The sequence below is a fragment of the Cupressus sempervirens genome, chromosome 10, assembly GCF_028749045.1.
Source record: "Cupressus sempervirens isolate cs-2001-9-10 chromosome 10, ASM2874904v1, whole genome shotgun sequence".
Classification (NCBI taxonomy): Eukaryota; Viridiplantae; Streptophyta; class Pinopsida; order Cupressales; family Cupressaceae; genus Cupressus; species Cupressus sempervirens.
The window spans coordinates 24,156,878-24,228,966 of NC_143127.1; the positions used below are offsets into that span (position 1 = coordinate 24,156,878).

A 72,089-nucleotide genomic window follows, 5' to 3' on the forward strand; every position below is an offset into this window, starting at 1 on the left:
ATGAATCATTTTATTTATACTCAACACATGCTACTCTAACCATAACTGACCATTGTGCACATGGCTTATAATATACCTAATCCACTTAATTTGGGAACTCCTCTACATATGCGAGATATGGTTTAATCCTTTGACCTCTAGAGTCTTATGCTCGAGTTTTAAACATCCATCAACACACATTTCTCCTAGGGCACTGCCCATCTCTAGGGTTCCAATTTCTTGCACGAAACACTTAAAATGAGTGTGAATATCATTAATAAGGAGTACCTTTGGAGGAATTAGCAATTGAGTTCCATTCGGGTCGAGTGCCTCCACAACTATTGGTACCAACTTAAAATTTGGTGCTTTCCATTCCACACCTTTCACCAACATCTTAGAACCTCTTTTTTCCTTGTTGCTGCTACTACTTTTGAATGCCGTGGTTGCTTGGTAAATGAGAATTTTTTTTTTCAAACAAATCTTTGCTGCAAATTCACTCGAGATTGCTTGGATGTACTGGAAATCACTCTGCTCCAGGTATTCTGAAGTTGCAGTGAAAAATGAAGTCAAATTCTACCCTTTTTGATGAAAATTTTCCATTAATGCTTGGTACCATAATGACATAGTGCATGATAGACTGTCATCCACTTACTATGCTCAACAAAAGCTTGTGACTTGGTGATCGAATAAAACTTTTATTACTCTTGACATAGCTCGGTTGAGTCTATGACCAACCTTGCTTAGTATGACCTGATTTCTTGTGATCCCTTCTGTATTTGAAATAATGATTTGGATCTTTTGCTTCCTTTCATTTGGAACTGTTCAAGATATGATTTGAAGATACAGTTCCAGTTCTTCTGTTAAGAATCTAATTGGAAATGGTGGAGTCACCCACTTCTTGAGTGACATGACCATCATTTGAGTTGTCTTGCTCAGTAGATTTGGCAATCCACTATTGTCTCATCTGCTTTCTGATATTATCAACTTTATCTTTCTTTTTATCTTCAACTCTACCTATGTTCATGCAATTTTTAGCTATATGACCAAGTTTAGTGCATGTATAACATCTTATTGTAGTATCATTCTTTCTCAAGTGATGCCTTGCACAATTTATGCCAATGTGTCCATATTCTCCACAATGATGACATCTACACCAAGTATTGTAGTCCCAACCAAATATTATCTTTACAAGTTGTTCAGCTAGATTGAATGGTCTAGATTTGCATTCAGATGCCTTATGTCCTTGTTTCTTACATTTGTGACATTTACCTTCAAATTTTGGTTTCTTCTTGCATTCATTAGATTTATGATCATGTTGATTATAATTAGCATTTTCCATTGAATTTTCCTTTCCATTGCTCCAACATTTGTTTGGCGTATGACCTAACTTACCATAGTGATTGCAAGTAGGTCTTTGATTCCTTTGAGTACCTTGTTTGGAAGTTCCACCTTCTTCTTTGTATCCAAGTCCTGCTTTACCCTTTTGCTTATAAAGATTTTGCTCACTTTGTTGATTTAATTGATCCATGTCTGCTTGGGATTTCATTATTCTTTCATTGAGTTGCTTTTCAGAATTCAGATCAGCTTTCAATCTTTCATTGATTTGTCTTTTAGTAATTAAGTCATTTCTTGAACTTTCAGTTTTAGATCTTAGATTCATGATTTCCTCATTTGCATTGGGGAGCTGATTGATAAAACTTTCTTGCTGAAAGGATTGATTTTGATTTGCATTGTTTCTTACTTCCGAGTCTTCACTTGCCTTATTCCTTTGTTCCAAGATTTCACACATTCTTATTGACTAAATTTCTTGTTCTCTTTTCAATTTTCTTACCTCTTCTGGTAGAGAGACATTCTTTTCTAGGAGTTCTTTAATTGCCTCATTTGCTTCATTTGAACTGCTTGAGGGGAAAAAGTCTTCAATCTTTTCTTCAACATACTAGTGGTTGTTCATCTATTTTGCAAGTTCCTTCCTTCTTTTTAGGGATTGGAAAAGATGCTCTTTTGCTTCTTTGAGTTGAGCTATGGCCATCTCCAGATGTAGCTTCTCATTATCATTAGCTTTGTCAATTCTGAATATCTCCATTGTCCTTGATCTTTGCTCAAGTTGTCAAGATTTATCCTCAGAACCACAAAGCTTTGATACCAATTATTGAAAATAATCAAGACTAGCTAGGTTACTAAGAGTGGAAGGGTGAATCAGTAATCTCAAAAACTTTAAATTGATTAAACACTTAATCAACATAATCTATTCACCATAAATTCATCTAATCTACTGCATGCATGAGAAATTGAAAGATAAACTTTCATGACACATGAACACAATATTTAGTGACCCAGAAACCTTCCAAATAAAAAGTAAAACTAGGGTGGAAATGATACCCATAAAAATTCACTATTGATGTATAAAGTTGGCCTGTTAAGGCTTACATTGACCACTTCTGATGATCTTCCCTATTAAGAGCAATTTGGATTGCTAGATCCACCTTGTTAGAGGTTTTACAAACATACAATGAAGTATGCACTCTGTTAAGAGATTTAAAGAAAGACTATTAAGTCTACCCTATTAAAAGATTTAGAAAATTGATTCACCTATTAGGATGAAAGAATAGATCTGATGTACAACTTGATTGCTGATTAGATCCTTGAAGTACAGATCACCTCTTGTGATAGATATAACTTTAATGCTCCTTGTAGACCTTGTTGAATACTCTGCTCTACTGCTGATTCACATTCACTCTTCTCAAAACATTACATATCCATTATTCATATACTACAAATGATACAATACATTACATATATATCATTCCAATATTTATAATTACAAGGTCGGCTAAAACACAAGTAAACAAAATATTACTAAGTCAAGCAAATAGTAGAAACTAGGGTTCTGTAAGCTGACTTGGTGAACTTTTGATACACAACATCCACTGCATTACTCAGCATCATCATGCACTTTGTAGAAGTAGAGGCTTGGTCCATACTAATCACACAACGTAGCTTTGAACTTGGTGACCATTGGAGACTTGGGAGATATAGTGTAACTCGATGGAAACTGATTACTTTGTTTACCTTGTTGAACTCGGTAAATACTACTCATTCCATCACTCGGTAGACAGAGGCTTCACATCATAGTAATTGACAACTTGGTAGACACTGTGAAGCTTGGTGACCACTATCTACTCGATGATAACTGCTGAACTACACATTGTCTATATTCACTCGATAGCTTCTAGAATGCTCGGTGTGAACTATGAAACCTGATTATCACTGGATTGCTTGGCAAACACTAGAGACTGAGTGATGAGCTTAGTAACCATACAGATTTGAATAAGTGTTGTCACTAATGACAAATATAACTTAATGCCAACAAGTATTTCATGCTGGATATATAAGTTAACTTTCATATAGAAGTTGTATTTGTAAGTAATAATGTGTTGTTTTTAAATAAAATATATGTAATATTAGGTAGTTGGTAAAAATATATAAGTTAAATTTTAAATAATAATTATTTTTAAATATTAAGAGGTAATTAAATATATTTGATATTAATTACAAATATAATAGTGAAATAGTTTTTTAGTACTTTTGTTTATATGAGGTTGAAAATTATAGATTAGATTTGAAAAATAGAAAAAATAAATATTTATTTTATACATATAGAATCTAATTTTATGGGTTGGTGAGGGAGGCATATTACTCATGGATGTCTTTATGTTATCTGATAATATTTATTATTGATAATTTATTGCATAATTGTATATTGAATAATTATTAGCATACATAGATAAACAATTATTTGATTAAACAATCTTATGTTTATGTTTATATTTAACGAGAAGGAGAAGAAGAAGAGGAAGGAAAAGGAGAAGGAGCTGAAGTGGGTGGAGGAGGAAGAGAAGAAATAAGGGATGTTGACGAGGAGGTCGAGATAAAGGAGAAGACTAAGAAGAAAATATAAAAGAAGAAGAAGAAGTAGATGCCAAAGAAAAACATATATATTCTATCAGTGTAACCATTGCACCTTACTTAGGTGCAAGTGGGAGATTTGGCCAACTTTAAATGAATACTCTAAATGTGTTCTTTGAGATTTTTTGCTACTCAATTTATGGTAATATACATTTGACAAACATTACATGGCTTCCAAAGTATGACATCTAGAAAATGTCATTGTATCTAAAGCAGGTAAAAAATGTAAAGAAAATTGAAGGATTTTAACTAATATTTAATATGTGTGTGAAAAAGATAAATCTAAAAGAGTTCTACCATAAAAAAGAACTCTATTTGATCATATGTGCTACCCCTTATCTACAAACCCATATGCAACAGTTCAATTTTCTACATATTGTAAAAGTATAGAATATCTACTCACTCTTTCATGAGTCCAACTTTGTAGAGATGAAAGGAGGTTGTGAAGTTTAGAGTAGTATCTCTATAAGGTTTATGAGTAGTAGCAATAAAAATACTATGGTGTTTACATTATGAGCTAAAGCTTAGTAGGTGTAAATTGTGATTCAGTTACAACACAATATATATTTGTTGTATGAAGTTGTGTATCTACCTACTATATTGCAATAAAAAGAGATAGAACAAAAATTGGAATCCTCTAGTGTCACTTTCAAAAGCATCTTTTTCAAAACTTATTCCACCATCGTATTTGCAAGCAATCACAAAATTCTCTTGTGTCTTTTATCTACTTCTAGGTTCCACAACCATTTTAGACCATTTTAAGAATGAAGGCATAAAAATTCAATACATGCTTAGGTTCTTAATTAGCTATGTGTTACTTAACATGCACATTTTTAACCAAATGTTTACTAGTCATTGGAAATTAGATGGAATTTCTTGATGGAATAAGAGTGAATTAGAAGATTGTTGACAAAACCATTATCGATGAATACCCTCCTAAGAAGATTGTTTTTCCAAAATTAGCAACACAAGCATCAATAAATTTATAAATAGTAGTAAGACATTTCAGCTTACTTCTACATTACGACAATGAAATTTTTATATATAATATCAATGTGTCATAATGCTCTTATTCCACTTAATTGGACTGATTTTTATTTTGATATATAGAGAAGCTTGGAAAAGAGGATTCTGATACATAATTATCTATGCTTAATGGGGAGAGCTCCTTGCTTATCTAAACATTCTAAACATAACTGTGGGACTTGGACTGCCTAGGAGGATTCTACCTTGGCCCAATAAATCAATACTCATGGAGCAGGTAGATGGAGAGATACCTTGGCCCAATAAATCAATACTCATGGAGCAAGTAGATGGAGAGATACCTTCCACAAAAATCAGATGATTAGGTACATTTATTATGAGATTGTAGATTTATGTCTTAAATTTATAATAGTGACTCAAATATTTAAAAATGTGAAATCTGACCATTTGTGATGCAGGATTGAATCGATGTGGGAAGAGTAATAGAGTCCATTGGTTGAATAATCCTTGTCCTAATATTTAGCGAGGAAACATTTCAGTTGAGGAGGAGCTCATCATTAGGTTACATGGACTCCTTGGCAAGATGTATTAGCTGATGACATGAAGAAATAGAAGTCTTTTTGGCCATTTTTGTCAACATTTGTCTATAACATATTGAACTTTATCATCTTTTAGTATAAATGTTTTGAAATTTTGATGTATAAATTGGAATTATATCTAAAAAGGGGTTCATTTTATGCTAAAAATCTTTCTTCATGAATGTTTGATATGGGTAGATCTTCTTGCAACTAAACAGATTGCAAAACTATTAGTTGAATAATTAATGCCTTTTCTTTATAAACTAATAAATGTAAATAAATGTTTGCGGGAAGTCTTGTGTGTATTAAATGTTGATCACAGGAATATAAGCTGAGTTGGGAGTTAATAAAAAAAAAACTACAAAGGAATAGTGCTAAGGCATTGATGGTATTAAAGAGAAGCGTTATGACACCATTGCGGCTGGAAACTTGGTGGCAAAGTTAGAAGGGACCTATTTTTATGAATAACAAAGTAGGACCTTATAAAGCGGCCGAGTTTGGAAGCGAGCATCAAAGTGATCGGTTAAACATGAAAGCACGATACCTAGATTCCTAGAAGCTGTTTAAAGTTAGATAAAAGAGCAGATCTAGCATTTGCTATGATCTATATTTGTGGGGAATTCAAGGGATAACTAATGTCTTTATAATTGCATGCTTGCAGCCTTAAGTTGTCACTGACTTTCCTTCATGAGTAAGTCATAATTATAGGAGTTTGTTGTTTTTTCTTCCTTTTAAATAAGACCTCATATGTATCTATAAAAAAAAGTAGTGAGTAGACAGATAGAGTTGATAGACATCTTGTTGTTTTTCCCAAGTTATTGTAATACTGCATATTTGAATGAATACATGACTTTGCTGAGTTTCTACACTTTTATCTGAGCTTATCTTTCCTTCATTCTTCCGTGGGGGCCCATGCAAAAGGTGGAGTTTAATTTAATAAGTAGGAGTTAGACTAACCACTGGAAATAGAACCAATCAAATGTTCCTGCAGTAGTAGGTGCATAGATGTATGGTTAAATAATTAGAGTTTCCTACCAAGTACTTGATAGTTGTCTTTCCTTTGGATAAACTAGATTTCCTTAATGGTTATTGCATTCAAGGTAGTAGTGACTTTTAGTGAAAAATAGAGCATATACTTTGTAGACATCATCTATAGTTCATGCTCCCAGATTGACATTTAATGAAGATCAACAAAGTACTTTGGTAGTAAGGGATGTCCAATCCTATAACTAAAAAGGTGTTATATTGATTAGACATTAGCATAGTTTCTATGTTGGAAATTATACATCAAATCTGAATGAGATGTGTGTTGGTATTATAATTGGAAATAAGTTACATCCTAAGTAAAGTTGACATGACTATGTAGAGGTCAATAGTTTAATTTCTCAAATAGTATTATAAAAAAATAGGTTTTATATTTTAACCCTAACTAAATTACAAAAAATAATAATATTAGGGGTAGATTAGGCTAGGAACTTCAACATTCTATAGAATGACTTAAGATGTGCATTACTCAAATCAAAATTAGTGATGGGATGGTCCTAAAGATCCAACCTAGAGTAAGATGATAAAAACTCCAATATTCTATAGAATGACTTAGGGTATGTGCACCAAGTTGTGGTGCCAAAAACATGACACCTAAAGTTTTATTTTTGATTTTAACCACGTACACGCTTAGTGCATATGTGCTTTGAAAATCAAAAACTTTTTAAAATGGGTTGAAAACCTGCAGCCCATTTTATCATTTCATTTAGCTTTTTCATTTCTCCCAAACAATGCACACGCAGATTGAAGAAGTTGAAGAGTTTTGTCACCTGCCTCTTCAAAATGCCTCCTCGTCATTGAAGTTCAAGATCAAGATCGTGTAGTATGTTTTCTACTCTTGTTTTTGCATTGTTTTGTAAGTTTTTACATTGTTTTGTAGGTTTTTTCAATTTTGATTTAAATTTATTTATATATTTAGGTTTCAATTGGGTTCTTATCACAAAATGTAAATAATCAATCGCCAAATCCCCAGTCAGATCAACAACATCAAAATGAAATTCCTCTACAAGTTTCTAATCAAAACCCTCCATAAGATGAAAATCAAAACCCTCCGCAACAAGAGCACGACATTCTACAACCTGCATTGATTGGAAGACCTCCTTCTAGCACCCAAGACAAAATTATGAATGAAATAGAAAGAGGGAAAAATGAATTAGAAGCACTCATTGGTAGGTTGAAAGCTTGTGGACAAACCAATCCGATGAGAGCATAATTGACATTCTCCCTCGAGTCTATTATGATCCATGTATCTTCTGTTAGTGGTTAGTTGGATATTTGACATGTTAAGAGGGATGAACAAAGAAGATATTATGCAAAAAAATTATCATATCAAGATGTAAAAAAAAAGAAATACCAAAAGGTAGCATTTGTGCATTGTTTAAAAATCTTGGTGAACAAAATACTGTTAGACATACTACTAAAAGGTTCCCCATCCATTGGTGTATACATGATGGTATTAGAAATTTTTTTTGGGATAGATGGTGTATGGTCTTTGATGCCCTTCCCTACAATAATCATGAGGTTCCAATGTATTTCTTAAAGAAATTGTATTGTGAATTTGTCCCTGGGAAGATCCCCAATTATTTTGATATATTAGAATCTCAGGGTAGAGGTGGGGGGTCATCATTTGAGAGGTTGGGGGCATGTCGTGACCCCAATGTAGTTAGGGCACCTGTTGTCGAGCCACAGGGTGAGCATGTGATTATTCCTTCAGTTGTGAAGGAACATGTAGAGACCAACATTCTAGGGACTATTAATGCTTTGACGTAGACCCTCATTCATTGCACAAGTCCATTAGTTGGGGAGGAGCCTTCTATGCATCACGGTCACATGTGTACATCATGTGGATCGTTATGTACATTTGGCAGTCATGTTGGAGATAGTATGGATGATGGGCTAGTTACTAATTAGTTCTTGAATCAAACATTTGGCATTGAAATTCACGTAAATTACAATTATAATAAACTAATTTGATCACATTTCGTATGTATAGTGAATGAATAATTAATTAGCATGTATTGACATCATTCAAAATTTAGGGTAAGAGTGTTGCTAGCCCTAGTACAGATCCCTTGGCCTCATTTTTTGTCCCGTCGACGAGTTGAGAGGTATGTATCGATTGAATCATTTTAATTAATACATATATTTATTAAGTAATCATATGAAGGATTGACAAAAAAAATTTATGCATGTACATCAATTCTCTACTGGACCATCGACATTCACAAGGAACTACGAGCCTAGGCATGGTATGAGCTTTGTAGAGGTACATTTATTTCATGTTAATTTAATTCATTTGATTGTATGTGTTTCATGTTTCATATTACATGTAAATTGTATTATATGACATGCAACTATTGGCATCTGAGACTCCTCATCTTCGCTAGTCCATCGATTGTGGAGTTGCTATAGCGATGGCTAGTTCAGAGCCATTGACCGAGGTATGAAATTTTTTTCTTGATTTTAGTTGTTGTTTATAATAGTTAGCGTCGAAATTTCTAATGTTATTTATAAGTGATTATATTGATTGAATTGTTGTAGGGCCTTGTTACACCCAATCATCTGTGAGCCTTTGAGGTGGATGCACAGAGTGACTATTTGATGGCAGTAAGAAAATAATTAATTTTGTGAGTAAATATATTTGATTTCAATGTATAATAATTATTGATTCATATCTACTTTGTTTGTATCAACTCAAGTTAGAGAAGAGCCTAAACAAGAGGAAGAGCGAGCGTGTGAGGAAGACCCCATCATCCCCATCATCTCCCTATACACAATGATCAAAGACCTCTAGGGATTTGTTTCCTTCACCTCATGGGAAGGAGAAGATATAGTTGATAGATACACATGTATAGGCATTAGTGGACATATATGTTGGATTTTATGTCAGTCGACATATTCAATATACATTTAATGTATATATGACATTTTATATTTGATGCATGACATATATTTGATGGATGAAATTATTGATTAATATATGATATGTTTGTTCATATATGACATTATTGGTTACCATAATATATTATGTGTTCTTTCATGTATGTCATTATTTGTTATCATAATATATTATATCTTTGTTATGTATGAATTTATTAATTATCATAATATATATCTTATTTTTATTTTTTATGTTTTAAGTACATTTCATGTATTTCATTTTAATGTAAATTGAATCCAAAATGATGCAGAGTGCTCACACCAAAAGCTAGAAGATTCCCAACAAGAACACTTTTAAGACAAACTACCTTTCCCACCTTCATAAGTGTCTTCAAGGAGTCTTTTCGACTTGGTTACAAAATTGAAGAAACTTCTACCTAACTTCACAAAACTACTTGGTCACTTTCCCTATTCAAGACTTGGGAAGCAACAAGGGGAAAATGAGAAAATTTGAGAAATGGATCATAATCAACTTCTTGCTTCAAACTAACATCTTAGACACTTCAATGAACACCTAATAACTATCTCACACACTTCAGTCTATCATCTATTCCATCCTTCTAAGAGATTCTTCAACATCCTATGAGTGAAAACAATCTTCCAACATCCTATGACTATATTTTCTTTGCAACATGTAATTTATTGATTTTCGAACAACTCTTCACAAAGGGAAGTGATTATGTTTCAAACCCATGAAATGACTATTAAGACAACCGAGAAGATCCTTAACATCTTCCACTAACTCCATTCAATGACAACATGCAGCTATATAAGGTGTAATGACTCTCAAAACAATTATTGAGTCAACTTATTAACAAAAACAAAACAAAACAAAAAGAAAAATTGTTAGGACTAAGGCAACTTGGGTTTATAGATGACCTCAAGTTTCTTGACCTTACAAACAAGGATTAATTTATTACCATAAAGAAATAAAATGTTCAAAATGATGTGTATGATCACCCCTTTACCTTCTATCACAAGTCTCCATCATTGGATGAGATGAAATATCCAGTTGCCACAGTCAAAGATCACTACCCTATGGCATTTAGTGACTCTTAGGGATGATTTGGTTTGACATGCCTAAGATATTTCAAGCTCTCAATGGGATGGGGGAGCTTGGGGCTAGTGTTTACCTAGCCACCTAGAGCTAACAGAACAAATAGTTCAATCCCACGACGAAAGGTGAGAGAGATTTGGCAGTTGGCAATTTTGTACTGGCCAACACTATGAGTTTCAGCATCACTCGAGATGGCATCACAAAATTAAAATAAAATAAGATCTCCAAAAAGTGAGAGAGTTTATTGGAGGTATCTGTAACATGGTCCTCTAGCACCTAGAATCACATCTATACCTTGCACGAGCTCTGAGATATGCCTCATCAAAGATTGCTACACTATAGCATTTTGTGACTCTTAGGGATGTTTCGGTTTGGCATGCCTAATAATGTTCAAGAAATCAATGAGATGGGATGAGCTTGGGGCTAGTGTTTACTTGGCCACTCAGAGCTAATAAAATAGACAATTCGATCCCACAATGAAAGGTGAGAGAGATTTGGCAGTTGACAATTTTGTACTAGCCAACACTACAAGTTTTAGCATCACCCAAGATGGCCCTGCAAAATCAAAATGGAATAAGATCTCCAAAAAGTGAGAGAGCTATTGTAGGTCTCCACAAAATGGTCCTATAGCACTTGGAATTGCATCGATACCTCACACGAGCTCTGAGATATGCCCTATCAAAGATCACTGCCCTATGGCATTTAGTGACTCTTAGGGATGTTTTGATTTGATGTGCTCGAGAAAATTCAAGCGCTCAACGAGAAATAAGAGTTTGGGGAAAGGGTTTACCTAGACAACTAGAGCTAAAGGAATAGACAATTCGATCCCATTATGAACAGTGAGAGAGATTTGGCAGTTGGCAACTTTGTACTAGCCAACACTACAAGTTTCAACATCACCTGAGATGGTGCCGCAAAATAAAAATAGAGTAAGATCTCTAAAAAGTGATAGGTTATTGTATGTCTCTGCAACATGGTCCTATAGTACCTAGAATTGCATCCATACCTCACACAAGCTCCGAAATATGCCCCGTCAAAGGTTGCTACCCTATGGCATTTAGTGACTCTTAGGGATGTTTTAGTTTGGCATGCTTGAGAATGTTCGAGAGCTCAACATGATAGAATGAGCTTGGGGTTAGGGTTTACCTAGCCACCCAGAGCTAACAAAATAAATAGTTTTTTCCCATGATGAACAGTGAGGGAGATTCGGCAGTTGGCAACTTTGTACTGGCCAACACTACAAGTTTCAGCATCACTCGAGATGGCACCGCAAAATCAAAATAGAGTAAGATATCCAAAAAGTGAGAGAGGTTATTGTAGGTCTCTGCAACATAGTCCTATAGTAGCTAGAATCGTATCCATACCTCACATGAGCTTTGAGATATGCCCCATCAAATATTTCTACCCTATGACATTTAGTGACTCTTAGGAACGTTTCAGTTAGGCATACTCGAGAATGTTCGAGCACTCAACGAGATGGGATGAGCTTGGAGCTAAGGTTTGTAAACACCTAAATTTGATTACATCACTTAAGTAATTCTATTTAGTCATCTCCTAAGGCATCATTAATTAATTATTTAATATTTAATTAATCTATTGTCATCCCCTAGTTAATTAGTTAATTTTATTAACTATAGTCCAATTGATAAAATTAAAAGATCACCCAAAATCAATTTATCAATTAAATCCCTATTCCTCTATTAAATTGAATAAATCCTCAAATCTATTCAATTTAGTTCTATATCCCCATTTTATTAAATAAATCATTTAATAAAATATCTAAAATCCTAAGAGCCTCCCTAAACCCTATCCTAACCCCTAATCCAACCCATTCACACATACTGACCTCACTTAGCCACCTAACTAACCCATCCCATTAAATCTAAGCCACTTACCCCCTAATCCCCCTCTAATCCAAGCCTAATCCTCTTCTAATCATGTGCACAATCATAAACATAGGTTAAGACTTGCTAACCCAAGCCAAAGTCAACAATCTCATTCTCCCCCCAACCATCTCCATTTATGACCCAACCATCACCATTTATGGCTCAACCTCCCTCATTACTCCTCTGACCAACCCATATCCCACCCTCTCACATCCAATCACCTTGTGACATGTGTCACCTCCTAATTGGATTCAAACAAGCACAATCCATGTGCTCTCCTTTGAGTGCATCCTAGCCCTCCCTCACCATCTTGCCATCCTTGCATCTTGACCATCCATTCCTCTACCCCTTGGCCTATAAATAGAAGCCTCTCTCTTCACAAACATCATCCACCTTTCAATCAAACTTATAATGCTATTTTGAGAGCTTAAAAACTACCAAAATACTATTATACGACTGAAATACCTCCATAAATCCATTGTTAAAACCTTGCTTCATCCACTCCATCCATTGATCTAAAACTTGAGCGTACATGTGAGCATACATATCTTAATTAGGGACAAATCCTTTGTATCATGTGTTATGCCATTAGGAGCCTACCATTCTTGGTTTGCTTCCTTTTGTGGTGATAACCCTCGGTCCTATCTTAAGTGTTAGCTTGCTTAGTATTGTTAATGCTTTCATTTAATAGTTAGTATTCATATTACAACACTAAATTAGGTGATACAAGGTTTACCTAGCTACTTGGAGCTAAAAAAATAGATAATTTGATCCCACGATGAATGGTAAAGGAGATTTGGCAGTTGGCAACTTTGTACTAGCCAACACTACAAGTTTCAACATCACCAGAGATGGCCATGCAAAATCAAAATGGAGTAAGATCTCCAAAAAGAAAGAGAGGTTATTGTAGATCTCTGCAAAATGGTCCCTATAGCACTAGAATCACATCCATACCTCACACGAGCTTCGAGATATGCCTCGTCAAAGATTACTGCCCTATGACATTTAGTGACTCTTAGGGACGTTTTGGTTTAGTGTGCCTGAGAACGTTCGAGCACTCAAAGAGATGGGACAAGCTTTGGGCTAGGGTTTACTTGGCCACATGGCGCTAACAAAATAGACAATTCAATCTCACAATGAATGGTGAGGGAGATTTGGTAGTTGACAACTTTGTACTGGCCAACACTTCAAGTTTCAATATCACATGAGATGGCATTGCAAAATCAAAACGAAGTAAGATCTCAAAAAAATGAGAAACATTATTGTAGGTCTCTGCAACATGGTCCTATAGCACCTAGAATCACATCCATACCTCGCACGAGCTTTGAGATATGTCCCATCAAAGATCGCTTCCCTATGACATTTAGTCACTCCTAGGGATGTTTTGGTTCGGTATGCTCAAGAATGTTTGAGTGTTCAACAGGATGAGATGAGCTTGGGGCTAGGGTTTACCTGGGCACCCAGAGCTAACAAAATAGATAGTTTGATCCCATGACAAATGGTGAGGGAGATTAAATAGTTGGCAACTTTGTAGTGGCCAACACTACAAGTTTTAGCATCACCCAAGATGGCGTCGCAAAATCAAAACAAAGTGAGATCTCCAAAAAGAAAGAGAGGTTATTGTAGGTCTCTATAACATGGTCCTATAGAACCTAGAATCACATCCATACCTCACACAAGCTCTGAGATATGCCCCGTCAAAGATCATTTCCCTATGGCATTTAGTGACTCTTAGGGACGTTTTGGTTTGGCATGCCTGAGAATGTTTGAATGCTCAACAAGATGGGGAAAAGCTTGGGGATAAGGTTTACCCGGCCACCTGGATTTAATGGAATAGATAGTTTGATCCCACGACGAACAGATTTAGTAGTTGGTAACTTTGTACTGGCCAACACTACAAGTTTCAACATCACCCGAGATGGTGCCACAAAATCAAAATAGAGTAAGATCTCCAAAAAGCAAGAGATTTTATTGTAGGTCTTTGCAACATGGTCCTATAGCACCTAGAATCACATCCATACCTCACACGAGCTACGAGATATGCCCCGTCAAAGATCATTGCCTTATGGTATTTAGTGATTCTTAGGGATGTTTTGGTTTGATGTGCCCGACAATGTTTGAGTGCTCAATGGGACAAGACGAGCTTGGGGCTAGGGTTTACCTGACCACCCAGAGCTAATAGAATAGACAGTTTGATCCCACAACGAACAGTGAGAGAGACATGAGCAAGATATGTATGCTTAGGCCACTTTGTGCAAGATATGAGAAAAAGTTGCTAATTAGGAAAAATTGGGTCTTTTTGAGTTTTTGGTCAAGATAGCCTAGGATTAGGTATTTTTAGTTGCTTTTTAATAGTTTGGAACTTTTTCCAAGTCCTAGAAGTGAAATCTAGTGAATTTTGCAAAAGTTGCACTTTTTGTACAAAATTGCAAAACTTGTAAAAGTTGCTTTAAAATGTAAATCTAACTGGAAACCTTCTAACCTTCAAAAAAATGTTTCCCATGCTCATATATCTGGGCATGGATAGTTACAACTTCCCAAACTTCCATTTGTAACTTTTTTACAAAAATTGTAAAAGTTGCCGAAGCAACTTTTTGAGCAACATTGCAACTTTTGAGCAATTTTTGCTCTTTACATATTTAGGTCAAATGGGTCCATCTAGGACTATTCTAGGACCCTAGTTAAGATTTTGAGGACCTATTAGGTAACCAAATACCTTAGTTTCCCATGAATATTGAAAGGCAATGAATAAGCAATTAGCTACTAGTTAGAAAATTTTCAGATAGAGAAGTAACATGTGCTGTAGAATTGTCCACAGAGCAATGTGAAGTGAAGTCTCAAATTGGCTCATTAGTAGGCAAAGAATCTAGTCACACACTTCATTCTAGCACCACAGATGTTTCAATTAGAAATGCCTATTCATTAATGGCCTTGCATTTACAGGACTTGGGAAGCCGGGATACTCAAGTTGGGCATGATCCCTCAAAGTTCTCATCAAAATATATTAATGATTTTAACAAAACAACATAAAGCTCATTGCCGCCTTTAAATGGAGACTTGAGTTTAAATGGAGATTGTCAGTTCCCAAACATGTCCAGTCAAGTAGATGATTGGTGCAGGAGCACCCATTCTAGACTCATAGAAGAAGGAACCTAAGGATCCTTGATAGTTCACTTAGGATAGGTTGTGATGCAGCAGTGCACGGTGGAAGCTTCTAAAAGGCAAGCTACTAGGCAATTAGATAAGGTTAGAATCCTTCAAATTTCCCAAAAAGAGGGTTTAGTGTTGGGACACTTATCACAAGCATCGATAATGAACTTATCATAGGTTATCACAACCCAAACAAGCTAGGGAACCTAATCACTAGGTTTTCCTAAGTCCAAAGCACCAAAACATAAGGATTCTCCAAAAGCCTAATAAGGGAACTGATGCAAAGAGCACAACTAAGAAGCTTCAAATGGGCTTCCCACTCTTGAAATCAACCAACTGGCTATCAAATCTTTAACCTTATTAAAAGGGTTCAACACACTCCAATCCTCCAATAGATCAAAGAAACACTCTCTCCAACTTCACCAAGAATCCAAGGACAAACAACCAAACTTGCCCACTTTGTGGGTTTTGCACCAATCTCCCACAACTAGGTTAATACTAGGAAAACACCCTAGAAGTTTGTCCCAAGGGTTATAAGAGGTTAAATGATCTTAGGGCACCTATTTACCATAGACTACACCACTGGTTTGAATCATACAATTGCGCAAAGCCTTAAACCCCAATTTGGCCTAGTAGCCCTGTGAGCCCCTTTTAGCCCTCCTAAAATGGTTTTTGGGATTTAACTTCATAAATTTTCAAATAAGACCCAAAAAAATTAGGTTTTTGAATACTCTTTTCAAACTTACTTCAAACTCTAAAGCATCAAGTTCTAGTCCCACTCCAGCATTCCCTTTCCTTCACAAAGCAACACAGACCTAAGTGATCAAGTTAGGCTTGGTTTACAAAGCAACTAGTAGGAAATGGGGTCGTGAAAATGAACTCAATGCTTAGAAAGGTTCAGAAACACTAAAATAAATTATTTCCAAATGCTCAGACCTTTACCAATTCCCAAACTACTTCCATTCACAAATCAACACGCTACAAGAGGTCAAATCCTTTATGGTACTTGACCTAGGGCTTGATTGGAAAAATCACAAAACACATCCTCCAATCTTGAAACCCTGGAATCTTCAAAAGGACCCTACTAAATACCATTTCTCAAGTGGCCATGAAATTTCAACTAAGGAAATTGCAGTTAGAGGCCCATTTTGGTTGTGTGCACCAAAATGATGTCCTAAAAACCTAGTTTCACTAAAAATGCAATAAGTTGAATTAGAAAACACATAGAATGATGAGACCAAAAGAAAAAGAAATCTGATTCAAAGATATATCTAAAAAATCCATCACATCTTGTCTAAAATTCCATATTGTTTGTGCAACATGCAAACAACAGTAAAAATGACTCCAAAACTGAATTTCTTTCTTTGCAACTTCTTCCAATCCATACATTAATGCCATCTAGACCTCACAAATGAGGTATATATATCTCCCATTTCTATTTTAAAGGTTACAACCAATAGTTATAACCCTTTTCCCACTAAGTTGCTAATTTGAGCAACTTTTACAACTTTCAACAATGCAACTTTGCACAAAAAGTGCAATTTTTACATTTTTCAGTTGATTCCACTTCTAGGACTTGGAAAAGGTTAAAACTTAACTAAAATAAACTAAAAAAAACTAATCCTAAGATTTCTTAACCAAAAACATCAAAAATCTCAAATTTTCCTAATAAGCAACTTTTGCTTATAAATTGCATAAAGTGCCTCAAGCATACAAAATGGTGTCTTTCTTTGACAACCATGGACTTCTCATGCAAGGTTTGTGTATTCTAGCCTAAGTAAGTTTTAAAAAAATATGAAAACCAAAATATAAACCAAGTGCCTAGTTGCTCTGCACTAGGAACATACCCCCAAACATGAATGAAAAGAGAACAATGACCATGGAATGGAATACAAACACACCTTAGACCTATTAAGGTCTGTATACATTAGATAAATTTATTTTATTGTGTCCAAGCAATATTGATATACAGTTACAATAGTTTGCCATTGAAAAGGCTAGTAGCCCTTCAAACTGTAAATTGAACATAATATGGAAAATTCCCACATGAAGACACAGTTTAAAGTGAGATTCAAACACCCTTTTAGGACATATAAAACATATGTAAACCTCATAAACTAGAAGAGACTAGAAGCCACTATTGTAACAACATTTGGAAAGTGTTGATATGCCTAATTAGGCTACAAGTACACTACAAGTACCCTTTCATATGTGCTAATCTGCAAAATAATTATTGGAACATCTAGAGGTATGTGAAACAAGTCCAAATACAAAGTTATATAACTTGAATCACTCTGGAGTAGAAGTTATAGTGACTGTGGTGAAATGTTGAATGGTGCATGTATGGAGCCATACACCTAGGGTATGGTGGAAAAATTCCTTCTTTGCTTGGCCATTTGTAAAACCTGCAAAGTCATGAAGTACACTGATAGGGATTTCATTCCACTAAGGGGAATCAAATTCCCATTGTGGAAAGTGCCAAAACAACAAGGCCCTAGGTGAAACCTTTGGTTTAATGCCGATTTGTAGGCACCTTCAGCAAAACTTGAATAACTTGCAAACTACAAAGGATTGAAACATCAAACCAAATGAAAATGAAAGGTAACTAACCCCTCTAACTCTTGGGGTCACTGGCACATGTCCCAATATTTGTACCTCTCTCTCTCTCTCTCTCTCTCTCTCTCTCTCTCTCTCTCTCTCTCTCTCTCTTCAATATAATGAACCAACTAGATCTGCTCTACATTTTAATGTCTCAAGTATTGCCTTGTGGTTTGACTTGCGAACTTTCCAAAGAGTCTTATTATGTGGTTTCCACCATACTTTATCAAGTGGACATTTGATATGAGAAGAAGGTTTGAATAATGAAGAACCTTCCTCTCTGTTTGCCAATTCTCAAATAACCACAAGTTAGGGTTCTTCATAGAATATTGTCTAAGCCATGTGCCAGTTACAACTGTAGACACCTAAATTTGATTACACTATTTTAGTAATCCTATTTAGTTATCTAAAAAGGGCATTATTAATTAAATTTCTATTTAATTAATCCTTTGTCATCCCCTAGTTGACTAATTTAATTAATCATCTATAGTCCTAATTGATAAATCAAATAATCTATTATTTATCAATTAAATCTTATTCTTCTATCTAATTCCAAAAATCCCCATTTATTAAATAAATCTATTTGATAAATGAAATCCTCAAATTCAAAAACCCCTAACCTATCTCTAATCCTCCATTTAGCCTAATCCACCCCATCCACCCATACTAACCAAGCTTATCCACTAACTCACCCACCCTCATTAATGCCATCCACTTGCACATCTCTAACATCCCTAATCTAATCCTAAACCCAAGCCTAATCCACCCCCTAATGTTGTCACATTCCTTAAACAAGTTTAAGACTTTCCTAATCCAAACCAAAGTCTCCCCTCAAAAAAAACCCAACCACTAAGTCATGAGTGCTCTTACAAAAACATAAAGACTCTTACAAGCCCACTCATGACTCTTACACCCATCTTCCACACTCTTCCCTCTTCCACACTCATTCCTCTTACATCCCTCTTACATACTCAACCCCACTCATCATGACTTTAACCAACCCTTTACCCTACCCTCTCACACTCATCCTCCTTGTGACAAGTGTCACCTTCCCATTGGTGCTAAACAAGCACAATCCATGTGCTCCCCTTTGAGTGCATCTTAGCCCTCCTTAAGCCTTCATCCATCCTTGCATCTAAGCCCTCCATCCCTCTACCCCTTAGCCTATAAATTGAATCCCATCCCAAGCCATTTCATCAACAATCTTTGAGCTAAAGTTACCATGCTATTTTGAGAACCAAAGCCATCAATATTACCCTTATAATGCCAAATTGAGAGCTCACAAAGCTACCAATTTTCCATTACCCATCTCCATTGAAGCAACTTTTGAGCATCTTGAGCATACATCCACAACAAAAGGACACATCTACAGAATCAAGAAAGCATGGATTGTTTTCTCTTGTGAGGTTTGCACTTCTTGTTTGCTTTCTTTGTCTAAGCATATATGTGAATTTAGTTTTTGGTTTGTGAATGTTTACTTTATTTGTTAATGTTCTTTGCACACTGATTCTGGTTCTACAACAACCACTGCACCAATATGGTAATCTAAACTGTCACTATCTATAACTGAGTGATCCAAAAAAAATTTGGCTTGGACATAATGACACAAATAATAATCTGTCCCTTCTTCATTGTCTTCATGTGCAATAACAACAAAAACATGGCTTGCAGTGATAAATGTACAAAATGTAGTCATTAATTCAAAAAATACTTAGGTAAAAGTTATAAAGTTACATATTGAAATTACAAAGATATATAAATATAAATATTACCAGGTTGCACTAGATTTGACAAGTGGTCAAAGTCAATGGACAAATCCATCTCCACCATTTCTAGTGCTTGTGGGGGACGATAGGTGTCAATTGGGTCCAAAATCCGTATATCCCATTTGTCCACCCATTTAGTCAACTCACAACCATCCCAATTTTCCTTTGCACATGATGGACAATAGCATGCCATTTTTCATGTGTGGATACTCTATGAACCTACATCAGAGCTTTTAAAAGAGTGCAACTCACTTGATACTATTAGTGTGCAACAATCCTCATATGGTGCAATGTTAGTATTATCTATCGACAAAAAAATCTATGAATCGTAGACTTCCCTTCCTTACCTAGACCCATTGTAGCATTAATCCACTCAACAATGAATTTTGAATCTTTCAATATTGCTCCATCTTTGTACTTTAGTTCTTCACGAGCTAAGGCTCTTTTAATGCATGCGCCTGCACCATCATGCTCTCCCTTTCCATGACCAGCCTCTATGAAATTTTACATATATTGAATTCTAGATAACCTACGCACGTAGTGCCTAACCTCGTTTACATCTTTTTTGGACATTGTTGCTATTATTATCAGACTATGTTAGACTAGCCTTATGATGATGGATTAGTGGTATTGTTTTGAGATTATCAGACATTATGTTATGGATTCAATTGGTATATGATGAGATCATTTAGACTTTACATTTCATGTACGTATGATGATCATTACATTGCTTAAGTTATTGATGATGATTAGTTAGAAGGTTTATTATCTCATGTGTTTTATTATAGATACTTACCCCATACTTGCATGTGTATGGTGTGCGTGTTTTCTTATTGTATGGCATTTATGATGTGGTTAAGGAAAGAAGTCGTAGTCACCTGCTTAGTCGAGATCTATACGATGCACCACTTCCTGCCATTGTCTGTTTAGCTTAGCATTATATATATTGTATGTACATGCATGGTTTTTCTGCAGGTTGCTGGTACCGGGTATCGACTTCCCTAAATTGCCAGGATGAGCGTACCCTACTATACTATCTCAATGATAAGAGAAAGGAGATAAATTCTCAAGTCCAAATCCCAAACCCTTAAACCATTTGTCCTAGTAAGGTAGGACAAGTATCTGGATATTTTACCCACCAAATGTGTCGGATGACATATTTCATGATTTTTAACCCTTTAGACTGATTTTGTGTGAATTGCTCTATGATGGGTTTTCATATTTTATCTTGGAGGTCTATGGTGAATTTTCTATTAATTAAGTCTTAATAAATAGATTTAATTAATACATTAATTATTTGAGAAAATTAATATAAAATATCATGTTTTTTGATATTTTGATTATAATTAATTAAATGAGAATTAATTGAGGAAAAAGAATTAAATCAAAGAAAATTAGAAATTAAAAATTAATAATAATTATAAAATAATAATAAAGTAATAAATAAATAATAATAATAAAAGTTATAAAAATTAAAATGAAAGTTATAAAATTTTTAATAGAAATATATAAAAAGTAAATTGGAGTTATAAGCTTGTCTAGGAGTTAATGCACCTTTCTATTTCTCATATGTCAACAACACGGGGGTTAGTGCATCAATTAAGCACATGGTGTCTACAACCTTATGACTTATCTAGAAGGTTGGAAAAGGCACATGCTTAGTTGGTGACACCTTCTAGCTATTTCTAGAGACATTCTAGGTGTTTCCTGAGAGCTCTTTATATTCAGGCATTCCTAGAACCTTAGACATAGCATTTGGAGCATTGGAGGACTCGGGAACTCTGAAGAAGGGAGGAGCTTGCTCTGCAAGTTTTTTGAGGAAGAGAGAATTAGCATCAGAATCCAGGTAGATTCTTGTGATTTTACTTATGCTATTTTTGCATCTTGCATTCCTTGTCTTCTCTGTGTCTTCCATATGTTTTCTGAGGATTTTTCTATTTAATTGTATGCATTCTCAATATGGGTAGTTAAATTTATTTGAGAATATTATAAGCATAGATTTGAAAAGAACACAGGGCTAGGGTTTAAATTTTAGCCAAGCCATTAGATAAATTATTGGGTAAATTTGAGATCAAAAGTTTATAGGAAAATTCTAAAATTAGAATTTTTTATATTTTTGAATCTGCACACACACACACACACACACACACACACACACATGTATGTATGTATGTATATGTATACATGTTTATATGCTGAGATATTTGATAAAACTCTGCGTGTATGTACACACACACACACACACACACACACACATATATATACATATATACCTTTATATATATATATATATATATATATATAAATATAAAATTAAAAATTGAATGATATCGTACCATGATTGATTGAATACGTTTTAAAAATGTTATTCAAGAAAAACTTTATTAAAAATTGAAATCGCATATAATAACCGGCGAATGAAATCGCTTATGCGATTTAAAAAAAAAAAATGAAATATGTATAAGTGGGGGGGGGGATGAGACCTGTGCCCCCATACCCACTGCGATCGCAGTGTACCTACTATCGCAGGTACCGCGACGGCAGGGGTACACAGTATCCACTGACATCGCGAGCCCTGCGATCGCAGGGTCTTGTGTATCGCCGGTGGTACTCATTAATATGTATGCATTTGTATAATAGTCGTTCATGTCATATATGAAATTGGATTTTCATTGTTAATAAATTTTCATTTGTTATATTGTATCAATTGAAATTATTGTAATTCGATTTTATAAAATGCAATAATAATAATAATTTATATATTTATATATGTATGTATATATATATATATATATATATATATATATATATATATATATATATATATATATATATATATATATATATATATATATATATATATATATATATATATATATATATATATATATATATGGGGTATGTAAATATGTTATTAATAAATTTGAATTGATAAAGATTTATATCAAAGGTTCATTTTTATAATGGTGAACTCTTTAATAATTTTCAACTATTAAGATTTAATTGTTTTAAATTATTAAATAAAGTATATGAAATTTAATTGGTAGTTTGGTGGGGGACGTTTTCAAACAAATATTATAATTTTAAAATGGATTTTTAGACCTATTAAGGAAAACTTTTATCCATCCAAAACAATACATGTGTTAGGAAAAACGTACAAAATGTTCCTCCATTCATTCTCCAAACTTGGAAACATAAACTGAAACCTCTACATTTAATTCAAGTTTGTAAATTTAGCAAAACTAAAACATGTGTTTGCATTGTGTATTCTTTATGCTACTGTTTTGGGTTTTGGGTTGACTAGTGTTGACTAGTTATAGGACGTCTACCAGAGACTTGGGGGTGATGTGATTGTGATGTCATGATGATGTTTTAATCTCGATCTTTATAAACCCAACCATGGTTATGTGATGGAATGCTCTATGTAATGTTGGTATTTACTGTTTGTTATAGTTGAGATCCTTATGTATTTGAGACACTTGACTTAACTATATTTTTGAGTCATCGATTAGTTATCTTTGGTTATTTTCTAGTCGCCATGATGGGACTGAAATGTGGTTTTATTCTTGATGATGTCATGTTGTGACATGTTTGACTCAACCATTTTGGAGTCTTTGATCAGTATGATTGAGATATATTTTGGTTATTGAGAACCAATGGATACTTTTGATTATCAGTGATACTTCAGTTGCCAATAGAGAGTTGTTGTGATCATGATTTTCTATGGATGCTTGCTCATGGAGATTTGATGCTTTTATGCAGATTTGATGATTTTATTATGGATTATCTTTTGTGATTTTGAGATTTATGATTCCATGAGCTTAGGGTAGGATATCTACATGTAGTGTCAAGAAGTGGCTTGCAATGGGGGTCGAGGCCCTAAGAGGCTGGCAGGGTAACTCATTGTAAGTTGGTTAAGAAAGTGAAAACATTCACACCTAATACTAACTAAATGAACCTAAAAAGATAAGTGTTTTGTTCTCGCCCATGCCTTGAGTGCTTGTACAGACTAGGATGGGAGTAGAGAGAACGCATGGTTGTGATCTTGCATTCCATAGTATGCCTCATCAGTATGAAAGGATACTAGTGGCCGCATGAGATCAGTATGGACCCATGTAGTTTAGCTAACTTGTACATGATATATGCGATGACACTTTCCCGCTTGCATAGTAGGTTCCTACATGTCATTGTGTGCCTTTGGGATTAGATGTCGATTTTGTGATGGAACTTTTGAGTTAGTATACTTTTAGGATTCCTGGACTTATAGAAATTTATGCTATGTGTTTTGGATAGCTTGTTTAGGACTTGAGATTATCTCCTCAACACGGTGGGAGTGGACCACTTAGGTACCACGCGGTCGGGTGGTAGTGTTTTTCCACTTTTATCATTTGAGATTCATTGAGACATCATGGCTGATGCATCCTTCGTGATGGTGGATATGTATCCTTTCATTGATGATTAGCATATGTTAGATGATGTTATCTTATGCTTATATTTGCATGTTAGATTACTTTCTACATATGATATAGTATATGTTTGGAGTGACATTCCTACTATGTTGATACCGATGATCTCTTCGGTGATTTGGAATGTTACGCACGGAGGGATGGCTAGGGCCCACGATGGTCTAATGATGCTATTAATGGTTGGGAGGAACCATGCACTTAGTTTATTATGTTTGATCTTTTATGATGGATGTTTATATTTTCTATGATGATGTATCATGTGTATCATGTGATTATCTTTACTTTGATGTATCATGGATTAGAATAGAATGATGTACCTTATTTCACATATGTATATTCTTTTAAGCTTTTCATACCCTATGACATGTATAGTGGATGATTGAGCATTTAGAAATGAAATGTATAAACATTGGACTTATCATTATTATTTCATGTGGTTGTTATATTTGATGGATTTAATAATGTTAGTTGTTTAGATGTAATTCAATGTTTAAGGAATCCTTAAAGAATGTAATCTGTTATGTATGTTATGTTTACTTTTAGATGGACATTGCTATTGTTTCCATTATGGTGTATAAGTTATATGTGGTATTTACTTTCATATTTAAAAAAAAAAATGCTACCAAACTTAGTGAAATTCTTTGGATCCCTTGGCGGGGCATTACAATGCATCTTGCTCAACCAATAGAACATCCATGCATTCTTGAATTGAGATGCGCAATTGTCTAACTAAATAATGTGCTGACGATATTGTATACTCTTGTTAGCCAAATCTCCATAAAATAGTTGAAAACAACCATGTACAAGCTCCGTAGAATGTGATCGATCATTGCTGATGTAAAAATAGTACTCCCTCAAAATCTTCCTGTCATCCTCTATACTTGTAGGTGAATGCATGAATGTTATGTGAACAAATATAAAAACCTATTGAGAAGTATAATACTTTGCTTGCACCTCATTTTGTGGTTTTAGTGTGTAGCTCTTTGCAAAGTCTACAACCGAAACAATGGTATCCAGTGGAAACATATATTTGCACAACTTGAATTGCAAATCCAACCATCGAGCTCTAAGTGTATGTCTTGCATACTCATAAATAATCTTTTCATGAAAAATCTTCATGAACTCATACACTGGAATCTTTTCAATGACTAAATCACATCTTTTACCCTGTTTTCCATCTTTTAGAGAATATGTCACTGTCTTATATTTTTCGTAATCTACTATTTCATTTCCAATTGCATGTGTACTATCCATATGTTCACAAGTTGATAAAAGTTGCAAAGAACCACAAAATAAGCATGTATTATCCAAGCATGATGTCTTGTAAAATTGTTGGTTGTCCCCTATTTCACATAAAATGCTGGATATGAATTCTCTTGAAGATCTAGGTGGCTCATTCATGTCACAATCCTACAAAACAAGCTTAGAATGCAAAAAACACACATATATGCCTAAAAATATCAAAATGATTAGAAAATTCAATGTGTATCCCACAACAACAAGTTGTGCATGTGTGATTTATCTTCACATAAAAAGCTTTACCCATATCAAAAAATATTTGACTTATTCAAATTTGAGGATACATACCAATAAATTTTGCAAAAAATTATATTTGAGATGAGTCTAAAAAATGTTTCACATGTGGGTCGCGATTTTGGCTACCAATCCTCCTTCTTACAACATCTCTTTGATTAGGGGAAACACGTGTGTTATTTGTCCAAAATCCTTTGATCAATTGTTTGAAAGCTTCACTAATTTCTTTATCCTTTTGAGGAAGTCTACCGCTAAATGTCCATAAATCATTTTTTGTTGGATCTTCCAATCTCTCACGCCTTAGCATGGCTCTCCTTAGAGTACCTCTACAAATTTTCAATGTTTTTCTTGTTTTCCTCATGAGTCAAGCTTTCTTCATTTGGGTACTTGCTATTGTTGATGTAAGTACTCATCTTGTCATATTACTATCTTTGGTGTGTGATTTAGAACCCACTTTGTCATAAGCACTCATTAGATTCTTTACAATACTTTTTTCATTTGAATTGTTCATCGTTCTTAGCCCAAGAATCTTCATGATAGGCCTAAATTTCAAATTCCTCATCATTTCAACAAATAATTGGCATTGACCTATAATATTTAATTCTTCAAAGAATAATATTTACATACAATTAACTTTTCTTTGACAAGTACGCTTGTTAATCTTGTCAGGCATTTATTTCAAAATGTTAGTATCAATACCAATCAAATATTTTAGTCTTCTAAAATAAATTCTAGAAGGTGTTATAATCTCTTCCATTCCCTCAACATTTTGAACATCAACATAAGGTTGAGTGCTTTGCGTGCCTTGAACCGAAGATGATGTGCATTGGCAATAAGATGCAAAAGATGGAATATCACCTACTTGATATGTTGATGTTGTGCCTTCAACATGACATGATGGAGTATGTACATCATCGGATCTACAAATTAGCGTCTCTTCAACATGAGATGATGATATGACTCCAACATTGGAAGACGTTGTAGCTTCACAATTCAATTGTCTTCTTGAGCGTAACAGTCACATTTGTTCTCTTTGTCTTTCCAATTATTCCTCTTTGTTTCTTTGTATCAATGGTTCTTGTTCCTCTTCGGAAGTCAATTCTTCATTATTGCTTTGCAATTTTCTTTGTTCACGTAGTAGTTTCATTTTATCTCTTTTAATTGCCAAATCTCTCTCCCTCTCTTCCGTTGTTTGAGTTTTTGGTTTCTTCCTTGGCATGATGATGATTTCTATATGTCAAATTATTCAAACATCTAAATTACTTACAATTTGTAAATTAAAAATCATTCAAATACATATACAAATTACAATTATTTCAATGAATACACAATATATATTAAACAACTTGTCAAATTTCTAACCATTTTCAAATAACAATTCATTCAAACATACAAATTTTAATGAATTCACTATATATTAAACAACATGTCAAATTATAATCAAATTTGTCTCTATATAACAAGAAAGAATATTTAAAAAGGACTACACTAACCTTTTCTATAGAAAGAATATTCAAAAAACCTTCAAATAGTGTATCCAATAATTGAATTTGGTGTTTGTGAGCTTCAAATAGAATGAAAGAATATTCAAAAAGCCTTCAAATAGTGTTTGCTAACTTCCAACAATTTGAAACCCATGTTTTCCATCGGAACTATAGAAGCACAATAGACAAAAAGTAGAATATGGATCAACAAGGACCCAAACTTGCGTTATGACCATTTTTTGGTGTTCTCATATAGTGCATACGCACTATAGCCCGTATGCAATATAAAGCGAGTACACACTATATATGTGAAGAATAATCGTTCCCTATCCCACCACCCCCCATCCCCTACTCTCTCTCTCTCACTCTCTCAATCCTCTCCCATCCCCTACTCTCTCTCACTCTCTCTCCCCTCTCCCATTCCCTAGTCTCTCTCACTCTCTCCTCTCCCATCCCCTAATCTCTCTCTCTCACTCTCTCTCCTCTCCCATCCCCTACTCTCTCTCGCTCTCTCTCCTCTCCCATCCCCTACTCTATCTCGCTCTCTCTCTCTCTCTCTCTCTCTCTCTCTCTCTCTCTCTCCTCTCCCATCCCCTACTCTCTCTCACTCTCTCTCCTCTCCCATCCCCTACTCTCTCTCTCTATCTGTCTCCCTCTCCCACTCCATCTCCCACCACCTACTCTATCTCTCTCACTCTCTCTCTCCCATTCCCTACTCTCTATCTCCTCTCCCATCCCCTACTCTCTCTCGCTCTCCCTCCTCTCCCATCCCCTACTCTCTCTTGCTCTCTCTCTCCTCTCCCATCCCCTACTCTCTCTTTATCTATCTCCCTCTCCCACTGCCTACTCTCTCTCACACTCTCTCCCCCAGCCCCTACTCTCTTGCTCTCCTTCCTCTCCCATCCTGTACTCTCTCTCTCTCTCTCTCTCTCTCTCTCTCTCTCTCTCTCGCTACTCTCTCTATCTATCTCCCTCTCCCACTCCATCTTCCACCACCTACTCTCTCTCTCACTCTCTCTCTCCCATCCCCTACTCTCTCTGTCACTCACTCTCTCCCCCATCTCCTACTCTCTCTCTCTCTCTCTCTCTCACACACACACACACACACACACACACACACTCCCATCCCCCTCTCTCTCTCTCACTCTCCCTCTCACACTCCCTCTCCCACCGCTGCTCTCTCTCTATCCCACTCCCTCTCCCATCTCCTACTCTCTTCCATCCCCTACTCTCTCTCGCTCGTTTTCCCTCTCCCACTCCCTCTCCCACTGTCTACTCTCTCTCTCTCATCCCCTACTCTCTCTCCCATCTCCTCTCTCTCTCTTACACACACTCCCATCCACCCTCTCTCTCACTCTCCCTCTCCCACCACCTACTCTCTCTTCGATCCCCTACTCTCTCTCTTACACACACTCCCATCCCCCTCTCTCTCTCTCGCTCTCCCTCTCCCACTCCCTCTCTCACCGCTACTCTCTCTCTCTATCTATCTCTCTCTGTCACTCCCTCTCTTATTGCTTACTCTCTCCCCCATCCCTTACTCTCTCTCTCGCTCTCCCTCTCCCAACACCTACTCTCTCGCTCACTCTCTCTCTCTCACATCCCCTACTCTCTCTCTAGCTCTCCCTCTCCCACTCCCTCTCTCACTACCTATTCTCTCTCTCTCTCTCTCTCTCTTGCTCTCCCTCTCCCACTCCCTCTCCCACTACCTACTCTCTCTCTCCTATCCCCTACTCCCTCACTCTCACTCTCTCCCTCTCTACTCTCTCTCTCTCCCCCATCCCCTACTCTCACTCTCTCTCACCCATCATGTACTCTCTCTCTTTGCTACCCCCTACTCTGTCTCACACTCTCACATTCTCTCCCACCCCCTACTCTCTCTTGCACACACACTCCCATCCCCCCCCCTCTCTCTCTCTCCCTCTCCCACTCCCTCTCCCACTACCTACTCTCTCTCTCCCATACCCTACTCTCTCTCTTTCACACACACACACACACACACACACACACACACACACACTCCCATCCCCCCTCTCTCTCTCCCCCCTCTCCCATCCCCTACTCTCTCTCACTCACACACACCCATCCTCCTCCTCTCTCTCTCTCTCTCTCTCTCTCTCTCTCCCTCTCCCACTCCCTCTCCCACCACCTACTCTCTCTCTCACTCTCTCTTTCTACCACCCCCTACTCTCTCATAGTCTCACTCTCTCCCATCCCCTATTCTCTCTCTTACACACACTCCCATCCCCCCCTCTCTCTCCCTCTCCCACTCCCTCTCCCACCGCCTACTCTCTCTCTCTCCTATCCCCTACTCTCTCTCTCTCTCTCTCCTCCACTCCCTTTCCCACCACCTACTCTCTCTCTCACTCTTTCCCTCCCATCCCGTACTCTCTCTCTCCGCCACCCCCTACTCTCTCTCTCACAGTCTCACACTCTCTCCCATCCCCTATTCTCTCTCTTACACTCTCTCCCATCCCCCCTCTCTCTCTCTCTCTCCCTCTCCCACTCCCTCTCCCACCACCTACTCTCTCTCTCACTCTCTCTTTCTACCACCCCCTACTCTCTCATAGTCTCACTCTCTCCCATCCCCTATTCTCTCTCTTACACACACTCCCATCCCCCCCTCTCTCTCCCTCTCCCACTCCCTCTCCCACCGCCTACTCTCTCTCTCTCCTATCCCCTACTCTCTCTCTCTCTCTCTCTCTCTCTCTCTCTCTCTCCTCCACTCCCTTTCCCACTACCTACTCTCTCTCTCACTCTTTCCCTCCCATCCCGTACTCTCTCTCTCTGCCACCCCCTACTCTCTCTCTCACAGTCTCACACTCTCTCCCATCCCCTATTCTCTCTCTTACACTCTCTCCCATGCCCCCTCTCTCTCTCCCTCTCCCACTCCCTCTCCCACCACCTTCTCTCTCTCTCTCTCACACACACTGTCTCCCCCATCCCCTACTCTCTCTCTCTCTCCACTCTCTCATCCCCTACTCTCTCTCTTTCGTAGACACGCACTCCCGTCCCCCCTCTCTCTCCTATCCCATCCCCTACTCTCTAGATCTCTCTCACACACACTCCCATCCCCCCCTCTCTCTCCCCCTCTCCCACTCCCTCTCCCACCACCTACTCTCTCTCCCATCCCCTACTCTCTCTCTCTCTCTCTCTCTCTCTCTCTCTCTCAGACAACTCCCATCCCCCCTCTCTCTCCTCTCCCATCCCCTACTCTCTAGATCTGTCACACACACTCCATCCCCCTCTCTCTTTCTCCCTTTCCCACCATCTCCTCTCTCTCACTCTCTCTCTCTCCCTCTCTACTCTCTCTCTCTCTCCCATTCCCTACTCTCACTCTCTCTCCCATCCCTTACTCTCTCTGTCGGCCCTACTCTCTCTCACACTCTCACACTCTCTCTCATCCACTACTCTCTTACACACACTCCCATTCCCTACTCTCACTCTCTCTCCCATCCCTTACTCTCTCTGTCGGCCCTACTCTCTCTCACACTCTCACACTCTCTCTCATCCACTACTCTCTTACACACACTCCCATCCCCCCTCTCTCCCTCTCCCTTTCTCTCTCCCACTGCCTACTCTCTCTCTCTCTCCCATCCCCTACTCTCTCTCTCTCTCTCAAGCTACTCTCTCTCCCTCTCTCCCTTCTCCCATCCCCTACTCTCTCTCTCTTTCACACACACACATTCCCCTTCCCCCCCTCTCTCTCTCCCCTCTCCCATCCCCTACTCTCTCTCTTTCTCTCTCTCACACACACACACACTTCCATCCTCCTCTCTCTCTCTCTCTCTCTCCCACCCCCTCCCCCTCTCATCCCCTACTCTCAATCTCTCTCTCCCATATCATACTCTCTCTCTGCTACCCCCTACTCTCTCTCACACTCACACACACACACACACTCTCTCTCTCTCTCTCTCTCTCTCTCTCTCTCTCTCTTACACACACTCCCATACCCCTCTCTCTCTCCTTCTCCCACTCCTCTCATTGCCTACTCTCTCTCCCATCCCCTACTCTCTCTCTCTCTCCCCTCTCCCATCCCCTACTCTCTCTTTCACACACACTCACTCCCATCCCCCCTCTCTCTCTTTCTCCTCTCCCATCCCCTACTCTCTCTCTCTCTCTCTCTCACACACACACACACACACACACACACACACACACACTCCCATCCCCCCCCCCTCTCTCTCTCCCCCCCTCTCCCACTCCCTCTCCCACCGCCTACTCTCTCTCTCTCTCCCCCTCTCTACTCTCTCCCATTCCCTACTCTCTCTCTCTCTGCCACCCCCTACTCTTTGTCTCACACTTCCTCTCTCTCCCATCCCCTACTCTCTCTCTCCCCTCTCTCATCCCCTACTCTCTCTCTCTCTCTCTCTCTCTCACTCTCACACACACACACACACACACACACACACACTCTCATCCCCCCTCCCCTCTCTCTCCCTCTCTCTCTCTCTCTCTCTCTCTCTCTACCTCTCTCCTTCCAAATTTAGGTCTTAATAGTGCATGTGCACTAAAGCACGTACACACTAAAGTGCGCATGCACTATTAAGACCAACATTTAAAAACCTTTTAAATATCGCGCACACGCTATAATGCACACACACTATGTAAAACTTTGCATTCTACCAAGCCTAAGGCTTGGTTTTTCCTTGGGGATCTAACCCAAAGGTCTGGAGTCTCTAAACTGGTCTTAGACATGTTTTGCTGCAAACATACAAAAAATGATTTATTTTTCTTGTGTGCTCTCCTTCAAGTTTCCTTGTGGTTGAACATCAATAAAATCAAGTTACATGACATTGTAGGTCTCTATGTTAGCTATTTAATCATATAATTTATTATTTATTGAACTATTTCAAGCCTTTTAACTATAATTTCTTTTCAATGTATGTCCATTTTTTGTCAAAAACCAACATGTACTAATTGGGCTATAGATTTTAGTTTGTTCATCGAATTTCGCAACAACTTAATTTTTTAGATACTAGACTCCATTCTACACACTTTGAACAAAAGAAGTTTTGATTTTAGATTAGTTTTCAATCATTTCTAGGGGGAGCACACAGATATTTCACATTTTTGGGATGTGTCCAATTAAAAAATTCATTAAAAAAATACACATTATAAAACTACAAAGTGTAAGGTAACTTTTGACTAGAGCGATTAAAGAATTTCAAAAAAAAAGTTAAAATTTTAGGGGGGCCACATAGGGGGTCTATGTTGTGGGATGATAGGAGAATGGTGGTGACACTGATATAGTACTTGGAAGAAGAGTTATAAAAAGATGTGTAATAAACACGTGTATCAGGTGGTTTAGTCATCACACACTAAGCTTGATTCTTAGGTTAAAAGTGTTAAATAGTCAAAGTTGACTTATTTTTCCAAGCTTAATTCTTCCCTTAGAGTGTGACGTGTAAGGGTGGACTAGTTGTATATGAATTGGAAATGAAACTTTGACATACTATGCAAATTTTAGACTAATAAAAGAACTCTATATTAAGTTTGCACAGTTTGCTTAACTTCTCATTCCATTATGAGAATGGACATGGCCTTTAATCTTGGGTAGTTTTTCTATTTAAATAAATGATTTATATTGAGTGTGTTCAACTTCTTTTATCTAAAGTTTAAAATTTGTTGTTTAGTTAAAAATGGAATCAAAATAAATTTGTCAAAGAAAATACTATTGAGTGGGAAGTCATTCATAAAGCACAATCAATATGAAAAAGGAAAATTAATTCTATTTAAATCAATTACAATTTAATCTCATAGAAATACTTTGATGGCATCCATGTAATCTTATGACATCTCTACTAGGAAGAGTGTCAGTGTGTAATGGTGCATATGCTAAATAGCTTTGTAGGCTAGATCCATGTGTTGTCCAATACAGATTAAGAAACACATCTCGTGGACAACCATCTTATATAAGCTTGCACTCTTATCACTATCAACATACCCCTTTCTCCTCTAAAATACAAGTGCTAGTTATAATTAAAAAGAATATTTTCTAATTTAATAATGAGTCCGATTGAATTGAACGCTCATTATATAACCAAAAGAAGAGTGCTTCGAGAACCCTTCACAAGAGGGAAGAACCAGGGAATGAAAAACAAAGCTATTAATATAACAAATTTGAAATACAACCCTTCACAACGGGGACGAACCACAGTTTGTAAACCTAAGCCCATAAAGAGAACGACAGCTGCCGACAGTGCAAAGCTTCAATAAGAAGGCACGAGGGATTAAGAGGAATCCACAAACCATGACATCTAAGTACAGCCAACTGAGACGATGAAGAATGGAGCTGTGGAGATCAAAACGCATGAACAAGGTTGAATAAAATTTTGTTACATATCAGCTGCTAAAAGAAAGAGCTGTTGCCGTTCCGCTATTAGGATTATACCTTGAATTTGTGGTCTAACAAAGGTGCTTTTCGGTTGAAAAACTTACAAACTAGCAAGCCCAGAAATGAAGTGGCTCAAACAACTGTTGTAAACTAAAAATATCACAACAATGCATTCTTAACACCTGACGCTAATCTCTCAACATATCTATACACAACTCTATACAAGTATCGTACAATATGCTACACTGGGAAGTAAACCAACGAAGAAGGACCTTTAAAGCAATTGGAACTTTGTATGCAATCAAAACTGGCATGAAGCTCCAAGTCTCTGCTTATGGTTCACTGTACCCTGGTTTCTAGATGCAATTGCACCTGGCAAGAGTTTCTGGAAGTTATCAATGAATAAGGTCCACTCCTCCTTGCTCATGTCTGAAAATCTTATGGTATTTGGGGTCACCATACCTGACAAGGGCTCACTTTGCATGGTTTTTGAGGGCGAGACATCTTGCCTTGGAAACCCCTTCCTTGCACCTATGTAGGTAGTACAACGCTGATTTCGTTTGGAGAAAGTTTTACTCTTAGGCATCATAAACTGCGCTCTATTTGATACAGGGCTCTGCTTCTTCATAATACTATTTTCGAGTTTGTCTTCGGGAAACATTTCTTCCTCTTCTTGAGGATTCTCTTCCAATTTGGCCAGCGGCCAACCTTTTTGGGGTTTAGGAGAGGAGAAACTCAATGGAGGTGGCAATCCAGCGGCTTCATTAGAGATTCTGGGTGATAAAGCATTGATGGCACAGAATGCATTTAGAGCAGAATGGAACTGCAACCCTTTTTTTGGGTGGCTATTTGGGAAAGAAGATTGAGGGAGCAACAATGATAACCCAGTAGCTTGAGGCATGTTTAGCTTCTTTTCAACCGATCCCTGGGGATGATCATGCCTTTCCCCAAAGTTCAAGCATATGTCCTCATTTTTGTTATTTGTCAAGACTGTACCATTCTGAGAATCATTTCCATCCTCCATATCAAACGGAAATTGATACATCAAATGTTCCTTCCCGTGGAAATCAATCTCTGATTGATCTGCCGAATGCTCTTTTTCGTAGACCCCTTCAGATAAATCCTCCATTAACTCACAATTTGCAGCGGAGATTTGTTGATCAGTCTCAATCTTAGCTTGCAAACAAACTAACTCCAATTCGCTTGCTTCCTCTTCTACGTCATAAATCTCTCGACCCATCATTCCGCCAATCTCTGCAAGACACAATCCAGCAGCAGCAGCCGTTTTTAGGAAAATAGTGCAGAGTATGAGAATTCTCAAAGAAGACTCCCTCATCATAGGTAACTCTGTTCTCAGCATATCGGCGTCCTTCAACGCATCAAGACGGCTTATATATTCTAATTCAGCCTCTGAAAACGGTATAGAGGCCTGGGGCCAATGAAGCCATTCAAAATAAGGATCCTCCAATGTTTCTGGAAGGCAGAGGCCATGGTCTATAGGTATAAGCTCAACTGCATCACCCATTTGACGATACTTGAGAAAATCTGTGTCGGAAGTTTTGACAAGAATGTTGCCTGCATGTCTGTCGGTATTTAATACTCTTATATCTAGAATTCCAATCCTGTGAACAGCGGTAACAGAGAAACTGGATGTCCCACGGTCATTGGCATCAAAATCATGTTCAACATACTGCTGAAATGAAGCAATCTTACTAATGGAATGTTTATCGTTTAAGGTTTTGGTTGCAGTCATACCATTGTTAATATGGAAAATTGAGTGCGATATTTTAACAAGCACCGTTGGAGGCACCTTTGCAAATTCATCGTGATCTAGAAGATAAGCGGCAACTTCTCGGACGCCTGTTTCTCCCACTCTTATTGATCTCTTCAACCCAGGTTGCCCCAGAATCTTTCCAACAAAACCCTTGGGATTATTAGGGGCAAAGGGCTCTTCATCTGTAGGCTTTACAATAGCTATGCTTTTACCTAGAATATCACGGAAATAGTATGCTCCACCGAGCCCTCGTTGAACAGGGATGGGATCTACACCACATTCAACAGCCCTGACTGCTTGTTTGATCAATTTCTTAATCTTGGAATGGCCACTTGAACCACCAACAATCTCCAATGGTCCACTCCTATCTCTATATGGCAGACTATCAACTCTTGGAGAAAGGCAAGGCGTAGAAGAGCTTCTGTGGATGTCTCCTCTGGTGAGACGAAGGGGAGAATCATTTCTGACCACGCTTAGATCATTCTTCAGCACCAAGTCGCCAAAGGTGAGCGCAGTCTCTTCGGTTGGTACATTCAATGCCAATTGCATTTTCTTTTTAACAGTATTTGCATTGTCTCCCCTGTCTAGCTCAATACCCAGCACACTTCCAGTATCCGTCTGGACAAATACACGCCGCCTATGGGAAGCTTTTCCTGTAGCATCTTTGAGGTCATGATATTTCTTGTTCGCAACCTGAACCTCCTCCCCAACAGCAACAGCCATCCGTGTTCGTATAGGACAATCAATCGGCAAAGGCATGTTGAGAGGTATAAGCTTTCCTTGGGCCTGTAGTTGGCTTCCACAGCAAGATTCCAGCCAAGGGTACCTTGCCTGCTTGGAAGACAAAATGATTTCTCAACAATCATGAAAACCTACTGTTTCAATACCTCCATACTTGTTTCTGTAGCACTGGCAGTTGTAGCTTCCACTTTGGGAGCAGAGTAACCAAACCGCCAGTATTTGCAAATTGCTTCCGAGTACGTTAAGTGTATGGGAGCGCCGGGAAGGAGCTCCCACCCAACCGAAACACTCACAGTATACTTGATGTGGTCATCCAACGCATGAACAGTAACACTCGGAGAACAAGATACAATACCAGTCACGCTGTCGAAGACATCTATACTGAAACACAAGAAAACACATTGCTTTAGTTTCCAAACAAAGAGGCCATAAAGAGACCCCGAAACATATAGTCCTGACTGCTTATTATGTCATTCCAGTATCCACAACAATACTTCGCTTGTAGAACAAGGTTGCACACATGTTTCTTGAAATGGTAGGTGAGATACAAAATACTAATGATTCAAACAGAGACACAGATACAGCTGAAGTTTAAAGATAGTGCTTTCAGAGCATTATACATATAAAATAATTATTGAAGTTTTCACCATCATCAGAGTTCAAATAATTTCAGCCCCGTCAACTTATTTTTTTGGTAATATTTTTTCCTGCAATAAAGAGGTCGTATGCAGATTCTACATTGCTTTTGCTAATGCAAGTGAACTGCTAACATCTACTGTGACAAAAGGAAAATCTCATAAAGTCATAAACATTTAGAGGATGCTCACAGATATATATTGTGAAATTCCGTTGAAAATCCCAATAGGAGACGGACTGGATATTATTTCATCTAAGTACAGAGCTGAGAGTAACAGATCAATTGACTGTACAGAGCTGAGAGTAACAGATCGACTGTAGTAGATATCACATTTTTCTTTTAGCTCTTTCATCCTGATGATGGATCATAGAGTGTGATCCGTGACGCAAAAATTATCACACAATCTGCCCAGAAGTAAGTAATACAGCAAACAGATCGACTGTTATGAAGGATGCTGAAATGACTGGTGGATAATAGATGAAAACAATTTTTTTATTTTTTGGCCAATTTAGAAAGGAGACGGACTGAATATCATTTCATCTAAGTGCAGAGCTCAGAGTAACAGATCAATTGACTGTTATGAAGGATGCTGAAATGACTGGTGGATAATGGATGAAAACAGGTTTTCTAACTTTTTGACTAATTTAGCTCACTTTTTATTGCAGTCCAAAAACACTTTAAGGGCGATCACTCTCTTTAGAAACAGGACAGCAAACATGGCAGACCCTTGGGCATCCGATGCATTAGGAAATATAAGCTTCGGTGGTTTCTGCTTTTAAAATATGCGGTAAGGTAGCAGAACTTATAAATTTTGTATATTTGAAATTTGTTTAAATTTGTCAACCAACCTGTGTTCTATCGATAAGTAGTCTGGTGACAGTGGCTACTAATCTCAGTCACATAACCTCCACCAGAAAATAAATAAATAACAAAGATGCATATAGCACCGTAATTTATGGTCCAAATCAGGCGATATCGCTACAATTGTTGCAAGCGTCTATGATTTTTCAGAAGGACGATTAGCAAAATGGAGAGTGATATGATGCGGTAAATCGAAGAGTGTCTGTTCGATTGTAATTTATTATCTAAATACAATCCTATTTCACAGATTGACTGTAATTTGTGTACGATATTTTTCAAACAACGAACAACAATTTTTTTTACTTTTACAAACGTTAAAAAAAAAACAATTTTCTGCGAGTAAATTCCAGTGGAGTTTACAGCCGATCCATCTGATAACTGCATATTCGTTAAATTAAATACCGTGCCAATGAAGATGCATAACATAAAATTGTTACCAGTGAACATAGTCTGATCGAATTCGTTTCCTTCAAAGTAACGAACGATTCACATAAATCGAAATAATTTACTCTTATAAAATTCAGTTCGAAGAAGCCTGAACTTGAGTACTGTATACAGTACAATTATTTACAAGCTAGAAGAGGGAAAGCATGAATTCAACTGTAGACTGACCTCTTATGGCAAGAAGCTGAGCGTCCCGGATTCGAGCCCACGACCTTTCAGTCTCAAAATTCAACACTTTCCGTCTCGTGACCGAGTCTCGCCGGGGCTCGAATCACAGCAAAACAAATAAAATTTAACCCTTGTTTTAAATATCAGATCCAAACAGAATTGGTTAAAGATCGAAGGCGGATCATGCAATAAATCTGCAGTACCTCAACCGAATCTCCGTATAGAAACCACAGGCAAACCCACAGATCTCCCCAAAGAAGTTCGTACATTTATTACGTAACAGAAAATCCCCGGAAAAAGTTTAAGAATAACAAAATAATTTCATTATTATGGCTCCACATGAGGACCCCGCTGAAAATTTGTATCCCTCCGTCCGATCATCTGATTCGCCTAAGCAGAGCTCCAGGGGTTGTCCGATGGCCGCCTCCTTTTATCTCTTCAATTATATTTTTATTACACAGAGCTTATCTCGCCATTGAAATCTATCAATTGCTGACGTGGCTTATCCAGTACCGGTGGGTCCGGGATGACCGGCAGGCCCACTCCCGCGCCAATCAAAATTCTCGTCTCCTGTACCCTGCGTCTTCTTTCAGTCCATCTACTCACCTGCTGTGGCCGGTGACGGTGACTTTGTCCTCAACGAATATGCCAAAGCCACGTCACCTCGATATATGCGGATAGACGCGTCGCTTGTGACTGGCATGTCGATTCCGAATCCGATCTATTTTACTCTTTCGAGTCTGCTGACGTGGCGACATCGGGTTCCTTACCCGGTGACGGTTTTGTGTTTTCCACAAATATGCCAAAGCCACGTCACCTTGATATACTAGGAAAGACGCGTACGTTCGATTCCGGTATAGTATTTTAGTTTCTGGAATGTGCTGACGTGGCGCCCATCGGTTTATCAGCGAGACTTTTTCTGATCCCGGGAATTCGTCAGACCTGCAAAAAGCCGAGATCGGGAAACCTGTCTGAAAAGTAAAGAGTACCGGTTGTAATGTTTAACGGAGTCTGTTTAGACGTCACTCTCTCTCCTCTGCAATCGTCCAAACGCGGTTTAAGTAAAACCTCCGGCCGCCACTCGCACACCCCACGCTTTCAGGCTTCCCGCCACCGCTCTCTCAGTGGTGGTGATGGTGGATTGAAGTGCCCCTCAGCTTTCCCATCTCGTGGTGGTTCTGGTTGGTCCCTGACTCCTTCTAGTTCTCATCGTGCGCATTTTGGGAAGTGGCCTCGCCTGGACTTGGCGAATCTCTCCTCCGTGACTAGAAGTTAAAGATGCGGAGGCTGCCACTGTTACTGATGATCGCTTGACCGTGCCCAGCCCGCCCTCCAATCCTAAAGATGATTGGAATTTTCAAGACAAAGATGATCCACCACCCTTCGCTGACACTGCTTTGGCAGCCTGAGGTTGCCTTATATGATTTTTTTTGATGAATAGTTTTTGTTCTCTGTTGTGGCCGTGTTTTTAGTCCGGCTAAGACCGTATAAACTCAATATGTGCCTATTCTATGGGTTTCATAACTATAGAATTTATGGGGAATTACACAATTCTTCCACTAAAGTTTCCAAGTCGTCCACGAAATATTTGTAATTATCTAATAAAGAATCTCTTTTAGATAGATATATAATTTATTAGTAGACCTTTATTTATCATTTTTAATTTTCCTATTTGAAAAACCCGAGACTCATTATTCCTGGTAATCGTACGAGGACTATAATTTGAAGTTGGGACTAGAAATGGTAAGTAGGCGGAGTGTTGAGGTTGTGTTTGGCAGACGTCGTTTCGGTTTGATTTTGTGCATGCTGGGCCCCACAGCGAGGGGGAAGGGAAGAAGTAGGATCCTTCAAATTCAAGCAGACCAACGTTGACAATATGTGCGATACCTAATCTTTGATGATAAGATCTGCATGACGAGTATGACACTTTTCCCTGTTTGAAATGACAGGACCTCCTTATCCCCTTTGCACCCGTTTCTAACTCTTCATTACTCCTTCAAATAACCGTCAACTGACGGCCATAAGAGTCATGTACTTTCCTCCTCCTATATTATATTCAAAAAGAAGTTTCAGGAATTCATGAGAAAGGCATTGACAAACATTAAAGAAACCTACCACGCCACAACCTATATTTATATTAATTTTCTCGAACTTATGTTAATTTTGTGATGGTAATTTGTTTAATTATCGAATAAAATTGATTATAACTAGAATACTTTATGTCAAAGAGTAATATATTCAATTATGAAATTATATTATTATGTTTTAATAATTTTATTAAGTTCTTCAAATATTAACATAGTAATCTTGTAAAAAAATAATAATAATAAAATTTAAAAATTGTAATGCATTATGTGTTACAATAAAAGTAATAAATTTTAAAAATTGTTATGCATTATGTGTTAGAGATATAATTAAATGTCTTTAGTAATGAACTATTTTCCTTTTCATCAAATAATTGTAAAGTTGATTTATTATTGTAATATATTATCTATACTATTAATGTGAATGTTGATTGGTTCATTTCATTTGATCTTATAGGACCCTTTTTAGAAAGCTTCTCCATATTGATTTATTCTTAAATATTTTTTTCACTAGTTATTAAGTTTCATTAATATTAGTATTTATGCTTTTGATGAAATTATTTATAGATTCGCTATAATTACTATAACTACTATAATAATAATTATTTTAAGTTAAAATAGATTTATTTAATTTGAATACTTACTATCCACTATTTTCTTCAAAATCATATAATACATTATTGTTGCAAATTATTATTTTTAGTTAACTTTAAATATATCTTTTATTTTTGGTTAGACACAACACCAAAACAAGTGCGTTGGATGGCTTGCGTGCGGTCTGGGTCGCGAGCTAGGGCACCCGCCCTAGCTCTGTTCTGTTGCTTCTTCTAGTTGCTGCGTAGGTGGGTGTTTGGAGGATTGAAGGGTGCTGTTTTGGGCGGCTCTTCCTGCTGAGACGAGGTCTGGGTCGTGCTGCAGGGGAAGAGTATTCTTGCTACGTGTAGGAACAGTTTTCTACGTCCTTGTTGTTCTCTGCTGTGCGTGGGCAGTGGACGGGGCCGTTTGGGATTTGTTTTCCCACGCCTCTGTTCCGTCTGCTATTGTGAAGAATGGAGGAGTGTTAGGGTAGCGCTGAAGTTGGGTGGAGTTGGTTTAAGGGTGGAGGGTATACCCTTCCCTGTCTTGGCTTATACAAATGGCGGATGTTAGGTGAGGAACAACGATGTTGAGCCCTCGAATGGATTTTAGGGCGGCTTTAGGCTCTAGGTTTTCAAATCAAGGGACGAAAACCTTTGATAACAATCTGTTCACTCCGAACACTGCTGTGTTGCATAAAAATGTAACCAAGGAATAAACACTAAGCAACTAATGCACATTCCTACATTATCATGCAAAACCTCAAAATATGAAAGAAAACATATAAATGAACAACAAAATAGCACTATGCAAACCTCATAAAACCATCAAGTGATTGATGATTTCACATTGTTGTGGGATGTGGTTGCTCACAAGTCCAACAACATAACAATGAGGTAGATAGTAGATGTGGAAATGAGGAGAGGGCTCTCCTTTTATAGGAAAATGGATGTAACAGACGGCTAAGATTGAATGAAAGATGGAGGGCTAGGATCCCTCAGGATTGATGAGGTGTCAGTGAGGTGGAGGACAAGTAGACTCCACATGGATTAGGGTTTTGACCATTCAAAGGGGGCAATATGCTCACACATGTGTGAGCAACCTTTGATGGTGACATGATCAATGAGGTGTGAAAAGCATGGCTTCTCACACATGTGTGAGACAACTTGATTCTCATGCAAGAGGACAAGTGTGCAAGGGGTGTGAGAAGACATGGCTTCTCACACGTGTGAGACAACTTGACTCTCATGCAAGAGGACAAGTGTGTAAGAGACATGCAAGACATGAGGGATAAGAGAAGTGTGGACATCTCTCACACATGTGTGAGAACACACTTAGGATTAAGAGGTGATTAGCTAGGATGATTAGGAAAAGAAAGCATGATTAAGGAAGTGGGTAGGTTTAGAAAGGTGGGTTAGGTAGGCTAGTGAGGTTAGGTGAGGGTTAAAGGTAGGAGCCATGTGCTCAAATAGGATTAAATGTAATATTTAATTCCTAGTGGGATTAGGAGGGAATTAATTAAGTAAATGACATACTTAATTAAAGTGAAAGGGTTAGGATGCAAAGGGAATAGGTTAAGATTTAAATAAACCTTAGTTTATTTAAATCAAGAAAAGGGGAAACATAATTAAATAAATGTAAAATTTATTTAATTAAGGTAGGGGAATTAAATAAATAATAAATATTTATTTAATTGGTCACGAAATGGGTTTTGGACAAATTTAGGTGTCTACAACTACAAATGTTGATTTGGGATTATCTAATGGCTCGAGGATCATGAAGACCAATGGTTGTCTTGAGAGGTGCAAGGAGAGGCCAAAATTGGTGGTCCTGGTTGAAATGATTGCGGATGATGTTGAATATTTCTCACATCATTCCATTTATTGTAAGTTCTTAGGGATGAGGGTGTCCTTGCAATTCTTGGAGGTTTGGGCTCGGAGGACCTGGGAGCCGGAAGGGGAAATGGAAATAATGTTGCTAGCGAACAGTTATTTCATGGTTACTTTCAACTGTATTGCCGATTGTAATAGGGTGTTTGAGGGAGGTCCCTATTTCCACAATAAGGTCGGGTTGTTTATCAAGTCGTGGCATGTCGGCTTCAACCTTGTAGAGGAGCTACCTAATTGTGTCCCAATATGGGTTCACCTACCGAGGTTGCCGATTGAATGTTGTCAAGAGGATGTGCTACATCTTTTGGCCTTCGTGCTTGGAAAACCTGTAGGGACTTCTTCGCAGACCTTGGGTAAAAAGGTAATGTCTTTTGCTCGCATTTGTGTTGAAATTGATCTTAGTAGACCCTTACCAGATGTAATAGAGATGTGTGCGGGTTCTTATTCTTGGGTGCAGCAATTGGATTATGAAACTCTTCCATTTCGTTGTCGCCTTTGTTGAGAATATGGTCACTTGCAGCGAAGATGCCCAAGGAATCATCCTCGGGAATCCCATTCGTCACAGCCTGAGGTCAAGCCTCCTGAGGTAGATAAAGGGAAGCGCATTGCTTTTGCGGAGGCAGGGGCTTCTGATGGCTTCGTTTCGATCAGGGCTCGGAATAGGAACAGGGGTCTGAAGAGGTCCTTTAAGGAAAGACAAGATGATACCTTTAACAGGTTTGAGGTTTTGGATGAGCTAAGCCAACAGGAAGTGAACCCGAGTTTGATCAATTTGGATCAAGGGCTTGTGGACTTAGCTCAAGATTATCCTATTATTGAGTCTACTATGGATCCTCCAGGGGAGGAGTGTCGGCAACTGGATGTTGATCAGCAAAAGGGGACTTCTGAGATGCAAGAACCCCTGGCTATTGTTTCCACTGCAGGTATGGACTCTTCAGCTCTTGGACATCACATTGGTTCATGTTCAACAGCAAAGAATAAGCCTCCTCCCAAGCTTGGAATTTTGCAAAAAGATATTAAGAAGGGTGGGATAAAAAATTTTGGTAAACCTGGCAAAAAAAAGGATGTGGAAAAGATTAAATTGGCTGGCGAAAATTTGGTGGAGTCGGGGGCAGTTAAGCCCCTGGATGCTATTTTTTCGAGCCCCTTGAAGTGATTGTTTTGTCATGGAATGTGAGGGGCTTGAATAATGGCCCCAGACAAAAATTTGTTCTTGAGTTAGTTAGAAGACAAGATCCTGATGTTTTGTTCCTACAGGAAACCAAGTTATCAGTGGAGAGTATGCAAGGTCTGAAATCTAGGGTGTGGAGAAGTGGGGAGTGCCAATGCATTGGTACCCATAGTGCTTCCGAAGGTTTGGCTTGCTTATAGAATCCTAGAAAAATCTAGCCCCTTTGGTGGATTTCCTCCAAATCCTCTTTACCCATGGTTGCTTCTGGCCTAGAGATAGGTGAGGTCATTTTATTCTCCAATATCTATGCGCCTATCGATATCTAGGGTAAACTTGCTTTGTGGTCCCACATTAGGCTAGTTCATAGTATGTTGCCCTTTCATCCTTGGATTTTGGCTGGAGATTTCAATGCTATCTGTGAGTTGGCTGAGAAGCGAGGTGGTATTGGTAGATTGGAGCCTTCTGCACTGCTACTTCAAGCCAATATCAAATCCCTGAATCTTGTGGATATTAAACCAAATAATGGACAGTTTACTTGGAACAACCAACGGAGTGGCAATTTTTGTATTGCAGAAAGTTTAGATTGGTTCTTGGTTTCTTGTTATTGGATTGGTGGGATGTGGTCATCTTTCTTTGAGATTTTGGATTGGAGGGGATCTGACCATTGGACTATCCAACTTACTTTGGAATCATCTTGGGTGCTCCGAAAGCCTTCCTTTAGGTTCCAACTTATGTGGCTTTGAGACTCATCTTTGCATGATTTAGTCTTTGATTGGTGGAAGAAAGGTAGACCAGCCTACAACACTTCAATGTATATTTTTGCCAAGCTACTTCAACATGTTAAATTTGAGCTCAAACGATAGAATCGTTTGCACTTTGGGAATTTATTTCATGAAAAGGCACGAGCTCAGGCAGATTTGGATGGTATCACTAGAAGGATAAGAGAGGAAGGGATAACTGTTGAATTGCTTCAGGATGAGGCTCGGGCTATGAAATTTCTCGAAGAATGGGAACTGCACGAGGAAATGTACTAGAAGCAAAAGGAACGAATTGAGTGGCTCCAGGAAGGGGACAAAAATATAGCTTTTTTCTTCAACTCTGTAAAAGCCAGGAGACATGGTAACTCTATCATGGGATTGGTGAATGAGAGGGGAGAGCTTCTTTCTTCCTCTCCCAAAATGTTTAGGGAGGTAATCCAGTACTTTGAATGCCTCTTTAGAGAGGACTCGCAAGGAGGGTCTCCCGAGGAAGCGCAAGTTCTTTCATGCACCCCTGCTCTTGTGACCGAGGATATGAATCAGCAGCTCATGAGGGATATCTCACTTGAGGAGCTTGAAGGGGTTTTTTTTAACATGAAGAGAGGGAAGGCACCTAGTCCAGATGGATTCCCTATAGAGTTTTTCCAAGAGTCCTGTGATATCATCAAATTTGATCTCTTGGCTGTGGTTCACGAGTCTCAACATAATAAGTAGATGTTAAAGGCTCTAAATGCTACTTTCCTTGCTCTTATTCCCAAGCAAGAGGGCGTTGATAGGGTGAGTCATTTTTGACCCATCTCATTATAAAATGTTATCTACAAAATCATTTCCAAACTTATTGCAAATAGGCTAAAGAAGGGGCTGGCTGATTTAATCTCCGAGGAGCAAAGTGGTTTTGTGGCTGGCAGACAAATTTTGGATGGGATTGTTATTGCATCTAAGGTCATCCATTCTATGGCCAGTTCAAAAGAAAAAGCAATGTTTATCAAATTGGATATGGCGAAGGCATATGACAGAGTAAGGTGGTCCTTCTTGCGGCGGGCTCTTAGTGCTTTTGGCTTTGTAGAAGATTGGATTCAATGGGTTTGGAGTTGTGTTACTTCAGTCTCTTTCTCGATGCTTATCAATGGGAGTCATTTTGAGCTTTTTGGGGCTTCACGAGGGCTTCGTCAAGGAGACCCTCTCTCCCCTTATTTGTTTATTCTTTTGGCAGAGGGCCTAGGGAGATGGATTAAGCAAAATGTGGAGTCTGGTTTTATTCAAGGCTGGAGGTGGGGAGGAGCATTACCCTCGCAGGCTCACTTGCAATTTGTGGATGACACTGCTTTGATGTGGTTGGCTACAATGAGGGAGGCATCTAATCTCTGCAAGGTCTTGGATGTGTACTTGGCTGCTTCAGGTTAGTAGATTAATGAAGGAAAATCTTCCATCTACTTCTTTAATACTCCAGGTTCTATTCAACAGAGGATTACCCACACTTTGAGGTTTCAGATTGGGAGTCTTCCTTTGAAGTATCTGGGCATTCCCATCTCTGTAAGTAGGCTTCCCAGGGAGTCTTGGCATGTTATTTTGGACAAATTTAGGGTGAATGTTAATCATTGGACCCACCGCTGGTTATCCTTTGTTGGTCGTGTCTAGTTGATTAAGTCAATTGTGCAAGCTCTACCCATTTACAGATGCATGCTACAGGTTGCTCCTAAGGGCTTTCTTAAGGACCTTGATTCTATGATGTGCCAATTTATTTGGGTGGGCTGCTTGGAGGCATCCAAATGGAGTTTGGTTAGATGGGAAGTGGTATGCAGCCCAAAACACTACGGGGGATTAGGTTTGAGGCAGTCATCTTTGACTGGAGAGGCGTTGGCTGCCAAACTTTACTGGAGGTGGTGCAATGAGCAGGATAAGAGCTGGGCAATGGTTCTTTCTCAAAAGTATCTTTCAGGGATTCCTCATCTTGATATTTCTAGGTACCCACTTGGAGGGAAGGGCTCTGTGATCTGGGATACTCTAAAGAAAGGGGCCAAGCTTATTAAGGATGGATTGTTCTGGATTTGCAACAATGGGGTGGAGGCTCAATTCTGGTCCGACTCTTGGGATGACTATCCCCCAATCATTTCTTAGTTCCCTAGCCTAAGGTATCTTTGTCAGCGGTTTCAGGATGCTGAGTGGTCTCACGTAAGTGATTTTAAGTCTTTTTTCCCTTGTGGGCAGTTGGAAATGGCTAAATGGAAGTTTCCAGATGAATGGCCAGTTGTTGATTTACAGGAGGAATGTGCTATGCTGCAAACTATCCTCTCCAGTAGAAGATGTTGTGCTCTTTAGGAGGCTGATGTTCTTACCTGGTCTCCCAATTCTAAGGGGATCTATACGGTTGCCTCTGGATATAGCAGATTGGTGTTTCATAGGATGGTTCTTCCTAAAGTGCAGTGGTGGAAGAAGGTCTGGAACAAGCTTTCTTGGCCAAAATGCAATTGTTTTATCTGGATGCTGGCCTGGAATAAGTGTTTGACTTGGGATAATATTTGGAAGAGAGGGTTTCATGACCCTTCTATTTGTGTCATGTGTGGGGTGAATGAGGAGGATTCTTCTCATTTGTTTTTTCGTTGCTCCTTTGCTCTACAACTTTGGCATTTTTGGTGGGGAGTTTGGGCAGTTCCGTGTGTCCATGCTTCCTCTTTGATTGAGTTTTGGCAAAAGATGGGACATCCCCCTTCTATGGCTCCTTTTCTATAGGAGGTGTGGTTTGTGGGGCCTATCTTCTTATTTTGGCAAATTTGGCTGGAGTGTTAGAATGTGGTGACTGATCAGGAAAGTACTGTACATACTTCATAAATAGTGGGGTTCGAGAAGTAGCCGACATATTATGGCCGACATATGGCCGACATGTTATAACCCTAAAGCGGTTTAATACTTGTATAAAAAGGCCTTAGGGTTGGGTATTTTTATATGTGGTGATACGAAATTGGTTCTTGCGGCGGTATTGAGCTGTAAGGGATTACAGATTGTAATCAGGTTGTAATCACTGGATTGTAATAAGATCGAACTTGCTGTTTGGTGGACGTAGCCCAGGGATTGGGTGAACCACGTTAAATTTTGGTGCCTTGTGTTCATTTCTGTGTGTTCTATTATTTTCTATTATTGGTTATATTTGCATGTAGTTTTTATTTCTGTCCATGGTTTATCCTAACATGGAGCACAATCGTAGGATTTTTTGGGGAGAGCAAAGGCTTGTACAACAAATTTGGCAGAGGTTATTAGGCATGATTCAATAGATAGTGGAGGCTAAGTGAAAAGTGGACTTTCCTTTGGGGAAACAAGATACAGAGTTGGTGGAGAGATTGGGGACATTGGGTTCTTCTTTGATCTTAACCAAAGCTAAGAGGTGGCATCGTGAGAAGCAAAAAATTGACAGGGTTGGTAGATGGCAGTTGCCCCCCATGGGTATCTTGAAGATCAATACTGATGGTTCTTCAAGGGGTAATCTAGGTCTAGCTAGTATTGGCGGGATTGGTAGAGATGCTATGGGTTTAGTGATTTTTATCTTTTCCATCTATGATGGGATTCAGACCATTAACTTAGTGGAGGGTTTGGCTATTCTTGCTACTCTTGAGAAAGCTTTTGCTTTAGGATGGAGAAAATTAGTTTGTGAGTTTGACTCCCAGGTTTTGATCAACTTGCTTAATGAATGGAGAGTAACTGATGTTAATTGGTAGTTGGCTAGGATTGTGCAACAAATTTTGCATATTAGTTCTTTGATGGACATGGTGACTTTTGTACATATTCCAAGGGAGTGGAATAGGGCAGCTGATTGCTTGGCGAAATGGGCTTTTGAGCATGCTGATGGATAGAGAATTGGGGAATGGGAGTTGGTTCCTCAAGAGCTATGCCTAGACTTAAGGAGAATTCTTGATGAGGATAGGGTGGAGAGTGGTGACAGATGATGATTTTGGTCGGCTTACCTTTGTCTGGGTCTATTCTTTTGTTCTTTCTCGGGACCTTTGGTCCTTGATCTCTATGTATTAGTGTTTTTTGTTTTTTAATAAAAATTTTACCCCCTTTATTTCAAAATATATCTTTTATTTTTATTAAATATAATATTCAACATGTAATAGATTATATTATCTTTAATAATTTTATTACTTGGTAAAGAAAAGAAATATCTTTCATCTTTAAAAAAATAAAGCAATATCTAAAGTTAATATAAAGAGAGTTTATAATAGTAAAATGTAACATAATATATTTCAAAGACTTCGACCGTTTACAATCAAAATAAAATAAAATATAACATAATATATAATTGACAAATAATAATATCTTTATTTTACCTTTATATTTTATTCTTTCATTAACTATATCAATTAATTATTATAATACTTAATTTTTGTAATTGAAAATTTAAAAGATTGTTTTTGGTTCATAACAAATTTACTAGAATACATTATATTCCAACAATTCTTTGATCCTACATGTCATTTTATTACTATGCACTTTAAGAGCAAGTGCATGTCACTAAATGACACTTGTTGATGAATGTTTTTGCATTCATATGTGCTTATAATATGCCTTTCTGTAATAAAATAATAGCACTTCAAAATAAATTATAGAAAAAAAAAGAGGTAATCTAGAGAGGTGTTGGTAAACAAATTTTTCATTGTGAAGTTACTTCTAAAACTAACCCTGTTCGCCCTTGAATAGTGACAACCATGCCAAGAATTGGAGAGATTGTAATTGATCACTACCAGATTACAATCTTCCTCTATGTTTGAGAGAAACAACTCCCTCATATGATGGGTATATTTGATTTTTCAACATAAATGAATTTTAACTTTGAAAGATAGAGAGAAAACTACTGATGATGAATGCACCAAACAACCTCAAAGCTTTCCTAAATTAACCTAAACCACCAATAAGAGCAATCAAGAGCTATGCTTGAAGGCTACCATTAGCACAATGTTGATTTGATAATTCATGAACATTTGCACAATACCATGAAAACACCCATTACAAAAAGAATCAACACTTCAACATTTCATATTTGTAGAAAGATAACCCAAAATGTGTTCCTTTTTATTTCCTTGCACCAAGAATATAAAATAATTTTTTGATTACAAGAATAAGATCTAACACTTTCCACAACTTATCTTGCTAACAAAACTCCAACATATGTGTTCTCTAATTCTAAAGTCCCAAAAAGTCCCTTTATAAAGCCAAAACAATACCTTATATAGACATTAAGGTTAAGAACTACCTCTCTATGGTTAATAACTACCTGCCAATTACATGATTTTGGCAAGGTTAATTAACCTTACAAAAGTTAACCTAAATTGATCAAATCATTAACCTTTGATTGAAAGAAATAAGATAACCTTTACCAAATTCATGCCCAAGTAAAACAAAGAGAATGATAATGTTATCCTCAATATCTTTGAAGAAGGAACTTGACTGGTATTTAAACTTTGTTGAATTAACGCTTTCTCTTTGACATCTCCATTTAATTTTATAGACACCATCTTATTGAAAAGAATTCCCATCTTTCATTGTTTTTCCATGATATTTATCTTTAATTGGTAGAGTTGTGCAAATGACCATGCACTCTCAGTTGCTTCCACAACCTTTGAGCTTACAAAAATTTTAATCATTCTAGTTGACATCAAGAGAGGAGTCTTTTGAGAGTCAATAAGTTCTATATCAGCGTGTCATTCTTCCATGTGAAAAGAGAGAGTACATATTGAAGATACACTATCCGAATGAAGAAATGAAAGATGTGCAAAAACATCAAGCATTCTCTGCATGATTTCCATTACTTTGTGAGCTTTACCTTGCATGAGATTTGCACTTGACACTTCAAAATTATCCCATCATCAATGTTGACATTGAGAGTTTTCATTTGGTCAATCCATGATTCACTGAACTTCTATTGAATAATTGGATGTCGTCACTATATCTAATAGAATAAGAAGTAGGAGAAACTGAAGAAACCCCACCTCTATTTTACCTAAAACTTCTTTTGAAATCTCTTTCAACTATATAGAGATGAATTAAAATGAGAATTCATATGCCCATGAACAACAATATAATTTCTATCACCACATTCATCACCATGATATGTGCTTGAGTTGGAATGGCATGCTTTTGTGGTATTCTATTAATAAACTTATTAATCTTATCTTCAGTTCCACAATTTGCATGGGTATAACTCATCGAGCAAGCTGATTCCATAATTTCTTGGTCTCTTGAGGCAACCTTTCACATAGTTCATGTGCATTGTTTGTGTTTTTTCATCACAATCTTGTGATCTCTTAAAAATGAGAGACATATCTCGATTGAAAGTGTTCTAACTTGGTAGCATACATTCCCAATTGAACCAATTCCAACAGACTTTCATCCTAATCACTAGTTTCACAGTGACAAGTATAGCACCACACATTCCAATAGATATTATGATTCTTGCAATGCCCACTAAGTGTTGGAAATATAAGAGGAGTAACTGAGAGGGGAGGGGTAAATCAATTACTAAAAAAAAAAATCCCAAATCCCTTAGATGTCACTACAAAATAAACTCTAAAAACTAAACTTTGCTAATGCTCAGTAAACACACAAAAAAATGTTGTAACTTGGTAAACACTGAAAATGCTCGGCAAATACTTAACATAAAAATCTTAAGATATTATTTGTGATTATTAATACTTTAACTTGGGTGCAAACACATAAGAGAAATAACATGAACACATTTGACATCAAGATTTAACGTGGAAACCTAATTTGGGAAAAACCACTAATTGCAACTAGTTATGATTTTTACTTTTCTAAAGTGAGCCCTGTTAGGAGCCAACCTTGTTGTTAGGTGTGACCTTGTTAGAGGATTTAATCACCTTGTTAGGAATGGCCTTGTTAGAGGTCTTTGGACGGATTTACAAATAGTTATTAACCAACTCTATTAAAAGATTTAGATCACTGCTACAATGGTTAGAGAGATTACAGATCTCAATTCTGTGTTGTATACTTGATCCTTCTTGATCAAATGTATCTTCTTAGTTTCACAAGGGTATTTAACTTATTCTTTTGATTCACTTCCTCTTAGCATCATTAAATTTTCAATTATCTTTTATGCACTCACTCTTTCTAAATCTCAACTTGACCTTATATTTATATCTTTCATATTGTCAAGTTGGCTAGAATATAACTTAGAATAATTAATATTCATCCTCTCAATCAGCTAGAACCAATAGACAAATCAATTGAACTTAATATGCCAAAATAAGAAAATCCTTTATTAGCTGACCCTGCTTTGTAAACTCTAACTTAAAAATGACTTTCCTATGTTAACCAAGTTAACTCGGTCAACATTGCATATTCACAAAGTTCCTTTGGTAACTGAGTGAGCTCGGATAACACTGGTTTCATCCAACATTTGCTTCATTAACTGAGTGAGCTTGGTTAACACTCAACTTCTGCAAACTTTCCTTTGGTACCCAAGTGAACTTGGTAGATGTTGCCTTCTATACTTATGCAAACTTTGGAATGCTCCACATACACATAAAATTGTCTTCAATGCCCGAGTGAGCTTGGCATACACTGATTGGTGATGATATAAAATTTTGTTTAAAATCAAAGACAATACTCAATTAATCAGTTATTCCAACAATCCCCCTCTTTGGCATTGATGGCAACACAACATGTCATAATGTAATGAATTTTTTTAAGGCAAGAATAAAGTAAAGAATTATCCTTAGTTTCATTATGATTCTCATCTATGAGAACTCCCTCTATTAGTAAACATCTTTTTGCCTTTAGTTTCTCGCTCTGTCAGAAAACTTCTTCTCTGCTATAACTTCTTCTAATAGCAGACTTTGCCTTTGACGTCAGACTAAGTTCATTCTTCTTTTGTACATCTCTTTACAAAATTTCTATAAGATATGGCAAAAACTTCTCCCTCTTTGACATCTTATGCCAAAGGCAGTAATCAATGAATATCAATGTACCTTAAGTACTAATTCATTTGCAATATGCTCTTGTTAATACTGCACCAATTAATTGATCTTCAAAATGCTCTGGTTGATGCATCACTAAACTTTATTTAGTGAGCTTTAGATAGGGGAATGACCCCTAGTTTACCTCTTAGATACATAAATGCATCCTTAGGTAATAGCTTGGTGAATATGTCTGCAATTTGTTCTTTTGTATTCACATATTCCAATCTTACTTCTTTATCTTGTACCAATTCTCTCAAGAAATGTGTTAGTGAACAGATTGTCCTCTGAAGAAATAAATACAAATTAACTCTAAATGCCCATATAGGAAGATTGAATCAGCACTAACAGTTGGATAGGTTATCATTGGATTGATAACTTTCCTCTGAATTTTATCTAGTACAACTCCCCATACATGGTTTACAGTGAATTTAAATATTGATGCTTTGAACCAGAAAGCACAAAAGGGTTACAAACATCTACTCGTAAACACGAAATATATGTGGAAACTAAGTGACTGAAAAGAAAAGAACAACAAATAGCACAAAGTTTATTTTCCTGGATGTTGCATTACAAAGCGAAAACAAAGAATGAATCTTCCATCCTCTTGAGAAAATTAAGAATCAGAGCTTTTAAAGATATCTTGAAATGATAACGTAATAAGAAAATAGTGACATTTAAAATGTATTTTAGAGAAAACTAAAAACAATACAAAGATCGTGATCAGTGGAAAGAAACTGCCCCAAAATCAAAGTTTTGATGTGCAATTATCCTCCGGTCTCCCTTCTCTAAAGTGTAAAAGATAACAATTACACATTTGCAGTCAAGGTCACTATCTAAAAGAAAATTGAAACTCTTCCCTTACATTACATAAAACAAATCAAAATTTGTCTCTTTTTCTAACACACAATTTATAAAACACAAGCTTTTCTTTCTCCTCTTCACAAGAACTAAAATAATCTAGAACGACTCTTTTCCCTTCTGCTGTAGCACACAGTCTACAGTCTCGGGAAGAAAAAGTGGAATCCCCCACCTTACTTTCATTGGTTTATTTATCATCTTCTCTTTTCCCGTAGCCTTTCAATTACATAACTGATTCTTTATTTACCTCTATCTACTTGTCCTCACATGGTTTTAAAATAAAACTACATGTCCTATTATTTGAGTAATGGTAAAGCATTGAGGATGATCATAAAGTTTTTATAAAACATTATAATAATGTTGCTAATTGATCAAAGAGAGGCAAAATGTCATTAGATGCACCATTTGAAAAGCTCATCACCATTTTATTTTTGCTTCGACTAGTCATTAACTTGATGAGAGGTGTTGGACAAGCAACACTTTCCTTTTTGATATTAGAGTCCATCACAACTGCCTTTCTAGCTAGTGTAACGCAGTCTTGAGAACACGACATGATTAACCTTTGTGTATGATTCACCCACATGATTTTATCTTTACATGTTTATTAGACTTTGACATCTTTTAAATGTTAGAATTCTTTAGAATAACTGAGAGGGGGGGGTGAATCAATTATCCAAGGTCCAATGATGTCCAATACAATTTTTTCTTCTAATCCTTAATGGCACATAATTGAAATTATCATGCATGCAATTGAACATTAAACAATCAAGAAAAGTAAACATGAATCACACCATAAAACTAAGGATTTTGATGACCCAGAAACCCTCTAGGAATAAGAAGGTAAAAATGGGGTGGGGATGATACCCACTAAATAACTACGCAATTGATTTCAACCACTTCTGATGGTTTACCCTGTTAAAGGCCTGCCTTGTTAAAGGCTACATCACATTGTTAAATGTGACCCTGTTAAAGGATTTCTACACCCTGTTAGGAGTGTGCCCTATTAGAGGACTTAAGAACATTCAACTTGGAATGTCACCCTGTTAAAGGATTTACATAGAGCTATTAGGCTCACCCAAGTCCATGGGATTTATAGTCACCTTCTTAAAAGAATCTTTAATCCCTCTCTAAGGATCTCCTATCCTCCTCCTAAGGATCTCTTTATCCTTTTCCTAAGGATCTTTTTATCCATTTCCTGAGGATCTCTTTGTCCTTCTCCTAGGGATCTCTTTATCCTTTTCTTGAGGCTTATCCACCTAGCTGTTAAGCTAACCTAGCAATGTAGGGTTTCAATGTCTAATACAATGGTAAGAAAGTATTAGACAGATTTTGACCTGATACAAATTGCAACTTCAACCTTGTAGATTCTAGATCACTCTTCAGTCCTTTTCTTTGCTTGGTTTTCCTCCCTTGTAGTGCTGACAGCTTGTTCACCCTTCAAGATCTATCTCCTTGAGTTCTTCCACTCGTTATGCCAATGCATTCTATGGTCACTTGATCAACTCAGAGTCTTGATGCTCTGTTCTTATTCCTCTTGGCTTCTTAGCACAACCATACTTTTATGACAACTCCCTCTCATGTGTTCGTCTGTGATCTTTAACTTGTAACTCCTTATAAAGAAGTTTTGTTCTTCATTTCCTGCTCAAATCTTAATTTGATCTTGAGAAAACAATATTATTTTCCCTTCAAATTATTTCTTCTAGAAACTTCATGATAAGTCTATTAGCATTCACATTGAATTGGTTTGCATGGTTTACATAAAAATTGTGACATCTACTCATCATCCTTATCATCCAACTAATTCACAAAATTTGATGTAACAAACTTATCGTTGCTGATCTGGTGAATCTTTGACTTAAAAAATAATACAACAACTCGGCATTATTGATTTACTGATGCTCGACTCCTTTTGTGTTACTTGGCTTCTATTGTTATTTTACTAGTGCTTGGCACTTGAAGAAATTTTGTGTTACTTGGCACCTAATCTTCACTCAGCACCTGAAGATCACTCGGCACTTGAAGGCTGCTCGACACCTGAAGATCACTCGGCACACACTAAGTTGAACTTGCTTGGCTTCAACTAAGAATTTTTTTGACACATATTAGCTAGCTCGACTCTCTCTCCAATGAACTTAGTTGATCTTTACATCTTTGATGTGTCTCAATGTGTCCATCCTCTGCGTCTTAGAGTATGTCATCAATACACTATTTCATCAATGGCTTATCTGATCCTTATACTTCATTACAACATCATAACTTCAACCTTTCTCTAGGTACTTTAGTTACATCTTATTGATTTCCACCTACTTGTCAATCAACCAATTAATAGTATTTGAATCACTTAAGCAATTGTTATTCCTGCAAGTAGCAAGTTTGACATCAATGACAAAACAATGATTGAAAACATTCTTTACCAATTCCATTATTCTTCATTCATGATATTTTCAATCATTTCCAACAATCTCTCTCTTTGGCATTGATGGAAAATCAAACTGATCAATTGATCAACTTAGTTACCACCAAAATTACATATGTTATTTGCTTGTTATATAACTCCCTCTTGTGTTGATAGAAACTAAATCCTCATTTCTGCTTCTCCCTCTTGACTGCTACATCCTTACTACTGATCTCATACATCTCCATATCTAATCCTTTCATTGATTAGTTTCTCATAAATCTCCCTTTTTGACATAAATGCCAAAGATGTAGCATCTTCAACATGCTAAATAGAAGCTTTGCATCTCATGTTTTCTCCCTCTGTCACCATGCTTATGACTAATCTAAAATTTTTGTTCCTATTGATATCTTCTACATCACTCTCCTAATATTTCAATGTTCTACTCCTGTTGATGTAGGACAACTTCTTTGTTCCTTTAGACTGCTTGAGTTAGGGGCATTACCCCCAACTTGCCTCTAAGATATTAATAATCATCCTTGGGCGATGGCTTGGTGAAGATATCTGCAATTTTTTCTTTTGTGTGAATGTATTCCATCTTCACTTGTTTGTCTTCCACCAATTCTTTGACATAGTGATACTTGATTGCAATATGCTTGGTTTTTGCATGCATTATTGGATTCTTGGATATGTTTATAGCACTTGTATTATCACAATACAATATCATAGGTTTGGTTACCTCTTCTTTCAGTCCTTTTAATAGATGTTTGAGCCACACAATGTTTGTGCAATTGACTACTGCTACCACATATTCTATTTCTGCCGTGAACTGAGATGTGCATGTTTGTTTCTTGCTAGTCCAAGTAACTAGCCTTTTTCCTAAGAATAATGCTCCTCCACATGTGCTTTTCCTTTCATCAATGTCGACTCCCCAATCTACGTCTATGTATGCATTGAGCTCAAAATTCTCATTCTTTCTATAATATAGGCCAAAATCATCAGTTCCTTTGAGATACCTCGTTATCCTTTTTACTGCCATTAGATGATTTTCTCTAGGATTAGCAGAGAATCTAGCCACTATCCCAACTACTAGTGCTATGTCTAGTTTGCTATGTACAACATATTGTAGTTTTCCAATCATGGATCTATACATTGTTTGATTGACTTCAACTGATTCATCATTTTTGGATAGCTTATGTCTTGTTGCCATTGGTGTGCTGATAGGTTTGGAATCTTCTAATCCAAACTTCTTGAGTATCTCCTTGATGCATATTGATTGTGTCACAAATATACCATGTTTTAGTTGATGTACTTGCAATCCTACAAAGAATTTGATTTCTCCACACATAGACATCTCAAACTCATGTTTCATTTTGTCAGCAAAACTTTTGCACGATACTTCCTTTCCTCCAAAAACTATGTCATCCACAAATATTTATGATACAAGAATATCCTTACCTTCTTCTGATTTGATGTACATGTTTCTATTATCATCATTTCTTTCAAATCCTATTTGCACTAAATACTTGTGAAGTCTCTCATACCAAGCTCTAGGGGCTTGCTTTAATCCATATACAGCCTTGTGTAATTTGCATACCTTATTTTTGTTCTTTTCATCAACATAACCTTCTAGTTGCTCTATTTAGACTTCCTCTTCAAGTATACCATTTAGAAATGCAAACTTAACATCCATTTGATAGACTTTAAATCCTTTGAAGGCTGCATATGCTAGTAAGGTCCTTACTCCTTCCATTCTGGCAACTGGAGCAAAAGTTTCTCCATAGTCTAGTCCTTCTTCTTGTGCGTACCTTTTACAGACTAGTCTTGCCTTGTTCCTTGTGATTTCACCATTCTCATCTAACTTGTTTCTAAACACCCACATGGTTCCAATTACATTCTTGTCATTTGGTCTTGAGACTAAGGTCCATGTCTTGTTCTTCTCAATTTGTTCTATTTCTTCTTTCATAGCATTGTACTAGTCATCATCTTTTATGGCTTCACTTACTATTTTTGGTTCCATTTTGTTGAGCATACATGTTTCACTTTTGAGTCTATTCCTTGTCATTGGTCCTACCTCTTTGTTTCCAATAATTTGATCTATAGGATGATGTATTTTCACATACTTTGCCAGTATTGGTTCTTTCCTTGTTTGCATGTTGTCTCTTTCAGAATCTGATCCCTCATGCATATTTTCATCAAGCATTTGTTCATTTTCTTCATGTTGGCTATTCTTAGAATCTGAATGAACATTCTCTGTATTCTGCAACTCGGCTTTTAAATGTGTTTGCTGTTCGACATTCACTGTCTCTGACTCAGCATATGCTAAATTTTGTTGCTGATTGTCATTCTGAGTTGGAACTTCACCATTATTAGGTATACCTTCATAAAAGTATACAAAGGTCTTGTATTATTTTTCTTTCTTGGTGTCCTCAACACTTTGAACTTCTGCAAGCTCATCAAACTTCAAATTTGTGCTTTCTACTACTTTGTTAGTGTTAACATTCAAGCACTTATAAGCTTTTCTTCTAGTAGAATAACCAAGAAATGTGCCTTCCTCACTCTTTGCATCAAAATTTCCATTTCTAGACTCTTTATATATATAGAATTTTCATCCAAATATTTTGAAATGTTTTATATTAGGAGAATGCCCATACCATAATTCAAAGGTGTTGCATTTGTACCTTTCTTGACTTGAACTCTATTTAATGTGTAGACTGTAGTACTTACAACTTCTTTCTAGTACTTGAGTGGAACATTTTTCTCCATCATTAAGGTCTTGGCATAGTCAATAATTGATCTATTCCTTCTCTCTGCTATACCATTATGAGGTGGAGTCCTTGGTGCTGATGTCTACCTTTTGATTCCTCTTTCATTGTAGAACTCTTCAAATTCTTTTGATGTGAATTCACCTCCTCTATCAGATCTGATACATTTTAGACTCTTCCCAGTCTCTTTCTCTACTTTGGCCAAATATCATTTGAACATTTGGAATGCATCTGATTTTTGTTTCAGGAACATAATTGTCATCATCCTTGAATAATCATCTACAAATAGCATTATGTATATGTCACCTTTGTAGCTTTGCACTTCAATAGGACCACACAAGTCAGTATGAACTAGCTCTAATACTTCATTAGAAGTATGAGCCTTGCTTTTGAAAGTTGACTTCGTCATCTTCCCTAGTTGGCATTGTTTGCACATGGTGTTATCAAGTTTCTTCAACTTTGGTAGACCTATGACTTTCTTCATTTTACTGATGCTTATCAGATTGTCAAAATTTGCATGACATAGCCTCTTGTGCCATAACCATACGTCATCAGTTTGGACAATGAGACAAGAAGCATCTTCCATGTCAAGGTAAAACAAATTACTCTTAGTCTGATCACCTTTTCCTATTAGACTTCCTTGAGAATCATAGATCTTAGCAACTCCTTTTTCAAATTCAACCTTACATCCTATGTTGCCTAACTATGAGACACTTAACAAGTTATAATTCAGGCCTTTAACATAGTATGCATTACCCCTAACTTACCTCTAAGATACTCAAAAGCATCTTTAGGTAGTGCTTTTGTGAAGATGTCAATAATCTATTCCTTTGAGCTAACATATTCCATCTTCACTTGTTTGTCTTCCACCAATTTTCTTACATAGTGATACTTGATTGCAATGTGCTTGATTTTAGCATGCATTATAGGGTTCTTTGATATGTTGATAGCACTTGTATTATCACAATAAACTATCACAAGCTCTTTTACCTCTTCTTTCATACCTTGCAGCAAATGTTTGATCCATACAATATTGGTGCAATTAATAGTAGCTACAACATATTCAGCTTCTGTAGTGGACTGTGAGGTACAAATTTTCTTTTTGTTGGTCCATGTAATCAATCTTTTTTCCAAAAAAAGTGCTCCTCCACTGGTGCTCTTTTTGTCATCAATATTGCCTCCTCAATTTGCATTAGTGTAGGCTCTTAGCTCAAACTTTTCACTCCTCTTATAGTACAAACCAAAGTCATCACTTCTTTTTAGGTACCTTAGTTTCTCTTCACTTCCATCAGATGATTTTCTCTTGGATTTGCAAAAAATCTTGCCACTATTCCAACAGCTAATACATTGTCTGGTCTACTATGTACAACATATTGCAACTTTCCAATCATTGATCTATACATTGTCTGATTCACTTCAGCTGACTCATCATTCTTTGATAACTTATGTCCTATTGCCATTAGTGTGCTAACTAGTTTTGAGTCCTCTAACCCAAATGTTTTGAGTATCTCCTTGATGTATTTGGATTGAGTCACAAATATGCCATGCTTCAATTGATGTACTTGCAAACCAACAAAGAATTTGATTTCTCCAAACATTGACATCTCAAACTCATGCTTCATTTGATCAGCAAAATCTTTGCATAGAGAATCTTTTCCTCCAAATATTATATCATCAACAAAGATTTTAGATATCAAAATGTCTTTACCTTTTTCAGCCTTGATGTACAAGTTGTTGTTGTCATCTGTTCTCTCAATTCCTATCTTCACAAGATATTTGTTCAGTCTCCCATACCATGTTCTAGGTGCTTGCTTCAAACCATAAAGTGCTTTGTGCAGTTTGCAAACCATGTCCTTGTTCTTATAATCAAAAAATCACTCTAGTTGTTCAATTTAGACTTCCTCTTCCAGTATACCATTCAAAAAAGAAGACTTCACATCCATCTAGTAGACTTTGAAACCTTTGTATGCAACATATGTAAGTAATGTTCTTACTCCTTCCATCTTTGCAACAAAGCTAAATGTTTCCCCATAATTCAGTCCTTCTTCTTGTGCATAGCCTTTGCAAACTAATCTGGCTTTGTTTCTTGTTATCTCACCATTCTCATCAAGTTTGTTCGTAAACACCCATTTGGTACCAATTACGTTCTTGTGAGCTGGTCTAGGAACTAGTGTCCAGGTTTTGTTCTTCTCAATCTAATCTATCTCCTCTTCTATAGCTTTATACCAGTCATCATCTTGTAGTACATCCTTCACTTTTTTGGGCGCAACCTTGCTTAGCAAACATGATTCATTTCTAAGTCTATTTCTTGTCATTGGTCTGGTATCCTTGTCACCAATGATTTATTCTGCAGGGTGATGTCTTCTCACATACTTGGCTAATCTTGGTTCTGTCTTTCTTTCCATGTTTGATCCTTCAGCTTCAGAGTCATTTTTCTCTCCTTCATCTAGTACTTCATAATTTCTTTCATGTGTACTATTTTCAGAGTCAGAATGTGTGTTTTGTACATTCTGCAACTTGGCTTCTAAATGTAGCTCGACATTCATTGGCTGTGACTTAGCTGATACTAAAATTTGTTGCTGATTCTCAACCTGATTTGCAGCATTGTCTTCAACAGTCATTCCTTCATAGAAGTATACAAAAGATCTATAATCTTCTGATTATTTAGTTCCATCAACCTGAACTTTTTCATGCTCATCAAAATTTACATTTTCACTCTCCACAATCTTGTTAGTGTTAGTATTCAAACACTTATATGCTTTACTTCTAGTAGAGTATCCAAGGAATATGCCTTCATCACTCTTTGCATCAAACTTACCATTTCTAGTGTCTTTAAGAATATAGCATTTACAACCAAAGACTTTGAAATTTTTTACATTAGGTGAGTGACCATACCATAATTCAAAAGGTGTTGCATTTGTACCTTTCTTGACTTGGACTCTATTTAGGGTGTAAATAGCAGTGCTTACAACTTCTCTCTAGTATTTTAGAGAAACTTTTTTCTCCATCATCAAGGTTCTTGCATAGTCTATCACTGATCTATTTCTTCTTTTAGCAATTCCATTCTGAGGTGGAGTCCTTGGTGCTAATGTTTTCCTTTTGATACCTTTGTCATTGTAGAATATTTCAAATTCCTTTGATGTAAACTCACCTCCTTTGTCTGACCTTAGGCATTTCAGATTCTTCCTTGTTTCCTTCTCAACTCTAGCCAAATACCACTTGAACATTTGAAGTGCATCAGATTTTTGCTTCAAGAACATAGCAGTCATCATCTTGGAATAGTCATCTACAAACAACATCATGTATTTTTCTCCTAGGTAACTTTGCACCTCTATTGGACCACATAAGTCTGTATGGACTAACTCTAGTACTTCTTTGGAAGTGTATGTTTTGCTTTTGAAACTAGATTTAGTCATCTTCCCTAGTTGACATTATTTGCACATTATTTTTTTAGGTTTCTTCAATTTAGGCATCCCTCTGACCTTCTTCTTTTTTCTAATGCTAATTAGATTGTCAAAGTTAACATGACATAATCTTTTATGCCACAACCACACATGATCAAGTCTAACAACAAGATAGGTTGCATCTTCCATTTCTAGGTAAAATAGATTACTCCTAGTTTGTTCACCTTTTCCTATCAGATTTCCATCAGTGTCATAGATCTTGGCAGTTTTGTTTCCAAACTCTACTTTGCAACCTACATTGCTTAAGTGAGATACACTCAACAAGTTGTAGTTCAATCCTTCAACATAATATGCATTATCACATGAAATTTTCATTGTGAGTTTAATTGAGCCTTTTCTTTTGATTTGATATGGAGCATCATTTCCAAATCTAACACTGTTTCCATCATATTGAGTAAAGACAATGAACTTACTTTTATCTCTTGTCATGTGATGTGAGTATCCACTATCTATGATCCACTTGTCATTCTTGTTCACACAAGTAACCAATAATGTTACTTCATCTTCATCTTTATCTAATTCATCCTTCATGGCCACATACACTACTTCATCACCATTCTCATCAGAATCTTCTTCAACAATGTAGCATTGTTTTCATTTTTCCTTGTAGTCTTTGCTACCATCTTCTCTCTTGTTCCTATACTTGTTTCCTTCTTTGTAGTTCTTCTTCTATGTACACCTTGCAACAATATGACCTACTTCATTACAATTGAAACATATGATAGGGAGCTTACCTTTGAATTTACCTTTGCCTCTATGGAATCTTCTAGCTAGTAGTGCTTCCAATTGTTCCACATCTTCCTCATCTGTGCTGCTATCACTGGATGCATGTTTTCCTTTTCTTCTCTTATTGTTTGATGTCTCCTCTTTAGTGTCTTTAATTGTCATCTTGGCCTTGAAAGAATATTCAAGATTCTCAAGTCTGTAGTTGTCACAATTAGACAATTCAAATGCAGTAAGTCTTCCCACTATTCCTTCAAAGGTTAGTGTGTTTCCTTGTACACACCTTAGCTCTTGGATATCTGAAACTCTAATAGCATAGATAGGGAGAAAAGTTCTTAAGTATTTGTTGTTGATAGTTTCTTCTTTCAATTGACCACCTAGAATTCTTATTGCACTTACCACTTCTTTCATTCTAATAGCATATTGAGAAACATTTTCACCTTCCTCCATTTTCATGTCATCAAACTTTCCTCTCAGGCTTTATCTCTTTGCTCTCTGGACATTTTGATCTCCTCCATAGATGTCTATCAGGGCTTTCCACATCTTGAATTTAGTGTCACAATATTCGATGTCATCATATTCTGCATAGCTGAGTGCAGAGACAATTTCCAACATTGCTTGATTGTGCTTCTTCCTTTTGCTCAAATCATCTACAATAAGAGGTATAGCTGGATTTACATGTTCTATTCCAATTGAGGTTTGTGCATAGTCACCTATTAATCCAAGCTGTAATTTCATCAGACTCTACCATGCAACAAAGTTGTCTTTGTTGAGCTTGGGAACTTCTCTCTTAGACATCTTGATCTTCCTGCTTCTAGTACCTTGAAACTAAATCAACAGATGGCTCTAATATCAATTATTAGAAATGCTTTAGAATAAATGAGGAGGTGGGGGGGTGGGGGGTGAATCAGTTATTCAAGGTCCAACATGTCCAATTCAAACTATTTCACTAAGTGTTGTGAGCCCATTCAACCATTCATTCATCCAAGCATTAACTTTCTTAATCAGAAAGTTACTATAAATCAACATGCAAGCATAACACATAAAACATCAATGCATAACACAGTGATTTACGTGGAAACCCAATTTGGGAAAAACCAGTAGTAACATGCTACTCAATTCTCACTCTTCTGAAGTAATGCCCTGTGAAAGGCTTGCCTTGTTAAAGGCTTACAACACACTGTTAAATGTGACCTTGTTAGAGGATTTATCCACCCTGTTAGAAGTGGGCCTAGTTAGAGGACTTTAGAAAATTCACTTGGAATGCCACCATGTTAAAGGATTTACAAATGGCTATTAAACCAACCTAAGTCCATAGGATTTCCATATCTAATACAATTTCTAGAGAGTATTAGAAAATCTTTGACCTAATTATAACATACAACTTAACTTGTAGATCTCAGATCACTTCTCAGCTCATACCATTGCCTGGCTTTCAGTCTCTGCAACCCTTGATATCTTTCCCTCCTTTCAAGCTCAATCTTCTTGAGTCTCCATGCTCAATGTATTAGTGCAACCAGGTCTTCTTGACCACTTGTGGAGGCAGAGCCTCTATGCTCTTCCTTCTCCTAGATGCCTTCTCCTTGACACCCTTCTAACCACTTTGCAATTTGGCACTTCAGAAGCAACAACTTGCTTCTTGGTGTGTGACTCCTTAAATATAAGTCTTGGAGTTCCTTTTCTGCTCGATTCTTCATTCCTTTGATTTCAATTCATATGGATTAGGTAGGGTTCATTTTATTTAACCCATATTTTGTTTCCTCTAGAAACTTCTTGAATAATCCCTTTGAATTTGCCCAAAAATGGTTTACATAGAATTTTATGCCACCAATTCATCATCCTTATCCTCCGACTAGTTCAAAAAATTCAAGGTAACAACTATATCAGCTCAGATTTGGAAAATCTTTGTCATTTAAAATAATGCAATAGCTTGGCACTATTGAAATCCTGATGCTCGACACATACTATGTTACTTGGCATAAACTATGTTTTTACTAATGCTCGACACCTGATGTTCACTCGGCACTTGAAATTCACTCGATACACACTAGATTTTTTTTTTCTCAGCTCCAACTGAAAATTTTCTCAGCTTCAACTAGCTTGCTTGACACCCACTAATGAACTTAGTTTAAGCTTTGCAGTCAACCTTATTACAACTTATTCCTCCAATGTTTCTAAGTGTGACCAACCTCTGTATCTTTGAGTATGTTATCAATAGATCATTTAACCATTGTCTTAACTGATCCTTGTACTTCATTACAATATCATAAATCAACCTTTCTCTTAGGTGCTCTTGTTACATCTTGTTGATTAAATCATCTTCATCAATCAACTAAGTGACAGTACTTAGATCTTATAAGCAATTGTCATTCCTACAGATAGCAGGTTTGACATCAATGAAAAAAATTGATTGAAAACATTCTTTTAACAATAATCTCCGTCTTTGATCTTCAATATTCTACTCACAATGATCTTTTCAATCAAATTTTCAACACTTGTGTTGAACTTCTTCGGTAACCTCTCTAATAAGATTTCCTTTGAATTATGGGATAAAGATAAAGATTTTGAAGGTATCTTCATCTCTTGCTGGAATCTAGTCTTTTAAGATTTCTTTATATATAATGAAGGCTACTAGGTATCCTTCTTGAACAGAGCCGCCAACCTCCATTTTTGGGGAGGTACCTCAAATTTTGAAAATGAAAACACTGGACTCTTTAACCACGAATTCTGAAAGTTTATAATAGAGTCATCAATCTCTACTTGGAGAGATAAAAAATTTAACAGAGGAAAGAAAAACATTGATCTATCATTTCTGATTCTCTGGTAGAGTTGCCAAAAATCTGTTAGTGAACAGATTGTCCTCCGAAGAAATAAATACAAATTAACTCTAAATGCCCATATAGGAAGATTGAATCAACACTAATAGTTGGATAGGTTACCATTGGATTGATAACCTTCCTCTAAATTTTATTGGGTACAAATACCCATACATGGTTTATAATGAATTTAAATATGGATGATTTTTTAACCAAAAAGCACAAAAGGTTTACAAACATCTACTCATAAACATGAAATAGATGTAGAAATTAAGTGATTAAAAAGAAAAGAACAACAAATAGCACAAAGTCTATTTTCCTAGATGCTGCATTACAAAGCAAAAACAAAGAATGAATCTTCCATCCTCTTGAGAAAATGAAGAATCAGAGCTTTTAAAGATATCTTGAAATGATAATGTAATAAGAAAATAGTGACATTAAAACGTATTTTAGAGAAAATTGAAAAAAATACAAAGATCGTGATTAGTGGAATGAAACTGCCCCAAAATCAAAGTTTTGGATGTGCAATTATCCTCTAGTCTCCCTTCTCCAAAGCATAAAAGATAACAACTACACATTTGCAGTCAAGGTCACTATCTAAAAGAAAACTGAAACTCTTCCATTGCATTACGTTAAATTTATGTCTTTTTCTAACACACAGTTTAGAAAATAAAAACTCTGCCTTCTCCCCTTTACAAGAACTGAAATAATCTAGCACAACTCTTTTCCCTCCTGTTGTAGCACACAGTCTACAGTCTCGAGAAGAAAAATCAGAACCCCCCACCTTACTGTCATCAGTTTATTTATCATCTTCTCTTTTCATGTAGCCTTTTAGTTACATAACTGATTCTTTATTTACCTCTATCTACATGTCCTCACATGGTTTTAAAATAAAACTACATATCCTATTATTTGAGGAATGGTAAAGCATCGAGGATGATTATATTTTGTTTATAAAACATTATAATAATGTTGCTAATTGATCAAAGAGAGTCAGAATGTCATTAGATGCACCATTTGAAAAGATCATCGCCATTTTCTTTTTGCTTTGACTAGTCATTAACTTGATGAGAGGTGTTGGACAAGCAACACTTTCCTTTTTAATATTAGAGTCCATTGCAATTTCCTTTTTGACTGGTGTAACACAGTCTTGAGAACACGACATGATTAACCTTCGTGTATGATTCACCCACATGGGTTTCTCTTTATATGTTTATCAAACTTGGACATATTTTAAAGATCTAAACACTACATAAAATGTTTCCTTACTCTATTTCTAAGATGATAACTAGGCTAAAAACTATAGTTGTAATGCTTTGTAACAAAGGGGCCCCATGCATCACTTGCATTTATCCTTTTGTGATTACAACTCACATGCATTTTGGGTTTGAATCTCACACATATGAAATATGTTTTCCAAAATTTGAAGCTCTTGACTTAAATTATCTTTATAACCTGTGTTTTCCCATAAAAAGCTGACCATGAGTGGATAAAGGAATAGAAGCACTCCTCATTCTTGCTTGAAACAAGATGAATCATGCTTGAGACACACGACCCTGCTAATTTTAGTACATTAGGTACCTACATGAAACAATTTTAATACTAGTGCACATCTTCTTTTAGATGTCACATTGTGAATTAGATTAAAAAATGTCAACCTTTCATTACATCAAGATACTAATGTATATATGTTGTAGTATTCAATCCAATATTGTGACTACTTTACTTGTACCTTCAACAATAAATTCATTACAATTGTATGAACTTTTCCATGTTAAGTTATGACCAATCCTTTGTGTTCTTTGTGAGTTCTCATGTTCAAAGTGCTATTTCTGTTGGAGCGGCTCCCATAGAATACTGTAGACATATCTTCAGACACTTTGTGTGCCTTCATTTCATGACTTTCAGGTTGCTATATGATGAAGATGAAAGTGATGCCATGCATACTGCCTGCATCTTAACGAACACCTGGAGTGTTTGAACCTTCCATTAAATGGTTGTACTAGTCCTCTATAACTGAAAGCATTGGCTTTAAGAATTTTATCACACTATATACTTCCATCATCAGTCTCTGTACCCACGAGCATTTTTGATGAATATTGGGAAGAAGATGTTGTTGTTTACAGCTTGTGGAGCTATGATTTTGTTAGAGCATACTAAGCTTAACTCGAAGCTGCAGGTTACAGGGTGCTTGTGATGCATGGCTTTTATATTCAGGCTGTTAGTTGAATTCTCTGAGGATAATTACTCTTAGGCCCACTAATTTCCATAATGGTTGAGCTTGAGTTTGAACACATTTTCTACTTTATGCTCATTCAAAAGTGTTGATGGTTTGTTAAGAACTTTTAATTTAATCTTTGCCATATTTGATAGCGGTGAAGCTCATCTCTCTCAGAGACAATGTTCACATTTGCTGAGGATCAACTATAGACTTCACACCATGCGAATGTTTATTTTGTCAAATTTCACATATGCTTTCACATGGGAAGAATTGAAGGCCGGTTTCCTCGACTTGTACAAATGAGCACATGATCAATCCCATAATTATCTATCCTTAGGTGGCACCAGAACAACTAATGGCTCGACACCTCTCTATTATTTTCCCATTTTTTTGATATTTTATAGAGTGATTTATCACACTGATTTGGCATAGGCTCCAATTCAAAATGGGTAGATGTTAAAACAATCTTGACACATATCGCATCCACTACTAGGATTGTGTTGTGAATTACCCTGTCATATCCGAGCATGAGCATCTTGCAATTCACCCTCCCGTGTTAATGAGATAGAGATGAACAAAATAACCAGGTAGCTATAAATTTATAGGACATATGTGATCACCAAATTAATTAACATTACCATTAGTTAGATCTTATGACCCACAGAGATTGATGCTACATCCATGAGAGATGATGTCAAACATGTAACATTATAACATGTATTCAAAACTCTCTTATTGGACTTGCACTATTGGATCTATTCTCATCATTGAAGGTGCATTGAATCATTAAGGGTGACCTTTAATTGCATTTTTTTTTTGAGATTTCAACCATAACCTAACACACTCTAATAACAATCCTCTAAACACATCTGTTGTGCCATATCAAACCAATAAGCATGTAGAACCATTTGAACCTGTTCTAGCAAGCTAAACTGATTTGAACCATTTTGAACTTCTTTGAAACTTAGTTCAAAGAGGTTCAAAATCATAAATTGAAAATTTTAAATACTGGGTCCATATTGGGTACCAACAGGGGCTCTAACTATGGGATTGATTTTGATGCAAAAACAAAGAACTCTAGCAATCTTTGGCAAAGGACAAGTGCCTTATCCATCGGGAAAATAGAGTCACCAAGAGGAGAAAATTGGGAGCTACTTGTAGAGAGGGCAGAGGGGAGTAGGACAAAGCCAGCTAACAAAAAAACCTAAGCTAACAACAAGCATGAAGCTTGCCCATTATTCAAGCTAACACTATGTACACCAAAAACATATTTACAAAATATGTACAAAGGTAAGAAAATGACCTACCATGAAAGTTAGGGAAGGAAAATGAATCACGTGAATCTATTTACCAGCTGAGAGAAGTAGGAGCCCTTTTATATTAGCAAGCCACGTCTTAATAGAACAACCCCATGCCATTGCTGGTTAGTGATTTCTTCAATACCAAGCCTCAAACTAAGAGCACACATGCATATGCTGATCCAATACTCTTTTCCAAATAGCCATAACTCATCATAGTATTCCTTCCCTATCAAAGGTTGATCTTCAATATCCACAGGGTCAAATTCCACTTCAAACTAAAAAAAATGAAATACAGAAACCTTACCAAGAGATGATGCACAATACCTGGAAATGTTGTCATCAAGATTCAATTCTTGGACATGAACCTTAATGTCATGGTGAACTTACAGGCTTAGAGACACCTCATCCAACATGGGATCAACCCTCAGATATATGTTCTTCTCACCTCTTTCATGAATCAAACTATCATCAAATATGCCACACCTTCCATCTTTTTCCTTTCCCAAAGTGCCATCACATTTTCTAGCACTACTTCTACAATCCAAATCATGAAAGCCACACATAGAACAATGGAATTTTTTTAATCAATGAATTCTTCATTCTCAATCTAATTTGAAAGGATACTTGAGTCATCATTAAACAAATGATCTAGCTTGAGTGATGATACGAAGGTGTGTATAATTGTTTCTTCCTCATCAAGAAAACTGTCCTTCAACATACTAGCTGAGTCACCACTAGGTTAAAAGTTAGCTTCATACCTCCTTTTCTCAACAAGAAATTCAATAGAAATATCTTCATCCAAAGGCATCTTTACCCCATCTTTCTCATAGAATGCATGAGGCTTGGTTTCTAACTCATCAATTAGCATATTATGACAAACTTTAGGATCAATAAAGTAGGTATCTACATCTTTAGTTACAAAAATTAAAGGTATCAAACTGAAACTATGTTTTACCTCAGCCACACTTGTATGATTTTCATCATGTATCTTTGTAGTCAATTGGAAATTACTGACCATCCATCCTTTAGTTTCCTTGAATAGACAATAATCATTTATAAGGGAACAATCATTCTTTGAACATGGTTCCTTGCTAAAATTTTCCATGATATCTACAGGAAAGAATAATATACTCTTGTTGTCTTCTTGGGTATCAAAATATGAACTATCTTCATGGAATGAAGTCATGAGAAAAGATTTTATACAAGTCTCCATAGTCATAGAAGCCAATTGAAAAGAAACATCATTCTCTTTCTAAATACACTCAAAATTTTCATCAAAAAATAATAATGATGGGCAATCGAAAGTCTTTACCTCAACTTCAAGATTTACTAGAGGTGATGTGGAGATGAGAATCATGTGCAGCTGAAAGGCATCTAGATATTCATCATCTTGGCGGCTTCCAGTTCCTTCTTCAAGATCTTTCTCCTACTTGTATTCCACTTCAGTCGTCTCTTCTTTTTCACATGCATGTCACTTCAGTCGTCTCTTCTTTTTCACATGCATGTCCCTTTTTTCCTAGATCTTGCACTTGGGATCTTTTCTTTATGAGGATGGCACCAAAAAAAGATTTTAGCCAACCTACTTATGTTGCAACTTCTTTGGTAACCTCTCTGATAGGACTTCCTTTGAATGATGGAATAAAGATAAATATTTTAGACATATCTTCATCTCTTGCTAGAATCCTGTCTTTTAAGATTTCTTTATATATAATGAAGGCTACTGGGTAACCTTCTTCAACAAAGCCACCAACCTCCATTCTTGAGGAGGTACCTCAAATTCTAAAAATGAAAACATTGAACTCTATAACCATGAATTCTGAAAGTTTATAATAGAGTCACCAATCTCTACTTGGAGAGATAACAAATTTAATTGAGGAAAGAAAAACACTGATCTATCATTTTTGATTCCCCAGTCAGTTGTCAACAATTTGTTAGTGAACAAATTGTCCTTCGAAGAAATAAATATAAATTAACTCTAAATGCCCAGATAGGAAGATTGAATCAGCACTAACAGTTGGATAGGTTATCATTGGATTGATAACCTTCCTCTAAATTTTATTGGGTATAGCTCCTCGTACATGGTTTACAATGAATTTAAGTATGGATTTTTTAAACCAAAAAGCACAAAAGGTTTACAAACATCTACTCGTAAACACGAAATAGATGCGAAAACTAAGTGACCAAAAAGAAAAGAACAACAAATAGCACAAAGTCTATTTGCCTAAATGCTGCATTACAAAGTGAAAAAAAAGAATGAATCTTCTATCCTCTTGAGAAAATGAAGAATTAGAGCTTTTAAAGATATCTTGAAATGATAATGTAATAAAAAAATATTGACGTTAAAATTTATTTTAGAGAAAACTAAAAACAATACAAAGATCATGATCAATGGAAAACAACTGCCCCAAAATCAAAGTTTTGATGTGCAATTATCCTCCAATCTCCCTTCTCTAAAGTGTAAAAGATAACAATTACACATTTTTAGTCAAGGTCACTATCTAAAAGAAAACTAAAAATCTTCCCTTGCATTACATAAAATAAATCAAAATTTATCTCTTTTTCTAACACACAGTTTATAAAACATAAGCTTTGCCTTCTCCCCTTCACAAGAACTGAAATAATCTAGAACAATTCTTTTCCCTCCTATTATAGCACATAGTATGCAGTCTCAGGAAGAAAAAGTGGAAACCCCCACCTTACTTTCATCG

The 72,089-nt window shown here is 36.8% G+C and overlaps 1 pseudogene across 2 annotated transcripts; it reads right to left on the reverse strand.

Annotated features, from left to right (window-relative positions):
* Positions 1 to 33,522: 33,522 nt before the first annotated feature.
* Positions 33,523 to 38,633, reverse strand: LOC149532380 (phosphatidylinositol 4-kinase gamma 5 pseudogene; annotated as a pseudogene). Of its 2 annotated transcripts, XR_016357956.1 has the most exons (3): positions 38,594 to 38,633; positions 38,391 to 38,487; positions 33,523 to 36,661 (listed from the first exon to the last, which is right to left on the reverse strand). The product of XR_016357956.1 is annotated as a phosphatidylinositol 4-kinase gamma 5 pseudogene, transcript variant X2 (transcript). The 2 variants fall into 2 exon arrangements; XR_016357955.1 differs by having other exon boundaries at positions 38,391 to 38,633.
* Between the last annotated feature and the right edge of the window lie 33,456 nt (positions 38,634 to 72,089).